The sequence below is a fragment of the Lacerta agilis genome, chromosome 10, assembly GCF_009819535.1.
Source record: "Lacerta agilis isolate rLacAgi1 chromosome 10, rLacAgi1.pri, whole genome shotgun sequence".
In the NCBI taxonomy this organism is placed as follows: domain Eukaryota; kingdom Metazoa; phylum Chordata; class Lepidosauria; order Squamata; family Lacertidae; genus Lacerta; species Lacerta agilis.
In genome coordinates this window covers 2,082,885-2,152,512 of record NC_046321.1, presented here as the reverse complement: position 1 = coordinate 2,152,512, position 69,628 = coordinate 2,082,885, and the positions used below count along the sequence as shown (strand labels likewise).

Genomic DNA, 69,628 nt, shown 5'->3' with positions numbered 1-69,628 from the left:
CAGAAGCCAGAGGGCACGGAAGCTTCGTCCGCCTTGGGGGTCAGTCTCTCAACTTGCCCCCGCGGGAAGTTTTCATAACACCCCTATCCTCCACTGCCTCCCGCAGTTTGGCCAAGCTCATGTTAGTAGCTTCGAGAACATTGTCCAACCATCTCATCCTCTGTCGTCCCCTTCTCCTTGTGCCCTCCATCTTTCCCAACATCAGGGTCTTTTCCAGGGAGTCCTCTCTTCTCATGAGGTGGCCAAAGTATTGGAGCCTCAACTTCAGGATCTGTCCTTCCAGTGAGCACTCAGGGCTGATTTCTTTGAGAATGGATAGGTTTGATCTTCTTGCAGTCCATGGGACTCTCAAGAGTCTCCTCCAGCACCAGAATTCAAAAACATCAATTCTTCGGCGATCAGCCTTCTTTATGGTCCAGCTCTCACTTCCGTACATTACTACTGGGAAAACCATAGCTTTAACTATACGGACCTTTGTCGGCAAGGTGATGTCTCTGCTTTTTAAGATGCTGTCTAGGTTTGTCATTGCTTTCCTCCCAAGAAGCAGGCGTCTTCTAATTTCGTGACTGCTGTCACCATCTGCAGTGATCATGGAGCCCAAGAAAGTAAAATCTCTCACTGGCTCCATTTCTTCCCCTTCTATTTGCCAGGAGGTGATGGGACCAGTGGCCATGATCTTAGTTTTTTTTTATGTTGAGCTTCAGACCATATTTTGCACTCTCCTCTTTCACCCTCATTAAAAGGTTCTTTAATTCCTCCTCACTTTCTGCCATCAAGGTTGTGTCATCAGTATATCTGAGGTTGTTGACATTTCTTCCGGCAATCTTAATTCCAGTTTGGGATTCAGTCCAGCCTTTCACATGATGAATTCTGCATATAAGTTAAATAAGCAAGGAGACAATATACAGCCTTGTTGTACTCCTTTCCCAATTTCCAACCAATCAGTTGTTCCATATCCAGTTCTAACTGTAGCCTCTTGTCCCACATAAAGATTCCTCAGGAGACAAATGAGGTGATCCGGCACTCCCATTTCTTTAAGAACTTGCCATAGTTTGCTGTGATCAACACAGTCAAATGCTTTTGCGTAGTCAATGAAGCAAAAGTAGATGTTTTTCTGGAACTCTCTAACTTTCTCCATAATCCAGCGCATGTTTGCAATTTGGTCTCTGGTTCCTCTGCCCCTTCGAAATCCAGCTTGCACTTCTGGGAGTTGTCGGTCCACATACTGCTTAAGCCTGCCTTGTAGAATTTTAAGCATAACCTTGCTAGCGTGTGAAATGAGCGCAATTGTGCGGTAGTTGGAGCATTCTTTGGCACTGCCCTTCTTTGGGATTGGCATGTAGACTGATCTTCTCCAATCCTCTGGCCACTGCTGAGTTTTCCAAACTTGCTGGCATATTGAGTGTAGCACCTTAACAGCATCATCTTTTAGGATTTTAAATAGTTCAGCTGGAATATCATCACTTCCACTGGCCTTGTTATGAGCAGTGCTTTCTAAGGCCCATTTGACTTCACACTCCAGGATGTCTCGCTCAAGGTCAGCAACCACATTACCTGGGGTGTATGAGACCTCCATATCTTTCTGGTATAATTCCTCTGTGTATTCTTGCCACCTCTTCTTGATGTCTTCTGCTTCTGTTTGGTCCTTCCCACTTTTGTCCTTTATTATGGTAATCTTTGTACGAAATGTTCCTTTCATATCTCCAATTTTCTTGAACAGATCTGTGGTTTTTCCCATTCTGTTGTTTTCCTCTATTTCTTTGCATTGCTCATTTAGAAAGGCTCTCTTGTCTCTCCTTGCTATTCTTTGGAAATCTGCATTCAGTTTCCTGTATCTTCCACGATCTCCCTCACATTTTGCTTGCCTTCTCTCCCCCGCTATTTGTAAGGCCTCATTGGACAGCCACTTTGCTTTCTTGCATTTCTTTTTCATTGGGATGGTTTTCGTTGCTGTCTCCTGTATAATGTTACGAGCCTCCAGCCACAGTTCTTCAGGCACTCTATCCACCAAATCTAAATCCTTAAACCTGTTCTTCACTTCAACTGTGTATTCATAAGGAATTTGATTTAGATTGTGTCTTGCTGGCCCAGTGGTTTTTCCTACTTTCTTCAGTTTCAGCTGGAATTTTGCTATATGAAGCAGATGATCTGAGCCACAGTCAGCTCCAGTTCTTGTTTTTGCTGAGTGTATAGAGCTTCTCCATCTTTGGCTGCAGAGAATATAATCAATCTGATTTCGATGTTGCCCATCTGGTGATGTCCATGTGTAGAGTCGTCTCTTGTGTTGTTGGAAAAGAGTGTTTGTTCTCCTGACAGAACTCTATTAGCCTTTGCCCTGCTTCGTTTTGAACTCCAAGGCCAAACTTGCCAGTTGTTCCTTTTATCTCTTGACTCCCTACTTTAGCATTCCAATCCCCTATAATGAGAAGAACATCCTTCTTTGGTGTCATTTCTATAAGATGTTGTAAGTCTTCATAGAACTGGTCAATTTCAGTTTCTTCAGCACCAGTAGTTGGTGCATAAACTTGGATTACTGTGATGTTAAAAGGTCTGCCTTGGATTCGTTTTGAGATCATTCTATCATTTTTGAGATTGTATCCCAGTACAGCTTTCACCACTCTTTTGTTGACTATGAGGGCCACTCCATTTCTTTTATGGGATTCTTGCCCACAGTAGTAGATATGATAGTCATCTGAACTGAATCTGCCCATTCCCGTCCATTTTAGTTCACTGATGCCCAGGATGTCAATGTTTATTCTCGCCATCTCATTTTTGACCACATCCAACTTTCCAAGGTTCATGGTTCTTACATTCCAGGTTCCTATGCAATACTTTTCTTTACAGCATTGGACTTTCCTTTCGCTTCCAGGCATATCCGCAACTGAGCTTCCTTTTGGCTTTGGCCCAGCCGCTTCATCAGCTCTGGATCTACTTGTACTTGTCCTCTGCTCTTCCCCAGTAGCATGTTGGACGCCTTCCGACCTGAGGGGCCCATCTTCCAGCGTCATATCTTTTATATGCCTGTTGTCTTTGTCCATGGAGTTTTCTTGGCAGGGATACTGGAGTGGCTTGCCAGTTCCTTCTCCAGGTGGATCACATTTAGTCTAAACTCTCCGCTATGACCTGTCCATCTTGGGTGGCCCTGCATGGCATAGCTCAAGCCCCTTCGCCACAACAAGGCAGTGATCCATGAAGGAGCAGTGATCCATGAAGGACCAGTGATCCATGAAGGAGCAGTGATCCATGAAGAACCAACTTAGTTGGCTTCTAAGGTGCTACTGGAAAGAATTTTTTATTTTATTTTGTTTTGCATATTCTGAGGATAAATACTTTCTAATATATGCTTACGCAAATTTCCACCCTGTCTCTCCGCCCCTCGGGTACCCACAGCAGTAAGTAACATTTTTTTTAAAAAAAGTATTATAATAACCCAGTAATGAAGCCAAGTGCATGCCATATCGAAACACAGAAATAGTTTTAAGAACAAGAGCAGATCAAGAGAGCAGCCAGCTCAAATGGGAAGCAGGACAGATTAAAAGGTGTGGTTTTTTTTTTTTTGCATTTATGGTATTTCCCACCTTTTCTCCAAGGAGCTCAAGGTGGTGTGTATATAGCTCTTCCCCATGCCATTTCCCCCTCACAACAACCCTGTGAGGTAGCTCAGGCTGAGAGACAGTATGTGGCCCAAGATGACCCAATGAGCTCCATGGCCAAGTAGGGGGTATATTGTGGGTAGGCCAACTAAGCCCCGGGGGCCGGATCCGGCCCAATCGCCTTCTCAATCCGTCCCATGGACGGTCCGGGAATCAGCGTGTTTTTACATGAGTAGAATGTGTCCTTTTATTTAAAATGCATCTCTGGGTTATTTGTGGGGCCTGCCAGGTGTTTTTACATGAGTAGAATGTGTGCTTTTATTTAAAATGTATCTCTGGATTATTTGTGGGGCCTGCCAGGTGTTTTTACATGAGTAGAATGTGTCCTTTTATTTAAAATGCATCTCTGGGTTATTTGTGGGGCCTGCCTGGTGTTTTCACAAGAGTAGAATGTGTCCTTTTATTTAAAATGCATCTCTGGGTTATTTGTGGGGCCTGCCAGGTGTTTTTACATGAGTAGAATGTGTCCTTTTATTTAAAATGCACCTCTGGGTTATTTGTGGGGCCTGCCAGGTGTTTTTACATGAGTAGAATGTGTGCTTTTATTTAAAATGTATCTCTGGATTATTTGTGGGGCCTGCCAGGTGTTTTTACATGAGTAGAATGTGTCCTTTTATTTAAAATGCATCTCTGGGTTATTTGTGGGGCCTGCCAGGTGTTTTTACATGAGTAGAATGTGTCCTTTTATTTAAAATGCATCTCTGGGTTATTTGTGGGGCCTGCCTGGTGTTTTTACATGAGTAGAATGTGTGCTTTTATTTAAAATGCATCTCTGAGTTATTTGTGGGGCATAGGAATTGGTTCATTTTTCTTTTCAAAATATAGTCTGTCACCCCCCCAAGGTCTGAAGGACAGTGGACAGGCCCCCTGATGAAAAAGTTTGCTGACCCCTGGGGTATATGAACCCCGACCCCCCCAAATCATAGTGCAACCCTCTAACCTCTAAACCACACTGGCTCTCTGACCCCCCGGAAAAGGTGCTATTTGTTTACTAGTGGACTGCCATGGAGGCTCCAGAACATCGCTGGGGCTAACTGCGATGGACGGACGGGTCCTCCTCCCCCTCTCCCCAATTCTGGTGTCACTTACGTGCAGGTATCATCCTGCGCATGTGTGGACCACGATGCAGAAAGAGCCAAAATGGGGAGAAGCAGCCACAACATCCTTCATGGCGCAGCGCGTGACGGGTTCCACCAGCTCTCCCCATTGCTCACGACATCACAAAGTGTCCTTTTGGGGTCTGGCCAATCAGCCTGCAGCCAATATGACATCACACATGATAGAATGACGTTCTGGGTTTTCTCTTTCCTCCCTGGAATGGATGGTGCCCAAGAGTCCGGGCCCAAGGTTCCCATATGCCCAGGGACTCTTTAGCTGTGAACAGAAGTATTTCAGACAGATTAGCCAGAACTTAGTACCTGGGCTCTGCACTCTTCAGTATCCTAAGTTCTGGTATCAGATGACTCCCCCAAAAGCAAGAGATGAAGTCCTGCTTCCATGAGATGCCCCCAAGCTGCCTGCTTTTGCAGACCCCGCAACACTCTGGTCAGGCCTCACCTGGAATACTGTGTCCAGTTCTGGGCACCACAGTTCAAGAAGGATACTGACAAGCTGGAACGTGTCCAGAGGAGGGCAACCAAAATGGTCCAAGGCCTGGAAACGATGCCTTATGAGGAACGGCTTAGGGAGCTGGGTATGTTTAGCCTGGAGAAGAGAAGGTTAAGGGGTGATACGATAGCCATGTTCAAATATATAAAAGGATGTCATATAGAGGAGGGAGAAAGGTTGTTTTCTGCTGCTCCAGAGAAGCGGACACGGGGCAATGGATTCAAACTACAAGAAAGAAGATTCCACCTAAACATTAGGAAGAACTTCCTGACAGTGAGAGCTGTTCGGCAGTGGAATTTGCTGCCAAGGAGTGTGGTGGAGTCTCCTTCTTTGGAGGTCTTTAAGCAGAGGCTTGACAGCCATCTGTCAGGAATGCTTTGATGGTGTTTCCTGCTTGGCAGGGGATTGGACTGGATGGCCCTTGTGGTCTCTTCCATCTCTATGATTCTATGAGTCTACTGCTCTTAACCACTACACCACACTGGCTCTCACATGCACACGAAAGCTCATACCAAGAACAAACTTAGTTGGTCTCTAAGGTGCTACTGGAAGGAATTTTTGATATTTTTTATTTTGTTTTCTCACATTCATTGTTTTGTTTTTTTAAAGAACAACCCTTCAGTTTGAGAGTTTATGTGCCCAGAAGCACGGAAAGGCTAAGTTAAGGCTCTCATCCTACTTTCTGCACCATATTTGCCTCCCCCCCCCCAATTATTGTGGGAGCCTTTTTGTGGAATCTGGTACAACTGTGCTATATGGTCCCATAGTAAATCCAGCAAGGGGGGAATTTACCGTATTCTCCTGTGCATTATACAGGGTTTTTTTTACTCAAAAATCATGTCAAAAAACTGGGGTTGTCCTATGGCGTGAGAGTGGGGAACTGTGTGCCGCCAGCCAGCTGGTTGGCGGGTGCACAACTCCCCCCCCCATGCTGCTGCGGGAGGCGAATGCTCTACGGAGCGTTTCCCATAGCAGCGTGGGAGGGAGCTGTGCGCCCGCCTGCCAGCTGGTTGGCAGCCTGCGCTCTGGAGGGCGGGGGGAAGCTGCTGCCCACTTTGCCAACCCCCAGCAACAGCCCTGCTGGGGTGATGGTGCACGTGCCATTCCCCCCTTTAAAAAGTGCAACAACTTTGGGCCATCTCCCCTCATTTTCTTTAAATTTAGTCCCCTAAAATAGGGGGTGTCTTATACACTGAAAAATACGGTGTGTGCTGCCCCCCCTTCCCTTGATGCCCTAAGCATGTGCTTATTTAGCTTCATGTTTCATCCAGCCCTAGTCTGCCATCAAATTTGCCTGCTGCCAAAAAAAGTCTGTCATTCTCACATAATGCAGCGGCAGACCTGATGATCCTTGCTAGAGATCAACGCCATCTCCTTGGAACATAGTTTACAACGTTCTGGTATAGATGACGTGTTCTTCATTCAATGTGTACACCAGGAGTCACTTTTTTTTACCTTCCTCAGATCCTTTTCACTCTTGATGTTTTTAGCTTTCATCTTTCCTGACAGCTGGACAAATATCTCCTCCCTTTTACAGGAACATTTTACAAGACCTCCGGGAGTCCTCCATAAACCACCGAACCTTTGATATGCCTTCTTGTGGCATCAGCACAGCTGCAGAGCAGGCTCAGAAGAAAGCTATGGTTCTGGAGAAAGTTTGGATGATATTAGTGTTTTGTTGTTGTTTAGTTGTTTAGTCGTGTCCGACTCTTCAGGACCCCATGGACCAGAGCACGCCAGGCACTCCTGTCTTCCCTTGCCTCCCGCAGTTTGGTCAGACTCATGTTGGTAGCTTCGAGAACACTGTCCAACCATCTCATCCTCTGTCGTCCCCTTCTCCTTGTTCCCTCCATCTTTCCCAACATCAAGGTCTTTTCCAGGGAGTCTTCTCTTCTCATGAGGTGGCCAAAGTACTGGAGCCTCAGCTTCAGGATCTGTCCTTCCATTGAGCACTCAGGGTTGATTTCTTTAAGGATGGAAAAGTTTGATCTTTTTGCAGTCCATGGGACACTCAAGAGTCTCCTCCAGCACCATAGTTCAAAAGCATCCAATCTTCCTTGATCAGCCTTCTTTATGGTCCCCCCATAAAGTTATCAGAGTTATTAGTGTTATCAGAGAGTAAATACTAGGGATAAGGATCCCATTGTCCAACAGACAGTTATGAAGAAGCGGGGATGTTTGCTCTTCAAATCCCCCAAGTAACCAGGCCTTTGTTGACTGAAAACGATATCTCGGAAGGGTCCCTTCCCCGTCCCCCGCTTCCACCTACCACCTGTAACTTCAGAGTTTAGAAGATGCACCTATCATGTTGGCTAGTAGCCAAGGTGGCTATGTTCTTCCTCCACGGTTGGAGCTGGTTTTCTCTCTGAGTAACACCAGCTGCTGGAAACCGCAGGAGGAGAGAGGGCTCTTGGGTTTGAATCCTGCTTGCAGGTTTCCCATGATGGCCACATGGTTGGCCACTGTGAGAACAGGATGTGGGACCACATGGGTCATTGCCCTCCTTTCTTATAGTCAAGAGTCCTACTCTGTAGCCTGCCAGATGGTACCAATTTTTTATTTTTTATTTTGCACCAACTGCGACCTGGGAGGAGGCTCTTGACCTCAGCGCACAGATATAACCCAGCCAATGCCAGTCATTCTGATAGTCACAAGCTTTGTTGTTCACTTGTTCAGTCGTGTCCGACTCTTCATGACCCCATGGACCAGAGCACGCCAGGCACCCCTATCCTCCACTGCCTCCCGCAGTTTGGCTAAACTCATACCAGTCACTTCAAGAACACTGTCCAACCATCTCATCCTCTGTCGTCCCCTTCTCCTTGTGCCCTCCATCTTTCCCAACATCAGGGTCTTTTCCAAGTAGTCTTCTCTTCTCATGAGGTGGCCAAAGTACTGGAGCCTCAACTTCAGGATCTGCCCTTCCAGTGAGCAATCAGGGCTGATTTCTTTAAGGATGGATAAGTTTGATCTTCTTGCAGTCCATGGGACTCTCAAGGATCTCCTCCAGCACCATAATTCAAAAGCATCAATTCTTCGACGATCAGTCTTCTTTATGGTCCAGCTCTCACCTCCATACATTACTACTGGGAAAACCATAGCTTTAACTATACAGACCTTTATTGGCAAGCTGATGTCTCTGCTTTTTAAGATGCTGTCTAGGTTTGTCATTGCTTTCCTTTCACAAGCATACCCTCCAACATTTCTCTAAATGAAAATAGGGACATCTTACTCCATAACAACAACAACAACAACAACAACAACAACAACAACAACAACAATTTTATTATTCATACCCCGCCGATCTGACCAGTTTGTCCCAACCACCCTGGGCAGCTTCCAACATAGATTTTATAAGAATTGTAAGGTCCCAAAGCTGAGGCTCCAATACTTTTATTTGGCCACCTCATGAGGAGAGAAGACTCCCTAGAAAAGACCCTGATGTTGGGAAAGATGGAGGGCACAAGGAGAAGGGGACGACAGAGGATGAGATGGTTGGACAGTGTTCTCGAAGCGACTGGCATGAGTTTGGCCAAACTGCGAGAGGCAGTGGAAGACAGGAGTGCCTGGCGTGCTCTGGTCCATGGGGTCACGAAGAGTCGGACATGACTGAACAACTGAACAACAACAAAGGTCCCAAATATATATATTTAAAAGTTCATAAATGTACAAGGCAAACACATATATAAGTATATAAACCGCATGCCTGAAATAGTACAGGAGAGCAATCCTGAAGCCATTTGGACTCTCCCAAATTGACCTCAATATATTTCTCTGCAAGGAGGGAGGAAATGGCGAAAGCCTCCCCTTTGTCTTTTTGCTTACAAATCCTGTCTTAAGGGTGTATTTGTGTATGAAGAGAGTGAGCCTGTGACCTGGATTCAGGAACTAAAAGTATTTACCACCACAAACGAATGGCCAGGCTGCCCAGGTAAAGCAATCAGTGACCATTATCAGGTATCCTGGCAAACAGGATTTCTGCTGTAGACCCCACTCCTTCTGTGATGTATGTATGACGTTTCTGGGGGTGGTCATGGGCTACAGGGTGGCCAATTTCAAAAGTCTATATAAGGGCTTGTGCACCATTATTCGGGGTTCTCTACTCCCTCCTGCGTGTGGGGAGTGGAGGACTCTGTTGCAACAGTTTAATAAAGATCAGGCTTACTAGTTGCTTTGCTTCTCAATATATACCGGTAGGTATCTTAAACCATGAAATCCCAAGAGAAGATAGAACAGTCTTTATGTATGCCACAACAGCAGCAAGAATTTTATTAGCTAAAAACTGGAAGACAGAGGATCTACCAACGATTGAAGAATGGCAGATGAAAATGATGGACTATATGGAGCTTGCTGAACTGACCGGGAAACTCCAAGACCTGAGGGACGACGCGGTGGAGAAAGATTGGGAAAAATTCAAAGTATATTTAAAGAAGTATGCTAAAATTAGTATTTAAAACAAGCAGAGAGAAACAGGTAGGCTGCAGATATAGAAGTTAGATAAGATGTAGTAATTGATGAAGTAATGTTAAGGCTATTAAAGAAGGGAAGTAGATTTGTGTATTAATATGAGAATATAAAAAGGTAAAGAAATTACTAAAGATGACTTACAAGGGAAGCAGACGGAGAGGGCGAGAGGAAGTCAACTTACAATGTTTTAAAAGAGGGTTAGATAGATTTAAATAAGTGTTTTTATTAATCTTTTTTTTGTTTTGTATTTTGTTGTAATGTTTTTTTGTTTTATGTGTAGTGTGTTTGTGCTTTGTTAAAATTCAATAAAAATTTTTGGGGGAAACAAAAGTCTATATAAGGGCTTGCACACCATTATTCGGGGTTCTCTACTCCCTCCTGCGTGTGGGGAGTAGGGACCCTGTTGCAACAGTTTAATAAAGATCAGGCTTACTAGCTGCTTTGCTTCTCAATATTCTCTGGTTGGCCTCTGTTATTTTCTCCTACCGATAGGGAACCCACTTAAGGACTCTATACGGGCTCTTGGATACTCCGTAAGGGAAAAGGAGCAGGTTTTTTTCTTATAACGTATTATATAAAAACATAAAACATTTTATGAGTAAGCCATCTTGGAGAACCTTCTATGGCACGGGAGAGATAATTGACGATGACCTTAAGTTGGAAGCGAGTGACTCAGCTAATAATGCATTTTATTTCTTCACTTAATAGCTTTTTAGATAAATTTTTGGGATTATCTCCCCAAATAGCAGCGAGCGGCCGCATGGCAACAACGCAAAACACAGCCTGGAATTTTGAAGCATTCCCAAACCCTTAAAGTTAGCCAGCACATCAAAACAGGAGTCCACACAGTGCAGTCATGAAAGCATGGTATTAGCAGACCCAGAACGGCACCACCGTATCAGCCGCCTGCTGAAAAACAACCTCATAAAGCAGCAGAGAACAGATGCTCAGAAGAAGAATCTCCTTTGATCCTAAAGCCAGCAAACATTCTGGAAATGTCATCCAACGCAGACATGGCCGGATGAGGTCAAGGGGCTCCTCTTCCTCTTCTGAGGTCTTTGTGTTGTGTGTGGGTGCCTTGAACGTCTGTTGGGTTACCCCAGTTCCCCCTGAGGCCCAGGCACCCAGTCCAACTGTCTTCCCACCAAATGGATGCTTCAGCTGAGATTCCTGCGTTGCAGGGGGTTGGACTAGATGGCCCTTGAAGTCCCTTCCAACTACGATTCTGTGATTCTATGAAATTGTTACTTGAAAAACAAAAGCAAACCAAGACCGTAAGGTGTGGCCAGGTTTACAGATGCTCCTGCTGACACCCCAATGTTAAACTTCCATATGACAATACCTCAAGAACCACCTCTTTCCATATGAACCTACCCGGACCCTGAGATCATCTTCTGAGGCCCTCCTTTGTGTGCCTCCTCCTCGAGAGGTCCGGAGTATGGCAACACAAGAACGGGGCCTTCTCTGCAGTGGCTCCCCGTCTGTGAAAAGCTCTCCCCAGGGAAGTTTGCCTGGAGCCTTCATTTAAGAGGGCAACCAAAATGGTCCAAGGCCTGGAAACAATGCCTTATGAGGAACGGCTTAGGGAGCTGGTTATGTTTAGCCTGGAGAAGAGAAGGTTAAGGAGTGATATGATAGCCATGTTCAAATACATAAAAGGATGTCATATAGAGGAGGGAGAAAGGTTGTTTTCTGCTGCTCCAGAGAAGCGGACACGGGGCAATGGATTCAAACTACAAAAGATTCCACCTAAACATTAGGAAGAACTTCCTGACAGTGAGAGCTGTTTGACAGTGGGATTTGCTGCCAAGGAGTGTGGTGGAGTCTCCTTCTTTGGAGGTCTTTGAGCGTTTAACAGATGGCCATAGGGCTCCTGCAGCCCGCTTGGTTGCTATAAGACGTGGCCTAAGGAACATTAGATGTCTTTGCTAAAGGAGGGGTGCTGTGACTTCATGATATGAGGCTGTTTAAAGTTCCTTGGAAAAGAGTTGGCTTTAACATCCTGGTACTGGTATTAGTAAGAGCTTTACCTGTATTCATACTCATTTGGGCATTAAATGAATTGTTAGCACCATGTCAATCCAATCACAAAAAGGTTGGTTGTTTGTTTGTTTTGTTGGAAGGTCCTGAACAAACAAGGGAAATAATGATTACCAAGGCCACTAGCTTTCAACCAGCAGTTCAAATACCCACTTATTGTTTTAGCTTGTTCAGAGAGATGCTACCACCCCTCCTTCCACACACCTTTGTATGGAGATCCTCATGTTTCTCTCACCTGGAGATCCGAACCTCTGTTTGGTGAGCAGGGAATTCAGGTTTTTAACCAATGAAAGAAATGTTGCTTTAGAGTGATGATAGATCTTCGGTCAGTGGCTTGGTTCACGCATCATACTGAGGCCAAACCACAGTTTCCTGGGAGATGTGTCAATACAACGCCCAGGATCGGTATCAGGGCCAGACCGCCACCATCTCTTGATCAGCTGAGAACCGGGCAGTTTAAGGAAGGCCGCTTCTCAGCTGATCAAGTTTACTGCCTCCATCTTGTGCCAGTAATAACAGTAATATCTGTTATATGGTTTCCTTTCTTTCTCTCCAGCTGTCCAGGTTAGGGAAGTGTTATTGACATTTTGTTTTTGTTTTTTTTTAAATTAATATTTGTTGAATTTTTAACCAAAAACATACATAAAGAAAAAACATAAATACAATAACAACAAACACAAAAACACAACAAAAACAACAACGTTACATTTCTAAAGAAAATAATGATACTTCCTCACATCTTATTGGGACTTCTTCCAGTCTCCTCCTCCTGCGTCCCTTGTGAATACCTTTTTTGTAACTTCTAAAATCTCCTATAATTCTATTCTATTTTCTAACTACAAAATTCATTAATATCTCATACCTCTTAACTTATATTATATCATTGTCTAATTAATTAAACTTATATCTTATCCTAATCCTTATCATCTTCTGACAGTGTTATTGACATTTTGACTCCTTTTCTCAACCTCATTCAGCCCTCTGCCCTCCAGTATCCTCCTTTAGTTTTAGCCTCTCCCTGCCCCTATCACCTGCATGACCCTTTCTTCCCAGTCGTCTCCGGCATTCCAACTTGAAGGCTATGTTCTATTTTCTTTAACGAATTGCATATTCATATTCAGGGTCTTGGTGTTAGTTCCTCATCTTAGAAAACTCTTTTGGCTGTGGCTCATCATGACTATTGGCTAAATTGGCTAAATATCCTAAATATGATAGCCATGTTCAAATATATAAAAGGATGTCATATAGAGGAGGCGCAGGTTAATTCTGTATCCAGGGCAGCTGTCTACCAGCTCCATCTGGTACGCAGGATGAGACCCTCCCTGCCCGCGGACTGTCTCGCCAGACTGGTGCATGCTCTAGTTATCTCCCGCTTGGACTACTGCAATGCGCTGTACGTGGGGCTGCCTTTGAAGGTGATCCAGACACTGCAATTAATCCAGAATGCGGCAGCTAGACTGGTGACTGGGAGCGGCTGCCGAAACCATATAACACCAGTCCTGAAAGATCTTCATTGGCTCCCAGTACATTTCCGAGCACAATTCAAAGTGTTGGTGCTGACCTTTAAAGCCCTAAATGGCCTTGGCCCAGTATACCTGAAGGAGCATCTCCAACCCCATCATTCAGCCCGGACACTGAGATCCAGCTCCGAGGGCCTTCTGTCGGTTCCCTCACTGCGAGAAGCAAAGCTACAGGGAACCAGGCAGAGGGCCTTCTCGGTAGTGGCGCCCGCCCTGTGGAATGCCCCCCCCCCATCACAGGTCAAAGAGATAAGCAACTACTTGACATTCAGAAAATACCTGAAGCCAGCCCTGTTTAGGGAAGTTTGTAAATCTGTGATATTTTAATGTATTTTAATATTTGTTGGAAGCCACCCAGAGTGGCTGGGGGGACCCGGTCAGATGGGCGGGGGTACAAATAATAAAATTATTATTATTATTATTATTATTATTATTATTATTATTATTATTATTATTATTAGGTACCTTAGGTAAAGAAAGGAAGCGTTTCCATTCCCACCATCACCCAGGGAGCTTCATGGCCGAGGTGGGATTTGAACCCTGGTCTCAGTCCAACACTCTAACCCAGGGGTCCCCAAACTAAGGCCCGGGGCCCGGATGTGGCCCAAACGCCTTCTCATTCTGGCCCGCGGACGGTCCGGGAATCAGCGTGTTTTTACATGAGTAGAATGTGTCCTTTTATTTAAAATGCACCTCTGGGTTATTTGTGGGGCATAGGAATTCATTCATTTTTATTTTTATTTTTCAAAATACAGTCCGGCCCCCCACAAGGCCTGAGGGACAGTGGACCGGCCCCCTGCTGGAAAAGTTTGCTGACCCCCCCCCGCTCTAACCACTACACCACCGCTGCCTCCCCCTGCTGTTCCACGAAACCTGTCTGCTTCCATTGAGAAGTTTCTGCATGCCATGAATGTCCCTGGACATATTTTAACTTTGCACTGTTCCTTTTATTTTTAAAAAACAGAATAGTCCTTTTTTTGTGTGCTGCCAGCTGCTCGGCCCAAGAGGAAAAAAAAGGGGGGGCAGACTGCAGTGACAATGCAGACATAGAGAACCTCCAATCCTTTCCTTTCATCTCCAGCTCCTGCCTTTGATCTCTCTGATAAGAGGACCATCCTTGTCTGTCCGGTTTGCTGAATCTCTCTAATCTCTTGTTTGCCTGGGGAGGAGGGGGGGCGAGGGTTACATCTGCCACATGTCCTGCAGAGAGCCGGAGCTCCCCAGATGGAGGGGTATAAAGGCAGAGGAAGCCACCCATCCCCTCCATCGGCTGACCTGGAATCGCCTCCCTTTGGGAAAAGACAGACAGGTGAGTCTCTTCCCATTCCTCTTCCCCTTTACGCTAGAAAGTGGCAAGCTCTCCTTGGTTGACCGGCGGGATTAGCCAACTGACCTTTGGCAGAGGATTTATTTTTTTTATACCTTAAAAAAGGGGAAAAAATCATAGCCTTTTAGCCGGAGATTTGCTAGTCCTTTTGAGCAAATTTGGCACCCGACGCCGAGCCGAAGAGCCCACGCAGAAGGAAAACTCTCTGCGTTTTGCCAGGCCCGTTGTTGTCACCTTGCAAACAGGTGCTCAACAGAACAGCAGTGCCTAGAAAAATCCCAATGGCGTCTTTGCCCTGTCCCTTCTGCTTCCCCCTAAGGATAAATCAGAGCAAATGTCAGTTCGGAGAAAACCCAATAGATGTTTGCTCTGGTTCAACGGTAAATTATCAGGTTTCGCTAGGGGGAAAGAGGTGGGGCAAGAGCAAGTCCGGATGAAAGCATAGAATCGTAGGGTTGGCAGGGACCCCCAGGGGCCATCTAGTCCAGCCCCTTGGAATCGCAGCAAGAGAATCCCTGGCAAGGGCTGGCCCGGCTGCCGAGATGCTAATGAAATACTCAGCGGCATATAAATGCTTACAAAGAAACAAAGAAACAAACAGCACTGGCCACCCCAAGCAGTCGGTTCAGGGATGGAAAGGTTGTCTCCAAACATTTCTGCTTCTGGCACTGAATGGGTCAGGACCACAGAGGCACCCTTCAGTCCTCTCCTCTCTCTCTTTCTTCCCAGAGCTGAAGAAGAAGCAAGAAGATGGGTCTGGTTTCCTACTTCAGCCTCGGGCTCCTGGGATGCCTGGTAATTGGACCCTTCATGAATGGTGAGTTCTCCTGAGACCCCAATGGGCATGGATGCCCCCCTCACCCCACCCTGTCTCTTTGCACCCTGCAAATCTCAAAGGGATCTTCCTGGCCCAGTAGCCTATTATTATTATTATTATTATTATTATTATTATTATTATTATTAACCTAACAGGGACACAAGGCAGCTTACAGAAAAAAATAAACACAGCTACAATTCAGAAAGCAATTAAACATTGATAGTATAGATCAAAACAAAATCGAAAATTCTTTCTAGTAGCACCTTAGAGACCAACTGAGTTTGTTCCTGGTATGAGCTTTCGTGTGCATGCACACTTCTTCAGATACCTGTGTGTGTGTGTGTATGAGAGAGAGATCTAGTAAAACATACAGATCATTGCAATAAAAACAACCCAGTGTCTGCGCTTTCCTTAAAAGCAGTCAGTTCGCTAAAGCCTGTGTTAAAAGTTTTTAGCTTTTTGTATTTGCTATTTTATTTTTTGGAAATAATTTTTATTTGATTTCAAAAGTGTAGAATTATGACAATACATAATACATACCCATGTTTAGATATTTCTCTGAATCTCCAGACTCCCCCCTCCCCTCCATGGGTCCTGTTATCAACTGCATATTATTTCATGGTCCATTTTTAACATCATGTTGTCCATGATATTTGCTATTAAAATCCTGCTGATGTTTTCATCTGCTTTAATTACAGTGGTTTCCTGGATAAATTATAAATCTCCCCCACTCTTTATTGAAGTTTTGGTCCTAGCTTTTTGACTGTGTCGTTTTAATTTGTCCACTTTGAGTCTCGATCTGCAGAAAGATTGGCATACCAATAAAAGTACCGGGTGGGTCAGGTTTAAGGTGCTGCTTTTGACCTTTAAAGCCCTTTGTGGCCTAGGACCCTCGTACTTACGGGACCGCCTCTCCTGGTATGTCCCGCAGGGGACCCTAAGGTCCATGAATAATAATAGCTTAAGGGTCCGGGGCCCTAAAGAAGCCAGATTATCCCCCACCAGGGCCAGGGCCTCGATGAAGTGGATGAAGTGATAGGCATGATAAAGTAAATGTTACATGGAAAAATACGAGAGAGACATTGCACTACCTTTGAAAATCTTTAATAAAAATATTTTTAAAAGGGGGGGGGGGAGTTCTGCCAAGTGCTGGAAGTGGTAAAACTTCCGTAACATTTCAGTCTTCTGCTCCTCGTTGTCTTGAGCGATATCTAAGCACTGCATGGACAGCATCCCGTAATAATATCCTGCATCATTGAATCGGCTTTCTGCCACAGCGTTGCGACTTAATTGTTCCAACACTCGGTTCGCCTGTCAGCCTTGTGGAATGCTTTTTGGGCTTCTTCAGATCTATCATTTTCCGCCAGCCACTGAGCGTAAGGAACATAGACGTCATCCTTAAATCCAAGGTGCATTTCACATAAAGCAAATGCCTCATCCCACTGCCGAGTTTCCACATGGAGCTGTATCAAGGCCTTTTCAGTGATGGCCCCGACCTGGTGGAATGCTCTGTCCCACGAGACTAGGGCCCTGCAGGACTTGATCTCCTTCCGCAGGGCCTGTAAGACACAGCTATTCCGCCTGGCCTTCAATTTATCCTGATCCTTCATTCCCTTTTCTATGAAGAAACCCTTCTGGGACCCCACATTCAAACTCTTCCCTGGTCTCCTTGATGGCCCTAGCAGGACTAACTTGGCCAGTTAGCCCCGGCGATGCTACATCTATATTGTATTTCATGCTGTTTTTAAGTCCTTTTTAATCAGTGTTTTATATGTTTGCATGTTACATGTCGTCTGTCATGTGTGTTGTCTGTTAAGTGTATGTGAGCCTGTTCCTTGCATCTCTGCCATTTTGTTTTCCTTGCGTCATTTCAGTGAGCCAGAGAAAACCAGAAATAATTACAAAAATCCAGTCTGAGAGCCTGTATGTTAGAGATCTTAAGAGATTATGGTTATAAAACTGGCCATCAGACTGCCCTTCTTAAGTGCACATAGTTTAAACTGCAAGCTTGCTTCAAATTTTTAGTTTAAAGAAACCATGTTGGACCTGATCAACTTAAACATGGCATGTTTTAACCCTCGACTGGGAGCCACCCAGAGAGGCTGGGGAAACTCAGCCAGATAAATTATTATTATTATTATTATTATTATTATTATTATTATTATTATTTACTGGTATGCCCTGGGTAGGACCTTAAGGTCCTCAAATAATAACTTTTTGGAGGTCCCGAGCCACAAGGATGCTAGGTTGACTTCGACTAGGGCCAGGACCTTCTCAGTACTGGCCCCGACTTGGTGGAACAGTCTGGCACAAGAGACCAGGGCCCTGCGGGATTTGGCATCTTTCCGCAGGGCCTGCAAGACAGAGCTGTTCCACCTGGCCTTTGGGTTGGTTTCAGTTTAACCCTGATGTTTCATTCTTTTGGTGTGGTTGGTGGGCTACTTAAAAATGAGGCTGCAGTCTCAATTAAATTTTAAATGGTATTTTAATCTGTATTTTTAATGAATCGTTTTAAGTTTTTGTTGTGATTTTATTGGTGTTAGCCGCCCTGAGCCCGGTTTGGCAGGGAAGGGCGGGGTATAAAAATTATTATTATTATTATTATTATTATTATTATTATTATTATTATTATTAAAATAAGAAATAAACAGCCCAAACCCTTTGTGCCCACCACTGGAATGGGGCGTGCTACGCAGAGATGCCCCCCCTCGTCCTCCTCTCTCCTAGCATGGGGGGCTGGGGGCACCCAGAGGGTTCTGCATCTGTCACCATGACGTGCTGTGTCCCACGCAGGAGGTGTCCGTGCTGCAGAGTGCCCCAACAACTGGCTGTCTTTCGAGGGGAGATGTTACGGCTACTTCCCCCAGGAGGTTTCCTGGCAGCATGCGGAGGTGAGCAGCGTAAAAGGGGTCCCCCCCAAGATGGGGTAGGAGGGAGCCCTCTCTCTTTGTGGGTCCTGCTAGCAACACGAGTAAGGATGCGGGTAGCGCTGTGGTCTAAACCCCTGAGCCTCTTGGGCTTGCCGATCGGAGGGTCGGCGGTTCGAATCCCCACGAGGGCTTGAGCTCCTGCCAACCTAGCAGTTCCCAAGCACGCCAGTGGTACCTTGATTTACGAACGACTCGACTTCCGACGTTTTCGACTTCCGAATCATTCCCGGAAGTGAAAAGATGGCTGCCGCTTCCGAAATTTTCGAGTTACAAAGGGGAAGCGGCGGCACGATACCTCGACTTACGAGGTTTTCAATGTGTTTTTTATCGACTTGCGAAGTTTTCTTCCGTTCCGAGATGGCGCCTTCGACTTACGAAGATTTCGACTTACGAGGGCGCCTTCGGAACGGATTATCTTCCTAAATCGAGCCAATCGGAAGCAGCAGAAGCCATGCCAGACGTTTGGCTTCTTAAAATCATTCAAAAACCGGAACACTCACTTCCGGCTTTCGATTGTTCGGGAGCCGATTTGTTCGGGAGTCAAGGCGTTTGAGACGCTAAGTACAACTGTATTTATTAAATTTCTATAAGCTAAAAAGTCCCAAACTCTGCACCCTTTCCCCACAGGGGAGTCTCCCCACCCCATTGATAATTTTGGTTGTGAACCTTCTCCATCTCCTTTTTGAGGTAAGGCAACCAGAACATGACTCAGTATTCTGAATAGCTTGGACTCACCTTTCCCCCTCCCTCGACTAGAATGAATGTCAGCGCCTAGGGGGACACCTCGCCTCCATTCTGAACAGGAACGAGCACAACGCCGTTGCCAGGTTCCTGCAGCAGGCCCAGAGGTGGGACGACGAAGACGTCTGGTTCGGGCTCTCCATCCCTGGCAGGGTGAGTGAGAAGCATCATTGCCCATCAAAGAACCGTAGCCTTGGAAGGAGGCCCCGAGGGTCATCTAGTCCAACCCCCTACGATACAGGAACATGCCTCCATATACCGCTGTTGCTTGGGTGCATGTTTATGTCCCGGCGTCCATGTTTCCTCCAGCTGTGGCACGCAGCGGGTCATGCAGAGAGACACTGGGGGAGGCTGGAGCACCTGAGAAATTGCTGGGAGGGAGAATTCAGGCTCTCAACCACCCCCAAATGCAGAATTTCCACAACCCCAAACACAGTTATCCTCTGACAGGACACTTCTGGGGGTTCCCCGCACAGCCCCTGAGGTTTGGTTGGCCTTTACTAGGGACCAATCCTTTGGTGTGGGAGGCTCTGCCCTGTGGAACTCCCTGCCAAGGGAAGTTCAGCAGGAACCATAGAATTGTACAGTTGGAACGGACCCTGAGGTTCATCTAGCCCAGGCATAGGCAAACCCCGGCCCAACAGATGTTTTGGGACTACAACTCCCATCATCCCTGACCACTGGTCCTGTTAGCTAGGGATGATGGGAATTGTAGTCCCAAACATCTGGAGGGCCAGAGTTTGCCTATGCCTGGGCTAGCCCAACCCCCTGCAATGCAGCTGTCCAATATGGGGATCAAACCTGTAAACAGCGGCAAACAGTGTCTCTCGGGTGCCTGGGGCGGCAAACGGGAGGCACCCCCTCCTCTCTGCTGCTCCATCCGCCCAGCAGCAGGAAGGGAGAGTGTGCGCCGGCCGGCCAAGCGAGCCGAACCCCGCTGCCCGGCACCCCGTCCAGGTCAGTGCTGCTGATCCCGGTGTTCTTGAGAGCCGCTGAGTGCGATGGGTGGCTTGTGGGGCCGTTGATCGCGCTCGGCGGCTCGCAAGGTCGCCGGGAGCGGCAGCACTGGCCCGGGCAGGGTCCCGGGTGGCAGGGCTCGGCTTGGGGAGTGGTGGGAGGGGCCGCCAAGTGTCACCCCCCCCTCTCCTGGAGCCCAGGGTGACCCGCCTCCATCACCCCCCTAGCCACGCCACTGCCTGCAAACTTGGCGTTAATCAGCACCACACTCTAACCAGCTGAGCCAACCAGGCTGTCATCCCCACCTTCTTTTAGATGCCATCTTTAAAAAATGGTGTTATTCACACAGTCCTTTGTGATGAGAGTTTCCTTCTAGCAAGCAGTATTTATTTATGCATTTGTTGTATTTTTTAAATTTTTATTTTTTTGAAATGTTACGTACCGCCTTGCTATGTTTTTGTGAAAGCCCGGCCCCTAAATGCTCCAAATCCCACAAGGGAGAGACGTTCCGGCCGGCTCACAAATGCATTTTCTTGTCTTCCCCATTTTCAGAGCAGCAACTGGGCCTGGGCAGACGGAAGCCCCGTGAGCTACACAGCCTGGGAAAAGTACAAGAGCTACCCTGCCCTGAAAGGCGAGCATTGTGCTGCCCTGGACGAGTCTTCAGGTGAGGAAGTGTGTGTGTGAGAGAGGGGGATTTTAGGAGGCTCGCTTAGTTCTGGGCACCGGGCAGCGTTCGCGGCAGGAATCATTCACGCTCGGCACTGTCGATCTGCGGACCTCCCTGCTGCAGGCTGCTGCGATGAGAACTCAGTGGGGTGTGACGCAAATGGTAATGCAAAGGCCACGCGACATTTGTTAGGTGGGTTCCCGTGGCAACGTGCGTGTTTGTAGCAGGGTCTGCGGTGAACGAGAAGGGAAGGAGCTATGGAACTCGCTGCCACAGGAGGCAACCCGAAAAGGACAAAATCGTGGAGGGGATGGCTAGCAATGGCTTCTGAATCCCAGTTGCTGGAAGCCGCAGGAGGGGAGAGGGCTCCGGTGCTCGTATCCTGCATGTTTTCCTTTTGGGGCATGTGGTCGGCTTCTGCGAAAACAGGTTCTTCCCAGGACTGACTCCTCCCTCTCTTTCCTTCTCCAGGGTTCATGCTGTGGGACAACGATTCCTGCTACGACCGGAACCCCTTCGTCTGCAAGGTGTAGACAAGCCCACCTGGTGGGCAGGGATCCTGGAAGCTTCATCACGGACCACAACCTGCCCCGGCATGGGTGGGTGCCTGGACGCCCCAGTCTCCCGTCTCCAGCCCTGCACAGACACCCCCCCACTACACATCCCCTTTCTCCCTCCCTCCTCTCTCGAATCAGCCCCACCACCCAGATCCCTTGCTCTGACTCTGGACGCCAACCCAGACAGGCAACAGCACAGAAGCTGCAATAAACCTCTCTTGAGCATGTAGAAGGCACCGTCTCTGTTCGTTTTCTGTGGCGGGGGGGGGGGGGGCGCTGAGCTTTTTTAAGGGGATACATGGAAATTGGGACCTTCTATAGCAAGCCCTCGTTTTCATGCATCAAAGGCTAGGGGGGTCCTAACTCCTCCTGGCTCTGGGGTGGCCTCCTCTCCCCTGGTGTCCTCCAGCTGGTTGGACTACAATCCCCATCATCCCCTGCATCAGATGGCCACAGAGGCAGTGGATGAGGGGATTTGTAGTCCAAAACAGCAGGAAGATGCCAGACATGCCTGGTTAGCTTTGCTCTCCGTTCAAGCCTGTAGACTTGGAAGCTACCTCCAAGAATCATCTGGTCCAGGGGTGGCCAACTCCCAAGAGACTGCGAGACAGAGTTAAAAACAGGCAGTGATCTACCCCCTTTTTTGGGGTTCAGGTCAAAGTTGTTGAGCTTTTTTTTTAGAAAGGAGGAAGGCCCATTTTGGGGGGTTCAGCTTCTTTGCGGGGAGCCGGTGATCTACCAGTGATCTACCGCAGACATCCAGTGATCTACTGGTAGATCACAATCTACCTGTTGGACATCCTTGTCCAACCCCCTGAAGTGCAGGAATCCCAAACTCTGCTTCAAAATCTCCAAGGAAGGAGAGCCCACAACCTCCCTGGGCATGTTTGCTGTGTGGCCTTCAGGGGACGGGGGAGACTTTTCCTCGGCACGTCCAAAGCGATAGCATTGCTGAAGATAAAAGTCTTGCAGGAGCGAGGAGGCAGGGCTGCAGAGGGCAGGCGATGTGGCACGGGGTCAAGAAGGCAGTTGAGGCAGCCCCAAATCGGAAAGGGCTTAGGTCGCCCGCATCTCCCTGTGGGGCAGCGAAAAGTATGGACAATGGCACTCTCATAAAGATGGGGGAAAGAAGGGAGGCCTCTAGCTGATACAGGAGATGGTGGTTTTCTAGAAACCTGGTATCTTTTCATAGCATTGTCCATCAGAAAGATCTCTGGCACCTTCTGGAATCACTCCTGCAACTGTGGCAGAAAGTCGTTCGCTTGATGTTTCTTCCATAGCCTAGCGGTATGTTTATGGGGAACCGTTGTGAAAATCAACGAGACACAAAGATATATGAAGGTGATGCAGTCAGGGATCTGGTGCCATGCCATCCCAGGGTTCTGAGTGGCCCATCTGGGTGCTTCCAATGCCAAACCAGTGGAAGATGAGCTGCCCAGAATCTCAACATCCACAGTGGCTGTGCCAAGCCCCAAGGACCTCTCCTCCCCATTTCCCTCCCTGGGCAATCCACGGCTGTGTGAGAGAGTTAATGGGCGGGCCTTAGCCCAGGCTTGACCTGCTTCTCGCCCTGCTTGCCCTTTCTCACACTGCTAGTCAGTGTGGTGTAGTGGTTAAGAGTGGTAGACTCGTAATCTGGTGAACCGGGTTTGCGTCTCCGCTCTTCCACATGCAGCTGCTGGGTGACCTTGGGCTAGTCACACTTCTCTGAAGTCTCTCAGCCCCACTCACCTCACAGAGTGTTTGTTGTGGGGGAGGAAGGGAAAGGAGAATGTGAGCCGCTTTCAGACTCCTTCGGGTAGTGATAAAGCGGGATATCAAACCCAAACTCTTCTTCTTCTTCTCTTCTTCCTTTGGAGAAGCTCCCTCATCCCAGCCCCCATCTTCATGCCCTCCTTAAGATCTGACCTGAGCTCAGCATACCTCCAGTGGCAAATCCTTTGAGGAAAGATGAAGGGACTGGCAGCGTTGGCCAAGAAAAATGTTGGGCTGTGTGTGGGAGGGAGAGGCTACAAGACTCTTGGGGAAGCCCTGGTGGGCTCGGTGCTACTTCCTCCTGTGTAAGCATCCGCACGACTGGGCTCCTTAAGTGGAATCCGAGACTTGCAAAGAATCTCCAAGAAGCTCTCCCAGCAGGGACGCTCAAGAGCTGCCTACTTTGGGGTTCGGAGATGCACACACTTCTTTCTAAATTTTTCGGATTCAGCTGAGTTTTCATGGCACTAAGAATAAGAAACTGGGAACCATTAGGCAGCTTCAACATGGACGAGAGCAGGGAGGGTCTGTGCTGCAATCGAGGGCCAGGGCATCCCTGGATGTCTCCTCCCTCCTCGCCCTGAGCAAGGCTGTTGACTTGGGTCCAGCCTTGCGAATTTGGCTCCAAGGATGCGTTGCCAGTAGCCAAAAAACTGGGGGGATTGGAAGGTTGCCAACGGAACTGGGTGTGGAAATGATGGAGGAGAAAAGACTGGGGTCCATCTTGGGTGGGCTGGCTGAAGGCAGGCTGGCTGGGAGAGAAGCCTTGGACTCTAAGGCTGCAGCGGTGTAGGGGACAAGCCCCTCTTGGAATGATTGTGCTGCAAGATATGGACTCGCTTCACGCAGGCTGAAGGTGCAAATCACCTATAATAAAGTGCAAGTGTCTCTGCGTCCAGTCCCTTTGCCCGTGGGATTGCGCTACTGCGCATGTGCCCCACGGACAGCCGTTGGGATTTGGAGCGCAGAGACGCTCTGCGCATGTTCCTGATGTTGCTAGGGCAGCAGTTTGGCCACATATGTTCTAGCGCCCGTTAATTTAACGGGGTTAATGTACTAGTAGGTGAATAAACCGTATTTCTTGAAGCTATGACAGTCTCCGTCAAACTAAGGGCTGCGGGCTGGATACGGCCCAAGGGACTCAATGATCCGGCCTGCACTGCTGCCTGCTGTCACCGCCCGCTCTTACCGGCGCAGCGCAGCACGGCTGCCCACTTCCAGGTCGGCGGAGCACTGGAAAGAGCTTGTGCGCATGCACAAGCGTCATTTCCGGCGCACTTCTGGGTCTGAGGAGGCCGTGCACAAGCCATTTCCGGTGCTCCGCCGACCCAGAAGTGCACCGGAAATAGCATGCGCGCACACGTATGGGTGCACGCTCCCCCGCCCTCTGGCCCACCGCAAAATCGGCGCTGGAGGAACTGGCCCGAGGCCTGTTAAGTTTTCCGACCCCTGGTCTCTGCCATGTCTCAGGACTCCAAAGGAACACAGTGCTCCTGGAGTCTTGCAGAGAGAGGGGTTGGCACCCGGCTTGTGTTACAATACTGAGCAAGAAAGACCATTGGTCCGACAGGGGGGCTTCGCCACACATCCAATTGCCCTGCACCTAGAAAGCACTGTGTGTGTAGTGTAGCCAGTGTGGTGTAGTGGTTAAGAGCGGTAGACTCATAATCTGGTGAACCGGGTTCGTGTCTCCGCTCCTCCACATGCAGCTGCTGGGTGACCTTGGACTAAGTCACACTTCTCTGAAGTCTCTCAGCCCCACTCACCTCACAGAGTGTTTGTTGTGGGGGAGGGAGAAGGGAAAGGAGAATGTGAGCCGCTTTGAGACTCCTTCGGGTAGTGATAAAGTGGGATATCAAATCCAAACTCTCCTTCTTCTACTGGCCCCAGGGATTTTCTGCTTTCCTATCCAAGTGGTTTTACGCTTGCCACGCTGCTTTCCCCTGGAAAACCAGCTCTTTGGAACCAAATCAGCGCAAATGTCAATCTGAGGAAACCCTGCTGGCCGCTTGCTCCAATTCAGCGGCAAAGTTTGGAAGTTGCCCCCCCCCCAGGGAAACGAAAGTGCAGGTGAGCCCCTAAAGCAAGGCAGCTTCCTGTGCCCCTGTACCCCAGCAGCTATGTGGCAAGGAGGTTATGGCTGCTGACCAATACCTGGAGTAAGCCTGCGATTTTTCGGGGGAAGATCCATTCTTTGTGCCTTGGCTGGGGCTGGGGAGGGATGGGTCCTGGGAATGCACACATAGCCCAAGAAAAAAGCCAGAGCCACAAGGAACACCCACCTCCCCCCCCCGCTACTGTGCTCCAGCCTCTCCCCCCTTCTGCATCAGGTAGCAATATCTCAGCTGCATGGGACACCCCCTGGCCCTCCTTGCAGCCCCCTCTCCAAGAGCCCAGCCAAGGCAGAAGCCAGCAGGCAGAGATTAAGAATAACCTCCCCCAGACACCCAGAGCAGCCCCCTCCTTGCCCACCTTGCATATGTGTGCCCCCTTTCCTCTGCCCCCCCCCCATTCCCTCTTAAGAGACACCTACAGCAGAGCAGCTTACAAAACAGGCTCACCGCCAGGCACCCGCAGCCAAAAGTGTTCCACCTTTATGAGTGACATCGTAAATACACCCTGCCCCACCCTCTTGCCCGTCTCCCGTCAGCCTCTGGGGTCCCTCCATGGGGTGCCTCCGCTGGGCAGAGAGGGCTGGGGGCGGCAGCTGGCAGTGGGGCCCAGAAGCATCCTCTTGCTTTCCGCTTGCCAGGAAGGAGCCAGGCAGTTGGCCGGGTGTGTGTGCGTGTGTTCCTTGTGGCTCCGGTCAGAGTGGGGGGCCCAGGACAGAGGGGGCACCGCCATCAGAAGCCCAGCCCAAGCTCAGTCGGCCGCTTTCTTGGCTGGCGTTTCAAACAGAGCTGCAATGTCCAGCATCGCCCGCTGGATGTTCTTCCCAAAGCGCTTGGAGTCCTGGGGAAGGAAAGAGAGTTAGGAAAGGCAGATGGAAGTTTTTCTCCCTTGTGGAAGTCCAGTGAAGCTGAATGTTGGAAGATTCAGGATGGATAAAATAACTTCTTCATGCCACACATTAACCACGGAACTCACTGCTGCAGGAAACAGTGGTTCCCCCCCCCCCGAGTTGGATGGTTTTAATAGAGGATTAAAGACATGGAGGATCATAAGTCTATGCTCTGTCTCCGCAGCTGAATCAGCACCGCTTCTGAAATAACCAGTTGCGGGAAACCAAATTAGGGGAGAGCCGCCTTGCGTTCGAATCCTGCTTGCAGGTTTCCCACAGCCATCTGGTTGGCCGCTATGAGAACAGGATGCCGGACTAAATGGGCCATTGGCCGAATCCAGCAGCCTCTTCTTATGACAAAGGGTGAGAAGGACCCGCCCTGGTCTGCAAAGGGATGCTCAGGGCATTTTTGCAAACGGGCCTCATCCCCATAGCCCCCAGGAGACCCCAGCCCTGCAGACCCTCCCTCCCTCCCCATGCACGCTCACCGTCTCAGGGCTGGAGAACTTGCTGGAGATGTGGAAAGTGATCAAGTTCTCTCCAGCAATGATGTAGGAGACGCCATAACCGTCGTCAGCCACCTGCAGGGAGCAGAGGGAGAGGCGCTTAGGCCCACGGCAGAAAGGGGGGGGGGCAGTTCTGCACCAGAGGGAAAGTGCAGTAATGGCAGAGGGGCAGTAGGGGCTAGTGGCACCAGCAGGTGTCAGAGGCCGCCTGCATCTCAATGCCACCTTCCCGGGGTCTATCAACAACAACAACATCAACATCAACAAATTTATTATTTGTACCCCGCCCATCTGCCTGGGTTGCTTCCAAAATGTCTAAAAATATAATAAAACATCACACATTGAAAACCTCCTGATACATGGCTGCCTTCTAAAAGTCAGATAGTTGTTTATTTCCTTGACATCTGATGGGAGGGAGCCACCACCGAGAAGGCCCTCTGCCTGGTTCCCTGTCACCTCATTTCTCGCAGGGAGGAAACTACCAGAAGGCCCTTGGCGCTGGACCTCAGTGTCCAGGCTGAACGATGGGGGTGGAGACGCTCCTTCAGGGATACTAGGCTGTTTAGGGCTTTCAAGGTCAGCACCAACACTTTGAATTGTGCCTGGAAATGTACTGGGAGCCATCAGCGCCGTCTTTAGCAGATGCGGCGCCGGGGTGCAAATATCTGCCCAGCGCCCCAAAATTACCACGGATAGTGTTGGGATGGCCGTAGCTGCGCACTGCCAGCCATCCGGGGGGGGGGGCAACTCTCCCCCATGCCGCTGCAGGAGAGGCTTGGGAGTGAAGTTGCACCCCTCCCAAGCCTCCTCAGGAGGAGAACGATCCCTGCAGAGGCTTGGGAGGGAAGCTGCACCCACGCCAGCATTATGGTTGACAGGGCACAGCTGGCGGGTGTGCAGGAAAAGGGGAGGCCGCCGGCAAAGCCGCGCAGCTCCCCCACTTGCTGGGGCACCCCTGAGAGGCTGGCGCACTGGCGCAATGCTCCACTAAGCAATATGGGAAAGACGCCTCTGGGAGCCAATGTAGGTCTTTAAGGACCGGTGTTATGTGGTCTCAGCGGCCACTCCCAGTCACCAGTCTAGCTGCCGCATTCTGGATTAGTTGCAGTTTCTGGGTCACCTTCAAAGGTAGCCCCATGGAGAGCACATTGCAAGTGGGAGATAACCAGAGCATGCACCACTCTGGCAAGACAGTGTGCGGGCAGGTAGGGTCTCATCCTGCATACCTGATGGAGCTGGTAGACAGCTGCCCTGGACACAGAATTGACCTGCGCCTCCATGGACAGCTGTGAGTCCAAAATGACTCCCTGGCTGCACACCTGGTCCTTCAGTGGCACAGTTGCCCCATTCAGGACCAGGGAGCCCCCCCCCCACCTGCCTGCCCCCTGTCCCCCAGAAATAGGCCTCCAATGTGTCCCAGTCATACCTGGGAATGTCAAGGAGTCAACCTGGAACCTTCTACATGCCAAGCAGATGTTTGAGCTACGTCGGCTCTTCCTTTTAAATACCGTTACTCCCAACCCCCAACCCCGCTCCCCACCGCCCACCCTGGGCTACCCAGAAATCCTTTCCCCATTCTCCCCCCCCCCCCGGTCTTTTACACACAAGCAGAGGCAGCTCCTACTCACTGGGCCAAAGCCCCCTCCTGAGGAGATGTGGTCCGGATGGGTTTCCAAGTCGAACATTCTGATCTGCTGCTGGGGGGTCTGGCTGGTGGAGAGGCGCCAGGGCTCAGACAGCACCTACGGGCGGCAGGGCGGGAACAGAGTCAGTGGCGATACCACCACCCACCCGCCCACGTCCCTTCAAAAGCACCTGGGTCAACCAGGCCTTCGCTGGACGTGCGAGAAGTCGCGGGACGGCAGCCGCAGGGAGCTCCCGGCTGCGCATCGGGGCTCAACCTGCCCAGTCCGGGTGGGTGAGGAGGGTCGCAAAAGCCCCGAGCTGCGTCACCTTGGCGAGGAAGGGCGAGTCCACCCCCAGGTAGCGAGAGACCACATAGAGGCAGAAGAGGTGCCTGTCGATGCCAGACCCCGTCATGGCCAGGCGGTACATGTTCTGGTGCTTCTCGGCCGCCAACTTGAACAGCCGAAGGGACTCGGCCGGCTGCAAGGGGGAATCGTAAAATTATGGAGAAAGAGGGTGGGAGAAAAAGGTTTCCCCTCCCTCTCTCGTAACACCAGAACTCGGGGGACATCGACATTATTTTTTTCTGGAGTACCATACAGATAAATTTTCACACTTCTTATTTGTAGGGATGTGCATAGAGGAGATATTTATTAGATATTATCTTTCCTTCCTCACGTCTGTCAGTTCGGCAGTGCATCCCTTTGCAGCTTAAGAGGGAAGCTTTGATAGGCTAGTTTCAGCCTTTTCGTTTAAGTAACTAAGATGGTATCTGAAGAAGTGTGCATGCGCACGAAAGCTCATACCAAGAACAAACTTAGTTGCTCTCTAAGGTGCTACTGGAAGGAATTTTCTTATTTTATTTTGTATTGTCCTGGTGTCTTATCTAGCAAACATGGATGTTAGTTTGACTGCATTGTAAATATCCCACAATAACAGTAGTAGTAGTAATGATAACAACAACAAATTGATTGATTGATTGATTGATTGTTGTTGTTATTTACAACAACAACAACAACAACAACAACAACAACAACAACAATTTAATAGTGTTGCCATATTTCAAGAAGTAAAAATCTGGACACAAAAAGTTGTTGAGCTTTCTTTGGGGAAATTTCAAAAATCTGGACTTTTTTGCCGATTTCCCATAATCCCCCCCCCCCCGACACTAATTCCATCACGGGGATTCAAACCGCCGAACTTCTAATCGGCAAGCCCTAGGCTCTGTGGTTTAACCCACAGCGCCACCCACGTCCCCCTGGCAACCAAAGTACCACTGTGTATATACTGTTATATTATAATTTATACAGTGGTACCGTAGTTCTCAAATGCCTTGGTACTCAAAACAACTTGGAAACCAAACACTGCAAACCCGGAAGTAAGTGTTCTGGTTTGCAAACTTTTTTCGGGAGCCAAACATGCTCCGTTTTGAGTGTTACGCTTCTGGTTTGAGTTTTACGCTGAAGTCTGTCTGTTTTTGCTTTTCGTTTTGCTTTTGTGACTATGTGGAACCCAGTTCAGCTACTGACTGATTGATTGTGTGACTGCAGTTGTGTTTTTACTGCTTTCATTTTATGGATCCACGGTCTTGTTATATAGTAAAATCCATGTCAAATTCCTGATTTAGGGGTTGCTCTTAAAAGTCTGGAACTGATTAATCCATTTTACATTACTTTCTATGGGAAAGCGTGCCTTGGTTTTGGAACGCTTTGCTTTTGGAACGGACTTCCGGAACGAATTATGTTTGAGAACCGAGGGACCACGGCGTAACAATATATAACAGCGAGAGTTGGAGGGAGGGAGAGAAAGTGCAAAGGGGCTTCTGACAGGCAGGAGGAGGGAAGGGGTCTGCAAAGGATGAGGGCCGAGGAAGCGCGGGGAGAGCCTCGCAACGATGAAACTCACACTGCACTTTGCGTTGGACATGCTGCGCACGAAGGCTGTGGACTCACTGGTGCAGGATCGAACCGTCTCCGTCCTCCCTTCCCTGAAGAGCCGCGTCATGGAGGACTCGTACGTGAGGCAGAAGCAGCCCTTGTCCTGGAAGAGGAGGCAGTGAGGACGTGGGCTGGGGGTCAGGAGAGGAAGCCCACCTGCCCGCCCCCATCAGGGCCAGATTTCAGTTTGGTGAGGCCCTCAGCTACTCAAGGTAATGTGTCCCTTTCTATGCCCAGCTGTCCTTTCTTTAACAACAAATGGTCATTGGTGTTTTTGTGTGGAATATATGCTATTTGGTAATTGATGGACCTCATAGGTATCTCAAGCCATTTGCCCATGTTGCCGTGCAACCAGTCCATGCAGAATGTAGGCACCCTATATATAAAGGTAAAGGACCCCTGACAGTTAAGTCCAGTCGCAAACGACTCTGGGGTTGCGCCGCTCATCTCGCTTTACTGGCCGAGGGAGCTGACGTTTGTCTGCAGACAGTTTTTCCAGGTCGTGTGGCCAGCATGACTAAGCCGCTTCTGGCGAACCAGAGCAGCGCACGGAAACGCTATTTACCTTCCCACTGGAGTGGTACCTATTTATGTACTTGCACTTTGACGTGCTTTTGAACTGCTAGGTTGGCAGGAGCAGGGACCGAGCAACGGGAGCGGGGATTCGAACCACCGACCTTCTGATCAGCAAGCCCTAGGCTCTGTGGTTTAACCCACAGCGCCACCCATGTCCCCACCCTATATATAGAAAGGAGCAAAGCAGTGATATTTTAGGGAGCAGGCTAGCATGCGGGGCCCATGACTTACATCATAGGAGCCTACACAACTCAAAACACTGTTGCTGTAGGTAGGTTTTATCTTATTGGTTTTTCATCTTCTATTTTGGAAATGTACATCCAGTGGTTTTTTTGTACAGCCAGGTTTTTTTGGGGGGGGGGCCCTAAGAGAGTGGGGCCCTAAGCTATAGCTTGTTTAGCTTATACGTAAATCCAGCACTGGGGAGGATACCACCCCCCTCCGTTCCATAAACTCATCCCTCACACGACTCTATAAAAAGCATTATTCAGAATAAGCAGTTTGCACAGCCCACCGAAGGGAGAACAACAATAAAATTCAACGTGGCAGCAATCAGTTGCACATTTCTCCAAAATCAATGTTATTTAGCTTAACAAGCGAAACTGGTGGAATTTGGTGGGGTCACGGCTGAATAATCCATGATGCAGGGAGGATAGAGAGAGTTTTGTGCCTGGGTGGATTTGATTTAAATCAAAACGATTTAAATCATGATTTAAATCATTAGTCAGCAAGACTTGTTTTAAATCTTTCTTCTTTTTTACAGAAAGACTCATTCTTGCTGGTATAATCATAATATTTACAAGCAGATGAAGGTTTCATTTTTGGAATAATAAATTTTCAGAGTAGTTTTTACAGTTATATCAGAAATTACTGATTTGGTTATACTGTTAGAAATACATAGACAGATCTTTATGGAATTATTGTGAAGTTTAATAAGTTAACTGTTTATACTTGGGCAACTTTTCTGCTGTACTTTATTGCAAGGAGAAAAACAATCATTTCCTTAAAAACAATTTAAATAATTTATTTAACTAAAACAATATCATTATAGCATACCGGTGTGTATCTATGTTTGTTAACTGATGTGGTTAAATGATTAAAACACAACTTAGACTGAATTTTAGGCCACATGAAAAACTTAAAACAAATCCTTATTTCGTGATGAATAGATTTTGGATTATAATGTAAATTAAACAAAAAATCTTTAGAAAGGTTTTTCCTCCAAAAGCATATTATTTTAAAAATCAGATTATTATTATTTTTTAATCCAATTTGAATTTTTAAAAAATCATTCATTTTTATCCACCCAGGTTTGTGTGCTGCAGCCGTGAAGAAACTCCTGTTTTTGCACGTGGCCAGTTGTGCAAAGGTAAGCGGCACACCCAGCACACCCTTGCCTCTGACCCCACCCGCCGCCATTCATTGGGGAGGGGGGATGTGGGGGGGCACTTACCCGGAAGTGCGCCAACTGCAAGGCAATCTGGATAAAGCTGTCTGGGCTGGTCCGGCACTTCTTGATGCGCCCTTTGCCAAAATCCATGAAGCGGAAGGAGTGGAAATCCACGTCATCCGCCAGGGTCCTGGCTACACGGTACGAAAGCTCGATGGCCTGGCTGCACTGCAGGGATAAACCGGGGTGGGGGTGAGAGCCAAGAGGGAAGTCATGTTGGAAAAACGCTCTGGGGAGACGGCGAACTCCTCAAGACTCCCTTGCGTCCTCCCAGTGGCCCTCTCTGGCTGGCATGTCCCTTCAGTCCAGAGCGCCAGCAATCTGTGACCCTTTTCTTATGAAAAGAGCACACAGGTCTTCTAGCATCACACAGCAAGAAGAAAGACTCATCTGTAGCTCTAAACTACTTTAATCACGTCTGTGTTCTCCAAACAAGAGTACAAACTGAGACATGGCAGAAGTGAAAATAAAACATACAACAACAACACTTAGGCGGAAGATATAAGACAGACTGCTGTTCCCACACTCTCTCAGACACTCATGTTATTTACACTAATCACAATAGCCCTGCTGAAGCAGCAGGGGATACACAAAAATCCCAACATGCCCCCCACCCTGCCCCACGCTCTCGAAGGTGAGAAGGGGACGCAACACCTCTCGGTTGGGAGCCAGAGAGCAGCACGGCCCCCGGTGGCCCTGCAGATGCTCAGCGCAGCGCCTGACACTCCGCCGGAGCAAAAAAATGGAGATGCAAATCCTACCTCCTCAGAAATGTCCCACGTCAAGCGCTGTGGCACAGGGAGGTCCGTGTTGGGCACCCCGTGGCAATGTCCGCTGCTGCAGTAGCCCAGCTGGAACTGGTCTGTGGCCAGCATGAACTGGGGAGGAAGGCAGAAGGGATGAGGGCCGGCAAGGGGGGGGAGAAGTTCGTATCAAACAGGCACCCCCAAACTCAGCCCTCCAGATGTTTTTGGACTACAATTCCTATCATCCCTGACCACTGGTCCTGTTAGCTAGGTATGATGGGAGTTGTAGTCCCAAAAGAAGAAGAAGAAGAAGAAGAAGAAGAAGAAGAAGAAGAAGTAGTTTGGATTTGATATCCCGCTTTATCACTCCCCGAAGGAGTCTCAAAGCGGCCAACAATCTCCTTTCCCTTCCTCCCCCCACAACAAACACTCTGTGAGGTGAGTGGGGCTGAGAGACTTCAGAGAAGTGTGACTAGCCCATGGTCACCCAGCAGCTGCATGTGGAGGAGCGGAGACGCAAACCCGGTTCCCCAGATTACGAGTCCACCACTCTTAACCACTACACCACACTGGCTCAAAGCATCTGCAGAGCTCAGTTTTGGGGTGCCCGCTATAGAATCATAGAACTGCACAGTTGGAAGGGCCACCCGAGGGTCGTCCAGCTCAACCCTTCTACAACGCAGCAACCCTCTCTCACAGTTGTTCGCATGGGGGAGTAAAAAAGGAGGGGCTCCTCCTTTCCTGCCTCTCACCTCCCAGAGGTGGCCCATGATGGGGGCGTCGGCCCACGAGTGCTCGGCGTTGGCACCCAGCTTGCCGTTGCAATACACCACCAGCGTGAAGGACTTGTCAAACCACCTGCAGAGAGAACGACGACGACCCGCGTCAGAACGGGCCCAGGCTGGGGCAAGTCAGGGCCGGATTGAGTTTGGATGCGGTCCTAAGCAACTGAAGGTAATGGGGCCCTTGATATGTCCGGCTGTCAACAACAAATGGTTGCTGTTTTTGTGTGTTGAATATATGCTATATGGCAATTTGTGGACGTAATAGGTATCTCAAGCCATTTGCACATGCAGAATGTAGGCACCCTATATATAGAAAGGAGCAAAGCAGTGATATTTTGGGGAGCAGGCTAGCAGGCAGGGCCCATGACTTACATCACAGGAGCCTACACAACACAAAACACGGTTGCTGTATGTAGGTTTTATTTCATTTTTTATCTTATATTTTGGAAATGTACACCCAGGGGTTTTTTTCCTTTAATTTTTTTGGGAGCGAGTGGTGAAACACGGAAGTAACCCTTTCTGGTACTTCCGGGTCGCCACGGGACGCAACCTGAAAAAAACACAACCTGAAGCAAACGTAACATGAGATACGACTGCACTTGGAACTTGCAAAAATGACTGGGAGAATAAGAGGAAACACAAATCAGAAAGTGAGTAAAGAAATGGATAGTATTTAAAGAATGTATAAAACAGTATTGTGAAAATGCTGCTCTCCTGACAGGTTTAGATTGGATCTTGAATATTAAGGGAGGCTAGAAACTAAAAAAAATTCTTCACGATATGCAATGGATATAACAGGCTAAGAATCACTGGTGGAGGAAGAGGAGTGTGGGGGGAGCACCCCTCCAAGATGTGCACCAACCCCAACCCCACCTGCTCTCCGCCCCCCCCCCCCGGTGCCGGAGCATGAAGCTCCGCCACTGCTAACAATATGTAGAAAGCAGTTAGAAGGTTTGTTGTTGGCATGTGTGCAGTTGTTATTGACGTACTGTTCTTTACCTTTTGCTTGTGCTAAAACAAAATGAAATGAAAGAATTCCTTCCAGTAGCACCTTAGAGACCAACTAAGTTTGTTCTTGGTATGAGCTTTCGTGTGCATGCACACTTCTTCAGATGCACTGAAACAGAAGTCACCAGACCCTTAAATATAGTGAGGGAGTGGGGAGGGGTATTACTCAGAAGGGTGGTGGGAATGGGTGATGGGTGTGGAAAACCTGTTAACGACTGCAATTGGTCTTACAAGAAAAAGCAAGGGGTGAGATGGCTAAAGATAGCTTTGTCATGTATAATGAGATAAGAATCCAATGTCTTTGTTCAGACCAGGTCTCTCCATGGTTTTAAGTTTGGTGATTAGTTGCAATTCTGCCACTTCTCTTTCCAGTCTATTTCTGAAATTCCTTTGTATTAAGACAGCTAGTTTGAGATCTTGTATAGAATGTCCTGGGAGACTGAAGTGTTCTCCTACTGGTTTCTCTGTCTTGTGATTCCTGATATCAGATTTATGTCCATTTATCCTTTGGCGTAGGGTTTGTGCTGTTTTATGTAAACTGTTTTGCTCTCTCTCTCTATATATATATACAGTAAATGAGAATATAATAATAACAGTGATAAAAAGATATATCTTGATGTTGAAAATCAGATGCCGGCCAGCCCTAGTGAGGACCACAGCGGTGGTGCCCGGAAGGGAGGTCCGGCTGGGCAGAGAGAGAGAGAGAGAGAGAGAGAGAGAGAGACCCCTTACCTGTCGTAGCATCGCCCGTGCAGGAGGCTCTTGGAGTAAAGGTCTAGGCTGTCCTCATGGTCTGGGGAGAAGCCTTGCTCGTCCTCGTCCAGCGTCAGGAAGAAGGCGGCTCGCTCGATGCAGTCCAAGGAGGCCTTGTTCTTCCCTCGGCTGAAGTATTTCTTCCGGGCTTCGGCCCACGGACCCCTGGAAGAATATTATTATTATTATTATTATTATTATTATTATTATTATTATTATACACCCCAGCCACTCTGGGCGGCTTCCAACGAAAAATTAAAAATACATTAAAATCGAAAAATACATTAAAAGCCCCGAAAGGAAGAGGAGAGCAGCCACGTCATCCCAAAGGAGGCTCCTCCTCCGTCCGCAGGTTTGGCTCCCCGCTCTGCAAACCGTCGGATCTGCCGTTCTGCTTCGCTCATCTCGGGTGTGTTTTATTTGCCTGTTATTTTACACCGCTTTGTTATCGCGACTGGATAGTTTGGTTTTGGCGGGAGCAACTTTAAAAGAGGGGTCTTGGCTGGGATTTATCACGGTGTGGCCGAACAAGCATTTTGTGCTGTGCCTACACACACACACACATTAAATTTTCTTATTTACATTTCAAAATATTCATTTAAACAACCTTAAATTAACGACTTCCCTTCTTCTCTTTACGTGCTTCATTTTGCATACCAAACATCCCTGCATATTTTACATGAACTAAGTCATTCGATAATCCATTGTTACACCCATCAAAACTTATTTACGCTGGTTCATGTATCTTCCTGCTACCAGCGTTTTCAAATGAACACAATTTTCACCCATATATTCAGTGACTCGTTTTAAATTCTCTGGTTTCAGTTGTGTGTTTTTCTGATGTCACATTTTATCTCCTTAAGTTGCTCGGAGACTTTTTGCTTTGCTTTTGCTTTTTTTTTTTTTTGCAAAAAGTGACTAACTTGATGATGATTATTATGTAATATTGTAATACAGTATATAACATTTATTTTTTTTTGCCAAATTTATACACCGCTTTAAAAAAGGCGACTAACAAACATTTATACACCGCTTTTAAAAAGGTGAATAACAAACATTTCTACTAGCACATATAATGATTACCTTACAATAATATACTACATATTATTTATTTTGCAAATTTTTACACACGGCTTGATTTAAATTTTTAAAAAAGCTCAAAGTGGTTTACATGAAACGTAATACAAAAAAAAAAAATACCGATAAGAAAAACTAATAATTTAAAACTTTCAAAAAGTTAAAATAGCAATAACAAATCTTATTATTAATTACAGGTAGGTAGCCGTGTTGGTCTGCCATAGTCAAAACAAAATAAAATAAAAAATTCCTTCCAGTAGCACCTTAGAGACCAACTACTGTATTTTCCGCTCCATAGGACACACCGGACCATAGGGCGCACCTCGTTTTTAGAGGAGGAAACAAGAAAAATTTTTTTTCTGGTTTTCCTCCTCTAAAAGCCCTGTTGTTGTTGTTGTTGTTGTTGTTGTTGTTGTTGTTGTTGTTGTTTTTGAGGATCAGCTAAAAGTTTTGCAGCTGTTTTTGCAAAGGGAGAAGCCCTGGGTTTTTTTTGAGGATCAGCTAAAGGTTTTGCAGCTTTTTTTGCAAAGGGGGAAAAGCAAAGCTCCTTTTGCAAAGGAGGAAAAGCAAATAGGAAAAGCCCCATTTTTATGGGGTTCAACTCACATTTCTGCAGCTTCTAAAGGAAAGGGAGCCTTTTCTACAGTTTCCAGACAGATCATATAATCAGCCAGTCACATGTCGCTGGGGAAACAAACAACCTCCCTCTGCAGCACATTCAACAAAGGAGGCCTGGGCAAGGGGGCGGGGCTGAAAGGGAGCCGGGACTCTTATCTCTCTCCCGATCTCTTGCTGATCAGCTGCTGAACGGGGTCCTTTCAACACCCCCTTTTCTCTTTGTAAAATAAAAAGCATGATCCTCTTTTGGCCCCTGGGCAATTCGGCTCCAGGGACCACCATTCGCTCCATAAGAGGCACAGATATTTCCCCTTACTTTTTAGGAGGAAAGAAAGTGCATCTTATGGAGCGAAAAATACAGTAAGTTTGTTCTTGGTATGAGCTTTCGTGTGCATGCACACTTCTTCAGATACACTGAAACAGAAGTCACCAGACCTTTATATATAGTGAGAGTGGAGGGGTATTACTCAGAAGGGTGGCGGGAATGGGTGATCGGCTGATAGGTGTGGAAAACATGTAGATGTATCTCATTATACATGACAGAGTTTCTTTAGCCATCTCACCCCTTGCCTTTCCCTGTAAGACCCTGTAAAAATTGCGCCCCCCGCCCGGGTACGCCCATGAGGTGGCCTATGGAAGTTCCCCTAATGTGGAAATCTACACCCAAAGCTTAAAAAAATATGCAAACATTTATCCCCTGAGATAATAAAATAAAAACAAAATAAATAAAATTATAATGGGGGAGGGGAGGGGCCTCACCTGCTGAACTGGGTGGGGGGAACCTGACCCGGGAGAGACCCCCCTGCCCCTCCTCCTCCAGCCGCAGCGCTTACCGTTCCCCGGCGGTGAGAGCGGCCAGCCGCACCTCGTTGGGCTGGGGGGGCGAAGGGTCGTCCAGGATGCGCTGGAACTGCATCTCCAGGTCGCGGGGGGAGAGCAGCTTCCCCGCTTGGTAGAGCCACAGCTTGTAGAAGCGGCCTTTGTGGAAGACGGCCAGGTGCCTGCTGTCCGACAGGTGCAGCAGGTAGTCTAGGGGGCGGGAGAGAGCCAGGATGAAAGCAGTCCTTCGCCGTATATAATTTTAAATTAAATTTCCCGTTTTATAATTTAAAATACAGTGGTCTTCTTCTTCTTCTTCTTTGGCAATCTCTCATAGCCGAGTAAAATTGTCTTCCATAAACACGGTTTTAACAATGAGTCTGTAAGTGACTATGGAGGCCAATTCTGGACCCACACGTCCTTGCACAGTGGGGACGTTGGTTTCTGGGTGGTAGTTGGTCATGGTGTGGATTTGCCAAGCGTGCCTTCCTCTTGGCACGTTTCTCCCTCGCGTCCTGAGTTCGAGTGTCTTCAAAGCCTTTGGTCAAGGCTGTTGAACATCGCAAACCTGAGCGTTCCGGTTTGCAAATGTTTTGGAAGCTGAACATCTGACACGCCTTCTGCGGCTTCTGATTGAGTGCAGGAAGCTCCCGCAGCCAGTCGGAAGCTGTGCCTCGGTTTTCGAACCGTTTCGGGTGTCGAACGGACTCCTGGAACGGATTAAGTTCGAGTTTGGATGCCCACCTGCCAGGGAATCTTTAGCTGGGATCTGTGTATTGCTAGATCACCCTTGGGACTCTTCCAACCCCATGACTCTATGGGTGCGCAAACACCCCACACTCCTATGTCCAGTTTTTTGCACCGCGGCGGCCTGAACAGACTGAAGAGTGCATAGGTGCCGGTTTCCCATGGCCCTGGGTGCCCGGGCACCCACAAAATTCCCCACGCAGGGGCCACAGACACACACAAATTCTGGCGCCGGGGCTACGCACACTGTATGGCACCCACGACCCTGGGCACCCACGGTTGCGGGACCAAGCTCGGAGAGTGGGCGGGGGCCACAGAGAGTCCCGAGGGCCAGGTGGAAAGGTCCTTCCTGCTGAGGAATTTCAGTGCATCACACCGGCGAGCTGCCAGAGGACGCCTGCCCCCACTCTGCCATGCCACCTAAATGCCACCCACCTGCCTCCTCTCCAGGGATGCGGGTGGTGTTGAACATTCTCTCCATCTGGTAGGAGCACATGGGGACCAAGCCGAGCGCCATCACCTGGGGGCACAAGCAGGGAGGGAGGGGGAGCGTTAGTTTTCGGTCCGGCTGCTGGCAAGACCGCTAATGGTAATAACATAAGCCACAAGTTAACATCACGTCTTTAAAAATATATATTAAAAGCTACGGGCTAGGACCTGGGAGAGACCAGGGTTCAAATCCCCCACTCAGCCATGAAACTCATTGGTTGACCATGGGGGTTGGTCATAGCCTCTCAGCATGTTGTTGTTGTTCAGTCGTTCAGTCATGTCCGACTCTTCGTGACCCCATAGACCAGAGCACGCCAGGCACCCCTATCCTTCACTGCCTCTCGCAGTTTGGCCAAACTCATGTTAGTAGCTTCGAGAACACTGTCCAACCATCTCATCCTCTGTCGCCCCCTTCTCCTTGTGCCCTCCATCTTTCCCAACATCAGGGTCTTTTCTAGGGAGTCTTCTCTTCTCATGAGGTGGCCAAAGTACTGGAGCCTCAACTTCAGGACCTGTCCTTCTAGTGAGCACTCAGGGCTGATTTCCTTGAGAATGGATAGGTTTGATCTTCTTGCAGTCCATGGGACTCTCAAGAGTCTTCTCCAGCATCATAATTCAAAAGCATCAATTCTTCGGCAATCAGCCTTCTTGATGGTCCAGCTCTCACTTCCGTACATTACTACTGGGAAAACCATGGCTTTAACTATACGGACCTTTGTCGGCAAGGTGATGTCTCTGCTTTTTAAGATGCTGTCTAGGTTTGTCATTGCTTTTCTCCCAAGAAGCAGGCGTCTTCTAATTTCGTGACTGCTGTCACCATCTGCAGTGATCATGGAGCCCAAGAAAGTGAAATCTCTCACTGCCTCCATTTCTTCCCCTTCTATTTGCCAGGAGGTGATGATAGCCTACCTCAAAGGGTTGTTGTTGGGGTATAAAATGGGGAGAATGGTGAACTCCACCTCGAGCTCCTTTGAGGAAAGAAGGGGGGGCATAAATATACAAGAGGAATTTCCACCTTGAGAAATGTCATGACGTGGCATAAAATTTTTTTTAACTTCTCATGGGATCCTCAGGCAGGACTCTCCAGTCTGGCAAGAGTTGGCCTGTCTTCTGTCTGGAGAGCCTGTGAATCTGGGACATGTCTTGCAGGAAGGCAGAGAGAATGGAGTAGAGTGGTTAGAGCAGGGGTCAGCAAACTTTTTCAGCAGGCGGCTGGTCCACTGTCCCTCAGGCCCCACAAGGGGGCGGTCTATATTTGGGGGGGGGGTGAACAAATTCCTATGCCCCACAAATAACCCAGAGATGCATTTTAAATAAAAGGACACGATCTACTCTTGTAAAAACACGCTGATTCCCGGACTGTCCATGGGCCAGATTGGGCCAGATCTGGCCCCCTGGGCCTTAGTTTGCCTACCCTTGGGTTAGTGTCAGACTAGGACAGGTTTCCTCAAAGTTGGCCCTCCAGATGTTTTGAGACTACAATTCCCATCATCCCTGACCACTGGTCCTGCTAGCTAGGGATCATGGGAGTTGTAGGCAAAAAACATCCGGAGGGCCGAGTTTAAGGAGGCCTGGACTAGGACCTCTGCGAGACCAGGGTTCAGACCCTCCCACTCAGCCATGAAGCTCACTGGGTGCCCTGGGTGGGGGCCTGTCACTGCCTTCCCTCAACCTAACCCACCTGTTGCGGGGATTGAATGAAGGCTGGGGTCCTGGAGAGACCAGGGTTCAAATCCTCCCCATGCTTGGCAGCGAAGCTCACTGGGTGACCCTGGAGGCCAGTCCCAGCCTTACCAACCTTGCAGGGCTGTTGTGGGGGATTAAACGAGGAGGTGGGGAGAGCCAATTATGCCACCTTGACCTCAAGGTGGAATATAAGCGCAGCAAACACCACTTTCGCTCGAATGTCATGCTCACTGTTTTTTGGCCAAATTATGGCGTGAACATTAGGATGGGCGTTAGATCTGATGCCACGTTGACATTCACCAGCAAATACCTTTTTGGTTGCAAGGTTTTGAAAATGGAGGTGCGCATTGGATTCACGTAAAGAAAGGTAAAGGTAAAGGGAGCCCTGACCGTTAGGTCCAGTCGCGAACGACTCTGGGGTTGCGGCGCTCATCTCGCTTTACTGGCCGAGGGAGCCGGTGTACAGTTTCAGGGTCATGTGTCCAGCATGACTAAGCCACTTCCGGCGAACCAGAGCAGCGCACGGAAACGCCGTTTACCTTCCCGCTGGAGTGGTACCTATTTATCTACTTGCACTTTGACGTGCTTTCGAACTGCTTGGTTGGCAGGAGCAGGGACCGAGCAACGGGAGCTCACCCTGTCATTGCGGGGATTCGAACCGCCGACCTTCTGATCAGCAAGCCCTAGGCTCTGTGGTTTAACCCACAGCGCCACCCGCGTCCTAAATAGGGTGACCCAGATTCCCGGATCCTTCTTTCGGGAGCCCCCCCAACCCCCAACCCCCTTCCCTGGCCCTGACTCACGGGCGGAAGATCCTCGTGTTCCAGGCGTCGTCGGTACAACATGATGGAGTGGACGGCGTTAGCTGCCCGGGCTGCCTGGTTGGTGGTGGGTGTTATGTACAGGAAATCCTGGCAAAGAAAGAGGGTGGGGTTGGAGGGTCAGTACTTGGACGCCTGCCCATAGTAAGGGCAAGGAGCGGGCGGGTGGGGTGGCGGGGCTGGAGCCCTCCTGCGCTCTACCCACTTGGTGGCCAGATGGCCGGTGAGACAGAGACCTTCCCCACCTCCATCCAGGAAGCCTCCAAAGCCAACCCCCCCACCACGAGACACGCCTCCCCCCCCCTGCTCACCATGATGTAATAGTTGCTGTTCACCATGATGGGGCTTCTTCCTCGGAGGTAGATGTACTCCTCCCACCAGTCGCTCACCTGCCGGAAGCACAACAACAGCTGTCACAGCCCGGCCAGGTGCGCAGAGGAAGGGGGGCGGCAGTACCTAGGAACACGGGAAGGGCCTGCAGGGTCAGGCCAAAGGGGGCCCATCTGGCCAGCATCCTCTTCTCAAAGGGGCCGACCAGGTGGCACTTAGGGGGAACCCACAGGCAGGATCTGAGCACAGTTCCCTCCATCCAAAAGCATTATCCCGGAAGCTAGAACAGAGTCTTTTGGTCCTCCGTGAATTTGTCTGTTCCTTTTCTACAGGCATCTTCTTCTCCCTTGCCAAGGTCCCTTCTGCCCCCCCGGGACTTTTCAGTTTGGAGAAAAGGCAGTGATTGGGCATGATAGAAGTTTATAAAAAATTAGGCATGACATTGAGAAAGTGGATGGGAAAAAGCTCCCCCCCCTGCCAATTTCTCATAAAACTAGAAGTTGTGCACATTCGGTGGAGCTGAGTGTTGGAAGATTCAGGACGGATAAAAGAAAGTCCTTCTTCATGCAGCACAGGGTTAAACTATGGAACTCACTGCCACAGGAGGCAGCGATGGCTGCCAACCCAGGTGGCTTTAAAAGAGGATGAGACAAATGTTGGGGTGGTGTTGGGTGCATGTGCTGCGGAAGATCAGTCAAGCGGTTAAGCTCACCACAGAGAACAGCAGTTTGGCAGAGTTACCGTATTTTTCGCTGCATAAGACACACTTTTTCCCTCCTAAAAAGTAAGAGGAAGTGTCTGTGTGTCTTATGGAGCGAATGCATGGTCCCTGGAGCTGAATTGCCATGGGGCCAAAAGCAGACCGTGCTCTTTTTTTACAGAGAAGGGGGTGTTGAAAGGAAGCCGCTGAACAACTGTTCAGCAAGTGATGGGGGGAGAGATAAGGCTCCCTTTCCAGCTCCGCCCCCTTGCCCAGGCCTCCATTGTTGAATGCAGAGGGAGGCTGTTTGTTTCCCCAGCGCCATGTGACTGGCTGATTAGATTATCTGTCTGGAAACTGTAGAAATGGCTGTAGGACTAGAAGCTGCAGAACTGTGAGTTGAACCCCATTAAAACAGGGCTTTTCCTCTTTGAAAAAGAAGCTGCACCACTTTCAGCTGATCCTCAAAAAAGCAGAGCTTTTCCCTTTGCAAAAAAAGCTGCACCACTTTCAGCTGATCCTCAAAAAAGCACGGCTTTTCCCTTTGCAAAAAAAGCTGCACCACTTTCAGCTGATCCTCAAAAAAGCAGGGCTTTTCCCTTTGCAAAAAAAGCTGCACCGCTTTCAGTTGATCCTCAAAAAAGCAAGGCTTTTCCCTTTGCAAAAAAAGCTGCACCGCTTTCAGCTGATCCTCAAAAAAGCAGGGCTTTTCCCTTTGCAAAAAAGCTGCACTGCTTTCAGCTGATCCTCAAAAAAGCAGAGCTTTTCCCTTTGCATAAAAAGCTGCACCGCTTTCAGCTGATCCTCAAAAAAGCAGGGCTTTTCCCTTTGCAAAAAAGCTGCACCACTTTGAGCTGATCCTCAAAAAAACAGGGCTTTCCCCCTTTCCTCCTCTAAAAACTAGGTGCGTCTTATGTTCAGGTGTGTCTTATGGCGCGAAAAATGTGGTATCTCTACTAGACCAAAACCAATATGCACTGCTATAGCTACTATTTACAGAGGTTACAAGTGACCTTCTCTCTCTGAGCCCAGAGAGGGCTCTTTGCTTCCAAGTCCCTGCTGTGCTATGGTCCAGATATGGATAAGCCTAAGGTGATGGAACTCGCTGCCACGGGAGGAAGCGATGGCTTTGAAAGAGGGTTGTATACATTCGAGGAGGAGGAGGAGAGGGCTTTTGACGGCTCCTCGCCAGGATGCCAATGGTTTGCCCTCCAAAGTCGGAGGCAGCCATACTAGCCAGGTATGGGGAAGGGAGACAGCTCTTGTGTTCTGCTTCCCGGCTTCCTACAGGCACCCAGTGGCTTGATCCAGAAGGCTCTTACGGGAGACTTTTGTCCAGGGAGCCGCAGATGGGGTGGGTTGGGGGCCAGGTAAGAATTTGGGGTAGATGCCCAGGATGGAGGAGAGGAGACGTGGGTGGGAGGGTGCGCCATGGCGGGGCAAGCAGACTCACGTAGTTGGTGGCCCACCAGGACTTGAGGATGAGGTATTTCTGGAGGCGGGGGGCAACGTTAAGCTGGAAGTCCACAGCTAAGGCCTCCATGTCGTCATACTTGTCTGCGTCCAGCAGGGGGCGGACAGATTCAAGGTACTGCAGGAGAAGGAAAGCAAAGGAGCATTGGAAGGGTTCCTGCGCCCTTGGGGGCCCCCATCGCCTTGCCCCAAGACAGAGGAGACGCAGGATCCGAGCCTGGAAAGGGCCTTGGCATGTGTTCTGCCTGCAGAAGGTCCCTGGTTCCATTCCTAAGAGGATAGGTCACTGGGTAGAGCATGAGACTCTTAATCTCAGGGTTGTGGGTTCGAGTCCCACGCCGGGCAAAAGGGGGGTTGGGCTAGTTGACCCTCAGGGTCCCTTCCAATACAATGAATCTATGACCCTCCAGTGTTGCATAATGGTTAGAGTGTCAGACCACGGACTGGGAGAGACCAGGTTCGAATCCCCATGGGTGGGGCACGAAGCTCCCTGGGTGTGACCTTGAGGGCCAAGTCGCCGTCTCTCAGCCCAGCCTACCTCACAGGGTTGTTGTGAAGAGGGAATGGGGAGGAGGAGAACGATGCACGCCACCTTGAGGGAAAGGTGGCAGATAAATGGAACAAGTATACCAAGCAAGCAAAAAGAAAACAGGGCTGGGAAAGGCTCCTTGCCTGAGACCCCGGAGGGATGCTGCCCGCCTGTGCAGACTGCACTGGGTTGCATGAACCAATGGTGTGGTTCGTATAGTGAAACGACATGCTCAGTGGAAGAATATCTGCCTTGCATGCAGAAGGTCCTGCATTCAGTACCCGGCACTTCCAGGTACGGCAGGGAGGGAACCCTGCCTGAAACTCCTGGAGAGCTGTTGCCAGTCAGTGCGGGCAATACTGGGCTAGATGTGCCGGTGGTCTGCTCAGATTGGAGCCCGGCTGCAAAGCGAGGATGCCGGTCTGAGCTGCCTCGGGGCTGAAGCAAAATCTCTCTCTCCCAAGCTGTCTTGACTTGGAGGAATGGACCCCCAGTCCCTCTTTCGCTGGCGGCCATTCCCTGTCTGGGCGCTGAGCACCCAGTGCTTTGCCCGTTCCTCTTACCCTCTCGATGGTGTCCTTCACGCAGGGCACGGGAAGCTTGGGCAGAGAGGTCTGGAAGCTGTACAGCATGGGGTTGCACCCGGACATCACTTTCACCGTGGCCTGCCAAGAGAGGGGAAGGCAGATCGGACCGGTCAGCCCCAGGACCTGCAGGCCACAACACTCCGCATTCCCACAGGGGACAATTTACTTGCTCATTTTAGGGACAGTTGGGGCAGAAACCACTGAGACTCTTTGGCTTGCTGATCGGAAGGTCAGCGGTTCGAATCCCCGCGATAGGGTGAGCTCCCATTGCTCTGTCCCAGCTCCTGCCAACCCAGCAGGCGCACTCCATCGGTGGGCCGCCGCCGCTTCCGCAGCCCCCTTTTGAGCTCCAGAGCGAAAAGGCGGCTTGTGGGGCTGCAGGCGCACTCCTTCGTGACGTCACACTGCGACGTCATGACTCCCTGCCCCCGGGGCGTTTCCTTTCGCCGCCCTGGATAGCGCTGCTGGAGTGGTACCTATTTATCTACTTGCACTTTGACGTGCTTTCAAACTGCTAGGTGGGCAGGAGCTGGGACAGAGCAACGGGAGCTCACCCTTGTGGGGATTTGAACCGCCGACCTTCCGATCAGCAAGCCCAAGAGGCACAGTGGTTTAGACCACAGCACCACCCACATCCCTAAGGTAAAGGACCCTTGCTCCCGGGGTGACGTAGGGAGCAGCGGCGCGTGGGAGTGGCGGGAGGGGCCGCCGCTTGTCACCCCCCCCTTCCCTGGCACCCGGGGCGTACCACCCCCACCGCCCCCCCTAGCGACGCCCCTGAGTGCAAGTAGATAAATAGGTACTGCTGCGGCGGGAAGGTAAACGGCGTTTCTGTGCACTCTGGCACTCGTCACGGTCCTCTATGCGCCAGAAGCGGTTTATTCCTGCTGGCCACATGACCCGGAAAGCCATCTGTGGACAAACGCCAGCTCCCTCGGCCTGAAAGCGAGATGAGCGCCACAACCCCATAGTCGCCTTTGGCTGGACTCAACCGTCCAGGGGTCCTTTACATTTTTACCTTTACCTTATATGCTGCCTTTCCACAAGCTATCCTAGGTAGCTTACAAAGAAAACACGGGTGCCGCGCCCAAAATCTACATGCAAACGGTAAAAGTGCAGCTCGGAAAAAAAGACTAATTCTTCCGCTTAAACTGCACGACGAACAAAAAGCGAGTGAGGAGCACCTGGAAAAGTGCAACGGAATAATTCCCCGACCCCCCAAGCCCCTCGCGATGGCCGCTCACCGCCCAGATCTTGGTGCTGCGGCTGGTCTTCCCGTGGGGCTCAAACATCCAGCCGTGGTAGGAGAGGAGCAGCTTGAGGGTCTGTCGGCAGAGCAGGATCCCCGAGATCCAGGCGCCCGTGGAGAAAAGGACGACGCTCAGCAGGGTTTTGCTCCGGGGACTCAGGCAGTAATTGCAGCTGGGGGGAAAGAGAGGAGGAGGAGGAGGAGGAGGAGGAGGAGGAGGAGGAGGAGGAGGAGGAGAAGAAGAAGAAGAAGAAGAAGAAGAAGAAGAAGAAGAAGAAGAGTTTGGATTTGATATCCCGCTTTATCACTACCCGAAGGAGTCTCAAAGCGGCTCACATTCTCCTTTCCCTTCCTCCCGCACAACAAACACTCTGTGAGGTGAGTGGGGCTGAGAGACTTCAGAGAAGTGTGACTAGCCCAAGGTCACCCAGCAGCTGCATGTGGAGGAGCGGGGAAGCAAACCCGGTTCACCAGATTACGAGTCCACCGCTCTTAACCACTACACCACACTGCAGTGGGTGAGTAATGGGGGGGGGGCGGCATGCCAACCCCCAGGGTCGCTGCTCCTCCTGGGTGACTCTGTGGAATCCCCTGTCTACCGGGGGTCCTCCTCTTCCAGACGCTTGAAACTACAATTCCCACCATCTGCAGCACCATCCAGCTATGCTGATGGGAGGCCTGGCCCAAAACAGCTGGAGCAGAGGCGGTTTAAGGGTTTGCTGTGGCTGCACTGGGTGCTGTGCTTACGGGGGCACCCAAACAATGATGCAGAATGCAGAGCGAGAGAGGTGTTGGGGGTGGCAAATTTTATAGTCGCACAGGGCGCCGCCGGAATGTGAGAGCCCACAGTCCGCCACTGGATGGAGGGCACCAGGTTGGCAAAGGACACCAACGCTTTAAACTCGCCCTTCTGGCTCCTTTACTTCTGCAGCCCAAGGACAAATCTACACTGGCCGGTTAAAAATACGCTATAACAATGAAACACCAGAGGGCGGTGCAGAGCGGCCATCTGTTGGCAATGAGAAATTTCATTGAGAGCTATGTACCTTTTTAAAATATAGCTTTTAATAGCGTTTTTACAGATCAGTGCAGATCCAGCCCCACGTTGTCTCTTCAAGGGCATCTCGCCACGGGCGGCTGCTTTCTAAGGTAGCTGATTCTAAGCCTTCTTCAGCCTTGAATTGGTTTGCAGTGGTGGCCAAACTTGGCCCTCCAGCTGTTTTGGGACTACAATTCCCATCATCCCTGGCCACTGGTCCTGTTACCTAAGGATGATGGGAGTTGTAGTCCAGAAACAGCTGGAGGGGCAAGTTTGGCCACCAGTGGTTTACAGGAAGGATTGGGGGTGGGGAGGGGAGTATATCAGCACTTCTTCCCCAGTGGTTTTTTTTTGCGCTTAGAGGGAAGGAAAGTAAGAGGCGACCCAACAGAAGCTTATAAAATTATATTTGGCATGGAGAGAGTGGCTAGAGAGGAGTTCTTCTTCTCCTCCTAACACTGGAACATGTGGGCCTCCGATGAAGCTGCTGACGGTCGGGAGGTTTTAGGAAAGAGTCTGCCGTTAAACCGTGGAACTCACTTCCACAGGAGGCAGCGATGGCCACCAACCTCGATGGGTTTAAAGGAGGATTAGGCAAATTCACTGTGAGAACAGGATGCTGGGCTAGATGGGCCATTGGCACTTATGTTCTCGGGTTCAATGGCAGGGGGTTGGACTAGATGACCGTCGGGATCCCTTCTATAACTGTACAACTCTGTATGACTCTACACATGCACATTGGAGAATGAGAGAGGGTTGCTTCAAACTGTCTTCGGAGGAGACCGTCCTTCCCATCTCTACCATTTTATGATTTTATTCCCCACTCTCTTCACACACACACACACAAACACATGTCAAGCAAATAATCCCCTTTCCTGGTTTACCCCCTCTAGAAAGCTTTCTGATGTCCCTCACACCAAGGGGCTTCGGGCAGACTCCAGCGATGCAGCGAGGGTTTTTCACTTCATAGAATCCTAGATGGAAGGGACCCCCAAGGGTCCTCTAGTCCAACCCCCCGCAATGCAGGAATCTCAGCTAAATGATAGATGGCCATCCGAGCTCTGCTTAAAAACCTCCAAGGAAGGAGAGCAAAGGAACTGGTCCCCTCTCTCCTCTCCTCTCCTCACGAACCCTTCTCAAATCGGGTCGGGTGGGTGCATGCACCCCAAGAACAGATTTAGGGGGAAATGTGTGGGGTGAGTGGAGAGGGAGTTCTGTTGCACGGTAAAAAGTCCTTGCGCCAGAGGATCTGCGTCCAGAGGAGGGCAACCAAAATGGTCCAAGGCCTGGAAACGATGCCTTATGAGGAACGGCTTAGGGAGCTGGGTATGTTTAGCCTGGAGAAGAGAAGGTTAAGGGGTGATATGATATCCATGTTCAAATATATCAAAGGATGTCATATAGAGGAGGGAGAAAGGTTGTTTTCTGCTGCTCCAGAGAAGCGGACACGGGGCAATGGATTCAAACTACAAGAAAGAAGATTCCACCTAAACATTAGGAAGAACTTCCTGACAGTAAGAGCTGTTGGACAGTGGAATTTGCTACCAAGGAGTCTGGTGGAGTCTCCTTCTTTGGAGGCCTTTAAGCGGAGGCTTGACAGCCATCTGTCAGGAATGCTTTGACGGTGTTTCCTGCTTGGCAGGGGGTTGGACTGGATGGCCCTTGGGGTCTCTTCCAACTCTAGGATTCTATGATTCTATGATTCTCCGGACACCACCCTGTCTTGATATCCCAGGAGATGAGGGAGCGCAGGCCTGGGAAGGAGAGGTTCAGGGAGACCCAGGAGGGAAGGAGATGAGGTGGGCACTCACCTGCGTGGCAGGTGCTTCTGGATCCTGAGGATCAGCCCCATGGACACGTCGATGTGGAATAAGCTGGAGCCCAGGGTTGTCGCGAAGATCGCCAGCCAGCCAGCAGGTGTTCCGGGGTAGACACCGGTCAGGATGCTGTTCTGTGGGAAGCAGCCGTGTCAGAAGGGAGGCCAGAGGTGAGGGAGCACAAGGAACCTACTGGGGATTCCATTTCTCCCGAGCTGCAGATGTGTGGGATTCTTACATGTCACAAGTCCGCGTTTACATTCCAGCACTGATTATTGGAGTCTTGTGAGCGGAAATTGAGATACGCCGTTCCATTCCATCAGGGACGTAGCAATGTGGGGGCCGTGTGCTCCAGGGGTGACAAGGCATTTGGTTTGCCGGCGACGCCGCTCCAGCGCCGCACAGACGGTGCCGGGATCCTCCGTTCGCGGCTGCAGCCACGAGCGGAGGATCCCAGCGCCGTCTGTACGCCGCTGGAGTGTCGCCGCCGGCAACCCGCTACGTAGCGCGCACGAGAAACGTGCTAAGAGGAAGGCACACTTGGCAAACCCTCACCCTGATCAAGTCCTGCCCGGAAACCTATGTCCCCACTGCAGAAGGACATGTGGATCCAGAATTGGCCTCCACAGTCACTTACGGACTCACTGTTAAGACCGTAACAAAATAGAAAATTCTTTTCAGTAGCACCTTAGAGACCAACTGTGTTTGTTCTTGGTATGAGCTTTCGTGTGCATGCACACGAAAGCTCATACCAAGAACAAACTCAGTTGGTCTCTAAGGTGGTACTGAAAAGAATTTCCTATTTTGTTTCGACTATGGCAGACCAACACGGCTACCCACCTGTAACTGTTAAGACCGTGTTCATGGAAGACAATCTTACTCAGCTACGAGGGATCGCCAAAGAAGAGTCCAAGGCATTTTGGCACCCATGGCAGACCCCCAAAAGGATGCCCGCCATCTTTTGCCAGGGAAGAAAGGGAGAGGGGAAATCTACATCAGGAACAAAAGGGAAGAAAGACTGGCAAGACCTACCGCCTGAGGCAGACCCCTCCCCTTGCCTCTTGTGTGGGCCGGACCTCACACAAAGCATTCCTACACCACTTCAACAGCCATGCTTCCCCCAAAGGAACCTGAGCGCTGTTGGTTTGCTAAGAGTGCTGACCCCCCCCCCACAGAGCTACAGTTCCCAGCGTCCTTAACAAACTTTGTTTCCCAGGATGCTTCACAGCTGGAGAGTTTCCAATGGGGGGGGGGATGTCTCTGTGAAGGCCATGCACTGGAGGGGATTATCAGATACGGCGCTGTGGAATAGATGAGGATAACACAGGTGAAATAAACCCAAGGTACATGGAAAGTACACTACAGGTGAAACTCGAAAAATTAGAATATCGTGGAAAAGTCCATTGATGTAAGCAATTGTCTTCATTAGCTACTGGAGTTTAATATATGAGATGGACTCATGACATGCAAAGCGAGATATGTCAAGCCTTTGCTTGTTATAATTGTGAAGATTATGGCGCACAGCTGATGAAAACCCCCAAGTTGAAATTGTTAATTTGGGGTTTTCATCAGCTGTACGCCATAATATCACAATTATAACAAATAAAGGCTTGACGTATCTCGCGCTTTGCATGTCATGAGTCTATCTCATATATTAGTTTCACCTTTTAAGTTGAATTACTGAAAGAAATGAACCTTTCCACAATATTCTAATTTTTCGAGTTTCACCTGTAGAGGGGACTCTGAAGCTCTGGAGGAAATTGTAGAGTTGGAAGGCACCTTAAAGGCCCTCTAGTCAGTCCCTGCAGTGCATTGGAAGGAAACAGAGCAGCAGGAGAAGCCCCGGGTCAAATTCTAGGATTCCGCGTTGTTCCACTCGAACTCGGATGCTGCTCACCTTGAGGCGGGCAAAACGCTTCTTCCAGGAGGAGAGGCCGGACAGGTAGATCTGCTTGAGGGCTTCTCGGCTCAGCTGGAAATCCACCCCTTCCGGGGTGACCGTGAACTGGAACGCTACGGCCTGGTGGGCTTCCGCCATCTTGGAGGGTCCGCTGTCACCTGGGCGTGGGTGGCGGGGAGGAGGGGTTGAGAACAGCACCCACAACAAGGCAAATCCACCGCCCCCAGAAAACCCAGAAGAGTTCTTGTAAAAGAATGACCCTACAATAGGAAGAAAAACATACACGCCCCACATCGCAGACCCTCCAAGTGTCCCCAGATTTCCCCAGATTTACAGAAGCCATCCTGCTTTTCCTTAGGGTGTCCCTATTTTCATTGGAGAAATGTTGGAGGGTACGGAGTTATGCAGAACCCCCCCCCCCCCTCTGAAGGGTCTGGGTAACTTTCTGGGATGCATGGCAGTGGTGGGCGGGGCCATAGGCCAAGGTGGGCGGGGCCACAAATGCAAATTGCGCCCAGGTAAAGTGGGCTTGCTCCTCAGCACACACACCCCACACTCTCCCCTGAGGCTGTCAAGCAAGAGGTAGATCAGACTTCCAGCGTCCCCTGGCAGGCAAAAACAATCAAGGAGGGGTATGAAGTGGGGGGGTCAGTGAGGGGTGTTGCCTGAAGACAAGTGGTGTGGCCCAGGGAGGATTCCAGGGGGGCAAATAGAGAGATCTGGCCCCCCGGCCTGAGGTTCCCTGCCCCTATTCCTAGTGGTTAGGATGTCAGACTCCACAGGGTCACATTTCACAACACAAATGACGCCATCAAAATCAGCAGTGTTTAGGGGTTACTCTCATTTTCCTACTCATATTGAGATAATGCCCCTCAACGAGGCCAAACTTAGATTCACAAAATGTTTAGGGGTATGCGTACCCCTGCGTCCCCCCAGGAAAAAAGCACTGAAAATCAGAACAGCACAACGTAGTGACATAACCACTAAAAATAATAGCTCCGTAGATCAGTCTCAGATTAACTAATGTGCATCCCCCAAAGCCCATTGAAAGAGATATGCTTTATTTGCCTGCCACTGCAAAGCCACGGTGCCACTACAGAAAAGGCCCCGCACACGAGTCCGTCCCCTGGGCTTCCTACGGCAAGGTACACAGGGCAGGGCCCCCTGCTTTGCACCTCAGATCTGTAGGCCAAGAGGCAGTTCCTGAGGTCTCCTTGCCCCGCTGGGCCCTTCAGAAACTGCCCTTATTCCTATGTTATTTTAAGGAAGGGGATAGCACCCGTTTAAGAAACAGCAAGGAGTTCAGTGTGGTTGCATCAGCTCAGAAAGTACCACCCAAAGCAGCTCCCAGGAGAGAGGCTGAAGCAACCCAGGGTCAGAGCGGAAGGTCTAGCTTCCTCCTTCATCGCTTCTCCATGCTGGGGAAAGCTCGTCCTGTTGAATTCCTGCCCGTCATGGAGCTGTCAAAGGCACAGCAGCCCTGCCAGAAGGGGGGGGGAGGGAGAAAAAGGCAAAGTTGGAGATGGAAACCACCCCCTCTTGGGCTGCACGGCACCAAAGGCAAGCCAAGGGGTTTCTGCAACCGGTGGTGCGAGTGCGAGATCCAAGAGGCAGGCTCCGGGAGCCCCTTCCTAGAGGAAGGGGCTTCACACCTCCCCCTGCAAGATGCAGGTCAAAGGAAGCTGCTCACCGGTGGATGTCTTCTCAGGGCGGGGGGGGAAAGTCTCTTCCTTCTGAGCCCTCAACTGCCGTGGAATCCCCAGACACAGCACCTTCCTCCCTGCTCCATTTAAAGAAACAGGTCTACTCTGGACCTCATCATCAGCTAGAAATGCTGTGCCTCTAGCAGCCGAGGAGCAGGCAGAAAGTCAACAGGGGGAACTTCTCCCTTCCCTGCACCTCCATGTTGTTGTTTTGAAATTTGATTTCCACTATATAACGAGAGAGAGAGAGAGAGAATACAAAACCACAATCCTAACTCATCCCCTCCCCCACTCCAGGACAGATCAATCTAGTTAAGTTTGCCAAAGTCCGATCTGTGATTTCGGGAGTCGCCATTCTCCGGGATTATTTTATAAAAGGATGCCATATTTCAACAAAATCGTCAACATCACTTGTAAACGGCGGCTCTCCTTTGCCTGCCCAGGAAACAGCCAGTTTACATGGCCTGCTGTCGTGTTCACCATAGTGGCTATCGATCTGATATATCTGAAATATTGCTGGTTTGGGAGGCCGGTCAGGATGTTAAATAAAATAAAATAAAATAAAATAAAATATTATTATTATTTACATCCCGCCCATCTGGCTGGGTTTCCCCAGCCACTCTGGGCAGCTCTCAACAGAATATTAAAAACACAATAAAACATCAAACATTAAAAACTTCCCTTAACTGGGCCGCCTTCAGTTGTCTTTAAAAAGTAAAATAGTTGCTTATTGCCTTGACATCTGCTGGGAGGGTGTTCCACAGGGCAGGCGCCACCACCGAGAAGGCCCTCTGCCTGGTTCCCTGTAACTTGGCTTCTCGCAGGGAGGGAACCGCCAGAAGGCCCTCGGAGCTGGACCTCAGTGTCTGGGCTGAATGATGGGGGTGGAGATGCTCCTTCAGGTATACAGGACCGAGGCCGTTTAGGGCTTTCAAGGTCAACACCAACACTTTGAATTGTGCTCGGAAATGTACTGTGAGCCAATGAAGATCTTTCAGGACCGGTGTTATATGGTCTTGGCGGCCACTCCCAGTCACCAGTCTAGCTGCCGCATTCTGGATTAGTTGTAGTTTCCGGGTCACCTTCAAAGGTAGCCCCACATAGAGCGCATTGCAGTAGTCCAAGCGGGAGATAACTAGAGCATGCACCACTCTGGCAAGACAGTCTGCGGGCAGGGAGGTTCTCATCCTGCGTACCAGATGAAGCTGGGAAACAGCCGCCCTGGACACAGAATTGACCTGCGCCTCCATGGACAGCTGTGAGTCCAAAATGATCCGCAGGCTGCACACCTGGTCCTTCAGGGGCACAGTTGCCCCATTCAGGACCAGGGAGTCCCCCACACTTGCCCATCCCCTGTCCCCCCAAAACAGTACTTCTGTCTTGTCAGGATTCAACCTCAATCCGTTAGCCGCCATCCATCCTCCAACTGCCTCCAGACACTCACACAGGGCCTTCACTGGTTCCGATTTGAAAGAGAGGTAGAGCTGGGTATCATCCGCATATTGATGAACACCCAACTCAAACCCCCTGATGATCTCTCCCAGCGGCTTCATATAGATATTAAAAAGCATGGGGGAGAGGACGGAACCCCTGAGGCACCCCACAGGTGAGAGCCCAGGGGTCTGAACACTCATCCCCCAACACCACTTTCTGGACACGGCCCAGGAGGAAGGAGCGGAACCACTGTATAACATTGTTCCCCCAGCTGTTGTCTTGAGTACCTCCCCATTCTTGGGACCCTGTATCTGTGTAGGTAGAAAGACTCTCAAGGCAAATCTTTAAAAATGTAGAGTAGTAGAAACACCAACAACTGGGGAACACTGGCCTGTGAGCGCTCCAGTTGGAAAACAGCCTTTACCAAAGGTGTCATGGGCTTTGAAGACACTCGAACTCAGGACTCAAGGGAGAAACATGCTAAGAGGAAGGCATGCTTGCCAAATCCACACCGTGATCAACTCCTGCCTGGAAACCTACATCCCCACTGTGGAAGGACGTGTGGATCCAGAATCGGCCTCCACAGTCACTTACGGACTCACTGTTAAAACCGTGTTTATGGAAGACAATCTTACTTGGCTCTGTGTGATCAGGGCCGGATTTAGGTTTGTTGAGGCCCTATCCTATTGAAGGTAACGGGGCCCTTGATATGTCCCGCTGTCCTTTGTCAACAACAAATTGTTTTTTGTGTTGAATACGTTATATGGTAATTTATGGACCTAATAAGTATCTAAAGCCATTTTATTTGTTTTTATCGTATATTTTGGAAATGTACATCCAGTTGTTGTTTTCTTTCGATTTTTGGGGGGGGGCCCGAGAAAGCAGGGCCCTAAGCTATAGCTTGTTTAGCTTATACATAAACAGAGCCGTCTTTCCCATATTGCTTAGTGGTGTGTTGTGCCAGGGCACCCGCCTCTCAGGGGCACCCCAGCGAGTGTGTGTGTGGGGGGGTGCTGTGTCGCTTTGCCGGCGGCATCCCCTTCCCCTCCTGCACGCCCGCCAGCTGCGCCCCATCTACCATATGGCTGGCGAGAGTGCAGCTTGCCTCCCAGGCCTCCACGGGAGGAGAGCGATCCCCGCAGAGGCTTGGGAAAAGGTTGACAACTCTGGGAAATGGGGGGTGGGACGCCGGAGGGATATTTGCACCATGGCACCAGATGTGCTTAAGATGGCCCTGTACGTAAATCCGGCACTGCGAGTTATCGCAGAAGAAGAAGAAGAAGAAGAAGAAGAAGAAGAAGAAGAAGAAGAAGAAGAAGAAGAAGAAGAAGAAGACTGTGTAAGAGCAATCTTGCCAAACCAGTCCCTTTTGTCTAGGCAATGGCTTTGGCTGACTAGTCAAGCAGGACGATTAGCAAACCCAAAGAACTTGCTCTGGTCCATAGGACCACATCAGTAGCTGCTGGGGACAGAGAGGTAGGCTTGCTCCGTGTTGGATCAAAGCTGCAATTATGAAGAGGAAAGATCTGCTGGGGTGCTAATGCCACAAGCCCCTCCATCTTATGGTCAGGTTGTAGATCCTAAAGACAGTGTGACCTTAGTTGGCCTCTTAAGTGTCCTCATCAGCACCCCCCAAAAATGAGCCAGGTTGCATGAGCCACAACCAAATGAGGAGGCCTTCGAGACAATGGGTGGGTCACCCCCTCACCCAGCTGCTACGTAGGTGGGCAATTGCCAGAGAGTGGTGTGCAAGCTGAGCTGGAAGCAGGCAGGAATCTGGAGACACAGGGACCGGTTTGCTCTGTGCTGGGCTCCAAGCTGTGAGTAATGGAGAAGCAAAGGCCTGCTGGGGGGGGGGGTTTGATGCTGCGAGCCCCCATCTTATACTCAGGTCACATGTATGTGTAAATCAAACCATATATCCTAGAGTCACCCCTGTCTCCGCTGACCTTCATTCCAAGGAAGCCAAACCTCACTAAGCACCACTCGGAAACTGGGATGGCGTGCAATGATATCCACATCTGCAATTCTGCTTAGAATCATATTAAAACACAGCCTTCCATTGCATGGTGGCAAACTCTCTGTTTGAAAAGGGCCAGATTTGCCCATTTTGTCATTCCCTAAACCGGGGACGATGTACGGAAGTGAGAGCTGAGAGCGGGACCATAAAGAAGGCTGATGGCCGAAGAATTGATGCTTTTAAATTATGGTGCTGGAGGAGACTCTTGAGAGTCCCATGGACTGCAAGAAGATCAAAACTATCCATTCTGAAGGAAATCAGCCCTGAGTGCTCACTGGAAGGACAGATCCTGAAGCTGAGGCTCCAGTACTTTGGCCACCTCATGAGAAGAGAAGACTCCCTGGAAAAGACCCTGGTGTTGGGGAAGATGGAGGGCACAAGGAGAAGGGGACGACAGAGGATGAGATGGTTGGACAGTGTTCTCAAAGCTCCTAACATGAATTTGACCAAACTGCGGGAGGCAGCGGAAGACAGGAGTGCCTGGCGTGCTCTGGTCCATGGGGTCACTAAGAGTCGGACAAGACTAAACGACTGAACAACAACAACAAACCAGGGACATGGAACGTCTGTGGGAGCCCATCCCCAGTTGCTGGCTATCACCACTGCCTCCTGGGGAGTGAGTTCCATAGATTAACAGCCAGGCCTCCTATACCCTTCAGATACGTACAACTGGGTGGGAGAGGGGGCTTTTTCCTCCTCCCTCTCTGCCAGCCCTTGTTGGGAGCAGCAATGCAATGGAAGGAGAAGGGGAGTCCTGAGCCAGGAGCCCCCCCTTCCCCTGCACGCTTTCCAGCCACCTTCTCTGGCTGGCTCCTGCCATTCAGGACTCGCTGTTTATATCTCCTGCTGGGAGCAGAGCTCAGCCTTGGCTCAGGGAGGCTGTTTCCATCACGTGGGGCTGGGCTGGGGCCAAGTAGGGAAGTCACACAGCCTCTGCCCTGGGCGTCAGGCACACATGAGCAACAGGCTCCCTCCGGTGCGTCACTCCCAGAAGGCTGCTGTCAAACGAGAAAAGGATCAGCTCCAGAAGCCGTGTGGGAGAGAGCTCTTTTCCTGAGCGCGTGCAAAGTGCATTGAGCAATCGTGCAGGAGCAATCGTGCCACCGGAGGAGGCGTGCGGTGCAGCTTCTTCCCCGAACGCCTGTTGCATTCTGAAAGTGGTGCCTAGCCCAGCTTCCCTTCCAACTTTGTTCCAAAAAGGCAGCAAACTGGCCAAACAACATTATCTTTGTTATGGCTCCTAAATGCAAAGAGCAGCTCTGTGTGACACGGACGCTTCCTTCGTTATCTACACATTATTTGATAGCCAGAAGGCATACTCGTAGAATCATATAGAGATGGAAAGGACCACAAGGGTCAGCCATGCCCTGCAATCTTGAACTCGAACCCATGACCCTGAGATTAAAAGTCTCAGGCTCCACCGACTCTGACCTGTTCATTGAAAGACTTAACATTGTAAGTCGCTCTGAGATACTTTTGCAGTAAGCGGCAGGTAAACATAAATATTAATACTAATAGAAGCAGCATCGGACCACGACAAAAGTGCCTCTGACCACGAAAGAAGTGCCTTCTGGTTCCACTGGTCTGTATATTCAGGTGCCACCAGTGCAGTTCAGAAGCAGCACCCTGCGCCTTTACAAAGCGATGCAAAATGCATTGCAGGGGGTTGGACTAGATGACCCTCGGAGATCCCTTCCCACTCTAAAATTCTAAGGTACTTTGGGAATGTGGAGCCTGCCCCTCGGACGACCCTCCCCAATAGCCATCCGATCCACTGATGACTCAACAAAGTATCAAAAGATCTACTTTACCAATAAAGGCAAAGCAGGGATCGCTTATCATCTTTATTTTTTCTTATCATTCTTACTGGGTTTGAGATAAGTGGGGGGGGGGTCCTGGAGGGGGAGGAACGGCTGCCTTGGTTGCTCCTTCCCAGCTGGCAATTCCTGCGTTTGTTTAAAAGAGGGATCAGAGCAGCGAGCCACACGCCCCCAAGGACTAGCACCTGGAGTCCCTATGCTCCTGGGGTGTCTCTGGCCAAGCCCCTCGCCCCCCACCCCACTGCAGCCAATTCCACTCATGTCCCCCTGAAACTGCTGGACCACCTGGCCGCCCAAGCCTCCTGATCTCACACAGGTGGGAGATTCAGGACAGACTAAAGGACTTCTTCATCCAGCACAAAGTTCACCTATGGAACTCCCTCCCACAGGCTTTAAGAGAGGACTGGACAATTTCCTGGAGGAGGAGGAGAGGGCTATCGATGGCTACCAGCCACGGCTGGAGGCAGCAATGCTTCTCTCGTTTGCAAACCAGAGGAGGGGGGAGAGTGTTTCTCTTGTGAGTCCTGCTTGCAGGTTCCCCACAATAGACACCTGGCTGGCCAGTGCGAGGAGAGGACACAGGACTGGATGGCGTCATGGGCCTGATCCTGCAGGCACTTCTAAAGCTCTTAATCAGATGCGCGCGCACGCACACACGCACCCAAAGCGAGGAAGCCCTTCTCTCCCCACCTGCGATGCTAAGCACCTGAGACTCAAAGACAACTTCCCTCTCTGGAACCACCACTGGCCAGGGGGCATCGCTGGGCAACAGATGGGCAGTGGGGGCACCAGCTGCTCCCGTCGACTTCAGTAGGCCCCCAGTATTCAAATGGCGGGGGGGGGGCACGAGCACCTCCTTGCCTACCCAAACACCACACTTAGGGTCTGAGATTCCTGCATCGCAGGGGGTTGGACTGGATGACCCTTGGGGCTCCCGACAGGAGTCGCCGTAATTCCCCTGAAATTGGCGGCAGGGGGAGGGGGCTTGTGGATTTTCTGGGGAGGGGGTCTGTCTTCTCCCCGTTCCTTTGCTAGAAGGATCCATGTCCAGAGTCTGCCCCGCGGGGAAGGAAAAGGGCGACGTGCGTTGCAATATCCTAGCGTGCGGATGATCCCTTCGGGGTGTCTCAGCTTTGCCCGGCAAAAACCCATCGCCGCAGTCCACCCCTCGCTGCTGCGGAGGGGGGCTGTCGCGACGGAAAAGCTCTCTGCACGCACTCAGAGACGCCGGTGTTTTTCCTCTGAGCGAGGCCCATCGCAGCGCTCCGCCCCGCGCGGCCTCCCGGCGTCCAGAGCGCAGTTTTGCCCAGCGCTGTCGGGGAGGTCAGGATCCGGTCTCCGCCTCCCCCCAGCCCAGCCCCTGCAAAAAAAGAGGCAAGGCTCCAGAGCCCCCACCCCCTGCCTCCGACCCCCGCAAGTCGGACGGTAGGCGCTGGTACCTGCTCGGGAACCGGAAGGGGAGGCGAGGCGGGGTGGGGGTCCCCGTCGGGCGACGGCTTCGCTGCAGCCCTTCCCCGGGAGACGGGACGGGACGGCTGGCCGGTTGGTTCTCTGGCGGGGCTCCCTGCGCGCCCGTAACCTGATACCGGCGCGGCTGTGGCTGCCCTACTTGGAAGGAGGGAGCGGGCGGCGCCCCCCACCTCTCCAAGGCTCTGCTGCGCCACAGGGCGGCTGGGTGGGGTGGGGTGGCGTGGACCCAGGACGCTTCCTCGCTCCCATGGCCTGCCCCTCCGATCATCAGTTGGGGAGACCTCCCCCCCTTCCCACAAAAGCGGTGCCAGCCCCCTTCCTTGCCGGCTGCAGAAGCGCTCCTTCCCCTAGGCACGAAGACTCCCCAGCCTGCATGTTGGGCAGTGGGGGACACAAGGTTCCGCAGGTTATTGGCTGCGCAGGCTGGGCTGGGTCGATTTATTCTACCGGTACTTTTCTGACACTTGTACCCGACCTTTCCTCCGAGGAGCGCAAGGTGTCGTACGTGGGTCTCCCCGAGTTATCCTCACAGCAACACCGCGAGGCTGGCGAGGCTGAGAATGTGCGTGAGTGACTGGCCCAAAGTCACCCCCTGTGGAACTTTGTGACTCTGACCACTAGGCCACCCCTGTGTTGATGGGAGTCGGGCTCCAAGAGCTTTTATAGGGCCACGGGGTAGCCCTTCCTTGCCTTAGGGCAAAGACGCTTCTGTGCGCCCCCCGAGAGTGCATCTCGGGGAGCATGTCCAACAGAACTGACTGAAAAAGCATTTGCTGTGCACATCGATTGCATTTTCACGTGGCTGCAATATATAGATTAGAGGCACAGGTCTGTCGCTTTCTTTGGTCGGACAGGGAGGCAGAATAGAATGGGACTATGACTCCCCTTGATCTGGACACTAGACTTCTGTTGATGCAGCCTAGAATAGCATTGGCCTTTTTTGCTGCTGCATCACACTTTTGGCTCATGTTCAGCTTGCGGGCCACCAAGACCCCGAGATCCTTTTCACATGCACCACCAGCAGTGACTTCCGTAGTTTAACTCTGCACTGTGTGAAAAAAAGTCTTTTATCTGTTCTGAATCTTCATTGAAAATCCACAAGTTTTCCTTTTACGAAAGAGAAAACTTACCTCTATCCGCATTCTCCGGGCCATGGAGAATTTTATCAACCTCTGCTGTGTGCCTTTTACTCATCTTTTCTAAAAAGTCCCAAACCCTGCAATCTTTCATCATAGGGGAGTCACTCCACAAACACCCCCCTCGGTCATTTCAGTTACCCTTCTCCACCCCTTACGGTATCATTTTTTGAGCTGCTGCAATGCCGCTATAACTGCCTTGCACATTCCTCCCACCTAGAATCATAGAATCCTAGAGTTGGAAGAGACCCCAAGGGCCATCCAGTCCAACCCCCTGCCAAGCAGGAAACACCATCAAAGCATTCCTGACAGATGGCTGTCAAGCCTCCGCTTAAAGACCTCCAAAGAAGGAGACTCCACCACACTCCTTGGTAGCAAATTCCACTGTCCAACAGCTCTTACTGTCAGGAAGTTTTTCCTAATGTTTAGGTGGAATCTTCTTTCTTGTAGTTTGAATCCATTGCCCCGTGTCCGCTTCTCTGGAGCAGCAGAAAACAACCTTTCTCCCTCCTCTACATGACATCCTTTGATATATTTGAACATGGCTATCATATCACCCCTTAACCTTCTCTTCTCCAGGCTAAACATACCCAGCTCCCTATGCCGTTCCTCATAAGGCACCTGTGCAAAGTGCAAAGGGAACCCTCTCCAGGAACGAGTTCCCTGGGCATCCTCCGATCACCTGCGTCAGGAGATGCAGGGGTAAACCCTCCAGCATCCCTCAACAGCGCCCAGGTGGCCGGCTTGCTTGTGGCTGCGCCTCCCTCCTTGCAAACCCGGCTTAGCGCCATTGCGGTGGCTCCCAAGGGTCGGCTTTTACCTGCGACCTCCTCCCTGCGTGGGTGGGTGACCTTCCTTCCTCCAGGAGGAGCAGCTCAGCTGGGCCCAGGTAGCTGCTCTTGCGGCAGGCTGGAAGCAGCAACCTGCAGCCTGGGACAGCCCCTTGCAGCCGGAAGGGCATTTGGAGGAGACTCCTGGCTCCCTGTGCGCCAGGCTGAGCCATTCCCCCCCCCCCAGGAGTCACCAGGCTGCATGGATAGAGGAAGCAGGAGGGGCCAGTCCCGCTCCTTTTACTAAGCAAAAAGGGGCGTGTGAACAACAGGCATTGTTCCAGCCCCACGAACTGGACTCGCTCTGCAAGGTCTGTGCAAACTCCACTTGGCCTCCAGAGAAGAGTGTCTTCCCCAGGTCCAGGATAAATGTAAGAACGTAAGCAGAGTGCTGCTGGATCAGGCCGAGGGTCCATCTGGTCCAGCATCCTGTTCTCACAGTGGTCAATCTATGATGCCTATTATGGGAAACCTGCAAGCAAGATCTGAGCACTTTCCCCTCCTGTGGTTTCCAGCACAGTGGCACCTGGGTTCTCAAACGCCTTGGTACTCAAACAACTTGGAACCCAAACGCTCCAAACCCGGAAGAAAGTGTTCTTCCTGTTTGCAGACTTTTTTGGAAGCCAAACATGCTCCGTTGTGAGTGCCACACCTCCAGTGTGGTGTAGTGGTTAAAAGCGGTAGACTCGTAATCTGGTGAACCGGGTTCGCTTCCCTGCTCCTCCACATGCAGCTGCTGGGTGACCTTGGGCTAGTCACACTTCTCTGACGTCTCTCAGCCCCACTCACCTCACAGAGTGTTTGTTGTGGGGGAGGAAGGGAAAGGAGAATGTGAGCCGCTTTGAGACTCCTTCGGGTAGTGATAAAGCGGGGTATCAAATCCAAACTCCTCCTCTTCTTCTTCCATTTGGAGTGTTACGCTGAGGTCTCTGTTTTTCCTATTTATTTTGCGTTATAGTTTGTGCGGCTCTTCTTTGTGTGTTTGTGTGACTGTGCGGAACCCAGTTCAGCCACTGATTGATTGTGTGACTGCAGTAGATTGTTTGTTGCTCTCATTTTATGGATCAATGGTCTTGCTACATAGCAAAATTCACGTTAAAATGCTGTTTTAGGGGTTGTTTTCCAAAGTGTGGAAAGTGCGCCTTGGTTTTGGAAAGCTTTGGTTTGGGGACGGACTCCCGGAACGGATTAAGTTTGAGAACCAAGGCACCTCTGTAACTGGGAATTGGAAGCATTTCTGTCTCCAGCTGTGGAGGCACAGCAGAGCCATGTAAGTCATTGACAGCCCTCTCCTCCTCCTCCTCCTCGCATGAATTTCTCCAACCCTTCTAAAGCCATCTAGGTTGTTGGCCACCACTGCTTCCTGTGGGAGGGAGTTCCACTGTCTCAGTCCAAGCTCAGTTTGCCTTGGACTGAAGGGCAAGGGAGACTGTGTTATCTTTAGAGTATTTGGATTTATTTACACATGCATACAACCAGTTGCTGCAAACCACAGGAGGCATGGGTGTAGCCAGGATTTATTGGGGTGGGGGCAGAACAAGTTATCTGTGATGCAATTGGTCAGTTAGTTAAGCATTTTTATTTATTTGCTTGATTTTTGGGGGCGATGGAGCAGCTGCCCGGACATAGCAGAAATCAGGAAGCCTCTCCCCACAGCTTCCAGCCTGGCCAATATTTTCTCCTTCCTAGGAGAAGCTGGCTTCCAGCCAGGTGATGTGGGGAAAGGCCCACCCCCTGTCTCCATGGCAACAGTGCAGGTGAGGGCGTTTAGCTGGCCCAGCTGCGGCCATTTAGCCTCACGAGGAAACTGCTTTGACCCCTTCGGCAGGTTCTCCTAAAAACTTCACGGTTATAGAATCGCTGGCCTGGAAGGGACCCCCAGATATCATCCGGACCTTCCCCACCTCCCACCACCTGGCCCTGTAACACTAAAGGTAAAGCACCCCTGGACAGTTAAGTCCAGTCAAAGACAACTATGGGGTTGGGGCGCTCATCTCACTTTCAGGCCGAGGGAGCCGGCCTTTGTCCACAGACAGCTTTATGGGTCATGTGGCCAGCAGGACTAAACCAATTCTGGTGCAACGGGACTCTGTGACGGAAACCAGAACACACAGAAACACCGTTTACCTTCCTGCCACAGCGATACCTATTTATCTACTTGCACTGGTGTGCTTTTAAACTGCCAGGTAGTCAGGAGCTGGGACAGAGCGATGGGAGCTCACTCAGTTGTCGGGCTTCAAAACCTGTAACACTACGGGACTAGCGTCCGAAAACAGGGTGGAAGTGTCACAGAAATGTTACAGGTGATGAAATTAAAAGTTGAAATGTGTGTGAGCAGGGCCGAGCGAGCAAAGGTTGGAAAGGGAAGGTTGTGCTTGCAAAAGAACCGTGTGGGGAGAATGGGAACAGCGTGTGTGCGGCAACTATTGCTATAAATCTTGAGAACAAACAGAAAGAGAAGCGGTATGTCTTGTGATTAATAAGCTAGTAGAAGGGGAAAAAATGCTATATATGGACCTAACTGCCCCTTTGCTTCCCTTTGCTTGAAAGTGTATAGAATTCATAGACTCGTAAGGTTGGAAGGTACCCCCCAGGGTCATCTAGTCCAACCCCCTGCAATGCAGGAATCTCTTTGCCCAACATGGGGCTCGAACCCATGGCCCTGAGACGAAGAGACTTACGCTCTGCTGACTGAGCTCTGCCCCCCCCCACCCACATTTGGAGTGCCGCTCCTCAACTACCATATTTTTCCGTGTATTAGACGAGGGTTTTCCCCTCAAAACGAACATTAAAAAATGGGGGGCGGGAAGCGTCTTATACATGGTCAGTGCATTTTTGTGACGTGGGATTGGTAGCTTCTGCGTGGGTGGGATTGTCAGCGGTGTTATCTGTGGGTGTGATAAGTGCTGTTGTGTATTTGCCGTTGTCGCTGCAGCTTCTTCTTGCGTTGAGAGAACAGCTGATAGGCGGGCTTAGTGGCATGGGTGTGGCAGCGCAGATCAGACGTGCCGATTTTCGGCAGTCGTCCCCCTAAAAAAACCTGGGGGAGCAATCCTCTGCAAAAAGAAAAGCTGCAGAACTCTGGGAAATCTCCCCCCATTTTCTTCTAATCTCCCCCCTAAAAATAGGTAGAGGTAAAGGGACCCCTGACCATTAGGTCCAGTTGTGTCCGACTCTGGGGTTGCGACGCTCATCTCGCTTTAATGGCCGAGGGAGCTGGCGTACAGCTTCCGGGTCATGTGGCCTGCATGACTAAGCCACTTCTGGCGAACCAGAGCAGCACATGGAAACGCCGTTTACGTTCCCGCCGGAGCGGTACCTATTTATCTACTTGCACTTTGACGTGCTTTCGAATTGCTAGGTTGGCAGGAGCAGGGACCGAGCAACAGGAGCTCACCCCGTCGCGGGGATTCGAACCGCCGACCTTCTGATCAGCAAGCCCTAGGCTCTGTGGTTTAACCCGCAGCGCCACCCCTAAAAATAGGGGTCGTCTTATACATGGGGGCCTGTTCTACACGGGAAAAACACGGTACTTGCTGGTGGAGATTGTGTCACACTGGCAACAACGAAATAAGCATCTTGTTTGTCTCGTTCTCTGTGCAGGCAGGTCTCGGCGGAAGGGATGCTCGGGGCCGTTGACCAGCACGTCCGTCGTCTCTCTCCCTCCTGAACAGGAGCGGCGGCAGAAAGCGAAGCAGGGGGTCAATGGCGTTGCAAGCAGCGCACTTGGAGGCGGACGCCTTCCTCGTCTGCATGGTCCACACTCTGAGCACTGAGCAAGAAGAGGTCATGGGCCTCTGCCTCGGCGAGGTTGGGGCTAGCCGAATCGCTCACATTCGCTCGGTGATCATTCTGCTCCGGTCAGATAAGAGGAAAGATCGCGTGGAGATTTCCCCGGAGCAGCTCTCGGCTGCTTCGACGGAAGCGGAGAGGTTGGCTAAGTTAACGGGACAGCCCACGAGGGTTGTGGGCTGGTATCATTCCCACCCCCACATCACCGTTTGGCCGTCGCACATCGACCTCTGCACGCAAGCGATGTATCAGATGTTGGACAGAGACTTTGTGGGGCTGATCTTCTCCTGTTTCGACGATGACAAAAGCACAAAGACGGGCCGGGTTGTCTTCACCTGCTTCCAGTCCCTTCAAGCCCCAGAGAGCTCCTGCAAATATGAAAGGGTTGAAATTCCCGTTCACCTGATTCCTCGCAGCACCATGGGGAAAGCGTGTCTCGAGTCCATGATGGAGTTCCCCAGGGTCTTGCGTCAAGAGGAGCAAGATGCCTTCAGGAAAATCCATAGCCTTTCCCATCTGGATCTTATCACCAAGATCCACAACGGATCGGTGTTCACTAAGAAGCTGTGCAGCCAGATGTTGGTCATCGGTGGTCCTCTGATGCAGTGGCTGGAGGGTCGCTTGAAGAGAAACGAAGAGAGGCTGCAGGAACTGCAGCAGGAGAAAGAGAAACTTCTGGAGGAACTCGCTGCCCTGGAGAGAGAAGAACAGAATCTCATGGCCTGAGAAATGAAGCAACAGCCCAAGATTTCTAAGCTTGGCTTCATCCTGGCTTGCTGCTTCTCCATCTCTTCCCATCTTGTTGGGTGTGTTCTGTGTTTGTGCGGCAAGCTCACCACATGAAACATTTGCTCAGTAGAGTTGTTGTTTACTGCACACACACAAACATGCACTGCATATAAATATGCTTTCTATCGAGTTGCAAGCAGGCCTCTCTCTGTTCCCAGAGAGGGTTCTTTGCTTCCAGGTTCTTTCTGCTCCCAAAGTCTGCAGTAAGTTCTGAGCTCTCTCAAAATCCTGCAACTCAAAGCATTCCATTTTCTACTGCGGTTCCAGCCTGTCTCCTCCTGCTCAGATCTCCCACGCTTTCCCGACACTGAACACAGTTAAGCAGGCAAATAATAGTTTATACCAGTAACAGTTCGAAATTATACGTTTCAGAATCCATTCTTTTTGTCACTGGTTATAGATATCAAAATTAAATGGAGAAACAGCAGGGAGTGAAGAGGGATAATGTATTGTATAATGTAGGTACCTTCCTACCATATGCTTCATCGTTTGTGAAATTAATAGTCGTGCCAAACCACAAATAAAATTAAATAAAATAATCCTGTATGACTGGCAAATGGCGTCTGGATTCTATGGGCTGCCCAGGCTGTGAACCCACAGGGTATTGGGTACCGAACCCCAACATTTCTCCAACAGAAGCAGGCCACTCCAGGCAGGGGGTTGGACTAGATGGGCTTTAGGTGCCCTCCCTGTGCCCTGCAGTTTTGTGATGATTTGTAGCAAGCTTAACCCTGCAGCTCCTTTGCAGCAAAACGAGAAGTTCTGAAGGACCCTGGGCAGTTGTGAGTTAGGGGGAGGATCTGGGTTAGAGAGACGCTCCCAGGTAGCTGTTTGGGCCTGGGGCAGGGGGGAAACACACTCTGTGCCGTGCGTGCAGAATCGGGAGTGGAGCAAGGAGCCAGACCACCCTTTGCGTTTGCAGCAGCAGCTGTTTTGCAAGCCGTGGTGCTATAAATAGAGGCCGGTATTTGGGTGAGAGGGCACCGGAGGGTGGGGGAAGGTTCTGCCTGCCCAGCAAGAAGGCTTGACCCGTGAATGGCCCATCTCAGCTGATGCATCAGACAGGTCAAGGTGCTGTGAGCTGCCGACCAACTTTGAGAGGTCACCGATAATCTGGGCCAAACCCCAGAGGAGCCGGACAGACGGGGAAAGACAGGCAGGCAGACAAAAGGGAGGGGGGCAGATGGGGGGGTTCAGAGTCCCTGGGGTTCCCCTGGCTCTGTTTCTTCTTCCCGACGGCCATCCGGGGGGAAGTGGAGCAGGAAGATGGCCTCGTAGGACAGGGGGAAGGGCGGCGGAGGCAGCGTGCGGCAGTGTGGGACCCCGAGCTCCACTTCCAAGAGGGCCTCCAAGTCGGGAGAAGCCATATATAGGGTGCCGTCCAATGCCAGGCCTTGCCCGGCCAGGCTGCACTTGGGCAATGTCCGGGCAGGCCCCCACTGCCGGGTGCTGGGGCAGAAGGAGGTGACCACGTTGTCTTGGGTGTTGCCGCCCACCACGAAGAGGGGCTCCGTGCCGCCGAGGAAGTAGAGCCCAGGCAGGTCTGCGTCTTCCCGCGTTAGAGTCGGAAGGAGCTCCTGCCACGTGTCTGCAAGGAGAAGACAAGGCGGGGATGTAACCACCGTCGGGCCGGACCCACAGCCCAGACCCCCTGCCCTCGCACCCACTGCCAGCCCTTCTTGGTATCCCCGTCCTTCTCTGCCCACTTAATTCACAATCGGCCCCCTCCATCTTCCCCAGTGTTGATCAGTGCAACCGCCACAAAATATCTCTTCTGCTTCCGTGAGAACTCCTGGCGTGGCTGCAGCTACACTTTGGAACTCCCTGCCTCTTGATGTCAGGCAGGCGCCTTCACTGTACTCTTTTCGGCACCCGCTGAAAACGTTCCCGCTTAGACGAGCCTCTCCAGATGTTTCAAAACTTACAAGTTTTAACCTGTTTTTAGTCTACAGATATTTCAACTTTTTGAAAGTTTCCAATCGTCGTTCATTTTTCTGACTCGCAATACTATTATCCAGGGCTTTTGGGGGGCCCCAGAACTCACTGGAACTCAAGTTCCGGCACCTCTCAGGTGGGCACTCTTATAAGAGAACAAGGCTCACGGCTGAGTTCTGGCACCTCTTTTTCTAGAAAAACAGAGCAGCAGTTATCTTTTTTTTGTAAACAGCTATGAGATTTTTCTTTTTTTAAAATAATAATAATGAGCAGTGTATAAACTTCCTGCAATGAATAAAAATAAGTACTCAAACCCCTATCTTAGGACCCTCATACCTAAGGGACCGCCTCTCCTGGTATGTCCCAGGTAGGACCTTAAGGTCCTCAAATAATAATTTGTTGGAGGTCCCAAGCCACAAGGATGCTAGGTTGGCTTCAACTAGGGCCAGGGCCTTCTCAGTACTGGCCCCGACTTGGTGGAACAGTCTGGCACAAGAGACCAGGGCCCTGCGGGATTTGGCATCTTTCCGCAGGGCCTGCAAGACGGAGCTGTTCCACCTGGCCTTTGGGTTGGTTTCAGTTTAACCCTGGTGTTTCGTTCTTTTGGGGTGATTGGTGGGCTACTTAAAAATGAGGCTGAAGTCTAAATTAAATTTTAAATTGTATTTTAATCTGTATTTTAATTGAATTGTTTTTGTTGTGATTTTATTGGTGTTAGCCGCCCTGAGCCCGGTTTGGCGGGGAAGGGTGGGGTATAAATAATTTATTATTATTATTATTATTATTATTATTATTATTATTATTATTATTATTATCTTCTCTTTCCCCAACATAACACCACCTTGCCTTCCCCTTTCTGCACACTGCCGTGGATCACAAGTGCCAGCTTGGCACCGTGGCCATGGGTGCCCGGGGCGGTGGGTGCCTTGCAGCGTGCATGGCCCTGGCACTGAATTTTGTGGGTGCCCTCCTGATTCTGTAGGAACGTTTATATATAATATAGCAGGGTTAAACGTTTCCTTATTTAAATTAACACAGCAGCAAGCGGATTGGTGACTCGTTTTGAGTCCTTTCTAAATAATTATGTCTTCTACCTTCCTGCCTTTTTGGTTGTTAATCCCTTTTGTCCCTCTTAAAAGAAAAATACACATGAATCTGAATGATAACAAAATAAACCAGTTTACTGTCAGATTCATTGAGTACATACTTAGGTTACAAAAGATAGAAACTATACATTAGATGCGGGACGCGGGTGGCACTGTGGTCTAAATCACAGAACCTAGGGCTTGCCGATCAGAAGGTTGGCGGTTTGAATCCCCGCAGCGGGGTGAGCTCCCGTTGCTCGGTCCCTGCTCCTGCCCACCTAGCAGTTCGAAAGCACGTCAAAGTAC

At 50.2% G+C, this 69,628-nt stretch overlaps 3 protein-coding genes across 4 annotated transcripts; 2 read left to right on the top strand and 1 right to left on the bottom strand.

Annotated features, from left to right (window-relative positions):
• The first annotated feature begins 15,347 nt into the window (after positions 1–15,347).
• LOC117054020 (struthiocalcin-1-like) lies at positions 15,348–21,311 on the top strand. Its single transcript, XM_033162457.1, has 5 exons — positions 15,348–15,429; positions 18,223–18,320; positions 19,116–19,253; positions 20,610–20,724; positions 21,199–21,311. Exons 1-5 carry the CDS (start codon positions 15,363–15,365, stop codon positions 21,258–21,260), a joined length of 480 nt encoding a protein of 159 aa, XP_033018348.1. The 5' UTR covers positions 15,348–15,362; the 3' UTR covers positions 21,261–21,311.
• Positions 21,312–25,613: 4,302 nt separating this feature from the next.
• Positions 25,614–61,908, bottom strand: CPT1B (carnitine palmitoyltransferase 1B). Of its 2 annotated transcripts, none has more exons than XM_033162466.1 (19): positions 61,712–61,908; positions 51,306–51,466; positions 49,403–49,542; positions 46,548–46,725; positions 45,280–45,381; positions 44,168–44,305; positions 41,996–42,073; positions 41,667–41,774; positions 39,124–39,208; positions 37,956–38,151; positions 35,407–35,592; positions 33,634–33,739; positions 32,897–33,013; positions 32,139–32,303; positions 30,078–30,212; positions 28,500–28,652; positions 28,175–28,288; positions 26,529–26,621; positions 25,614–25,991 (listed from the first exon to the last, which is right to left on the bottom strand). In XM_033162466.1, the coding sequence occupies exons 2-19, from the start codon at positions 51,444–51,446 to the stop codon at positions 25,902–25,904; spliced, it is 2,325 nt and encodes a 774-aa protein (XP_033018357.1). In that variant the 5' UTR covers positions 51,447–51,466; positions 61,712–61,908; the 3' UTR covers positions 25,614–25,901. The 2 variants fall into 2 exon arrangements, with proteins under 2 accessions (XP_033018357.1, XP_033018356.1); XM_033162465.1 differs by lacking the exon at positions 61,712–61,908 and adding an exon at positions 59,725–59,799.
• Positions 61,909–65,328: 3,420 nt separating this feature from the next.
• LOC117054453 (lys-63-specific deubiquitinase BRCC36-like) lies at positions 65,329–66,473 on the top strand. The gene has a single exon (XM_033163302.1). It carries the CDS (start codon positions 65,427–65,429, stop codon positions 66,237–66,239), a length of 813 nt encoding a protein of 270 aa, XP_033019193.1. The 5' UTR covers positions 65,329–65,426; the 3' UTR covers positions 66,240–66,473.
• Positions 66,474–69,628: the final 3,155 nt, after the last annotated feature.

Bases quoted from the DNA above. Each gene is read 5' to 3' on its own strand.
- LOC117054020 (XM_033162457.1), top strand. From the start codon at position 15,363: ATGGGTCTGGTTTCCTACTTCAGCCTCGGGCTCCTGGGATGCCTGGTA. The intron at 18,321-19,115 runs GTGAGCAGCGTA...TCCCTCGACTAG, and splicing joins TTTCCTGGCAGCATGCGGAG to AATGAATGTCAGCGCCTAGG. The intron at 20,725-21,198 runs GTGAGGAAGTGT...TTCCTTCTCCAG, and splicing joins TGCCCTGGACGAGTCTTCAG to GGTTCATGCTGTGGGACAAC.
- CPT1B (XM_033162466.1), bottom strand. From the start codon at position 51,446: ATGGCGGAAGCCCACCAGGCCGTAGCGTTCCAGTTCACGGTCACCCCG. The intron at 42,074-44,167 runs GTGAGTCTGCTT...TGCTTCCGGCAG, and splicing joins CCTGGTGGGCCACCAACTAC to GTGAGCGACTGGTGGGAGGA. The intron at 39,209-41,666 runs GTGAGTCAGGGC...TTGTGCCCCCAG, and splicing joins AACACGAGGATCTTCCGCCC to GTGATGGCGCTCGGCTTGGT.
- LOC117054453 (XM_033163302.1), top strand. From the start codon at position 65,427: ATGGCGTTGCAAGCAGCGCACTTGGAGGCGGACGCCTTCCTCGTCTGC.